This window comes from Diuraphis noxia, unplaced genomic scaffold, assembly GCF_037042655.1.
Source record: "Diuraphis noxia isolate RWA-SAM2 unplaced genomic scaffold, SU_Dnox_SAM2 contig0001, whole genome shotgun sequence".
Taxonomy (NCBI): Eukaryota; Metazoa; Arthropoda; class Insecta; order Hemiptera; family Aphididae; genus Diuraphis; species Diuraphis noxia.
Window position 1 is genome coordinate 82,901,302 of NW_028301711.1, and position 72,089 is coordinate 82,973,390.

At 28.1% G+C, this 72,089-nt stretch overlaps 1 protein-coding gene and 1 long non-coding RNA gene across 2 annotated transcripts; both read left to right on the forward strand.

Annotated features, from left to right (window-relative positions):
- Window positions 1-16,817: 16,817 nt before the first annotated feature.
- On the forward strand, window positions 16,818-21,200 carry LOC149062103 (uncharacterized). The gene is made up of 5 exons (XR_016189448.1): window positions 16,818-17,243; window positions 17,317-17,408; window positions 17,489-17,598; window positions 17,676-17,825; window positions 17,899-21,200. It is a non-coding gene; the product is annotated as an uncharacterized LOC149062103 (long non-coding RNA).
- Window positions 21,201-22,952: 1,752 nt separating this feature from the next.
- LOC149062104 (uncharacterized) lies at window positions 22,953-45,891 on the forward strand. The gene is made up of 4 exons (XM_089215209.1): window positions 22,953-23,202; window positions 44,802-45,093; window positions 45,362-45,465; window positions 45,530-45,891. The coding sequence occupies exons 1-4, from the start codon at window positions 22,953-22,955 to the stop codon at window positions 45,889-45,891; spliced, it is 1,008 nt and encodes a 335-aa protein (XP_089071335.1).
- Window positions 45,892-72,089: the final 26,198 nt, after the last annotated feature.

The window sequence follows — 72,089 nt, forward strand, 5'->3', positions numbered from 1 at the left end:
GTATATAAACAATAATAATATAATAATATATAATACAATAAAAACCCAATACCTACTGTTATTTAAAAAGTTAAAAATTTTAAGTTTTTTATTATGTACTGTAAAAATAATAATTATACTTACACGATACATCTACCTATGCTTTCGATTATAATTAAGTCCGCCTGCACCCAAACATTATAAATTATAATATATAAGTACTTACAATAATATACATTTATCATACATTCATGCTATTGTGTATAATTATTTCTTATTTTTTTGTTAGTTAACAGTTGATAAATATTCGATAACCAGTCCCTTATTTAAAATACCAATATCAACTTTTACTTTGTGTAAGTCTATTCTTTTCCTGTAATAGTATATATAAAGGTATATTGATAAAAGTACTAAAAGTAGTCTGACCGTCATACAGGTGATTCTTCAAGCACACTCACTACCATTGTTTTCTTTAACTATGCATTCATTCATTTTTTAAATTTGTTAATGTATAATATGTATGACCACATATTTCCATACTTTCAATTACTTAGATTTTTCATGATTTCTAAGATTTTCTAAAAAAATCTTCCCAAATTAAGCACTTTTTTATTGAAAATTTTACTCGTTACAATACAATTATTCAAAGATTGTGCAAATAAAATAATGATTTGCATTGTACTTAGTACCTATATTAACTTAAAGCTGGGCAGATGTTAAGGAGGGGGGGCAAAACGGGGCATTTGTCCGGAGCCACATGCTTAAAATGTACATAGAAAAATATTTTATATAGAAATTGTAAAGGCTATTAGCTATAAGTGACTATTGTTATTGGTTGAATAAGTTTTGCTCAGAGCCTCGCAAAAGGTAGCGTCGGCCCTGATTATAAGTAAACAAGTATCATTGTGATAATTATTGGGTGGGAAGAGGGGGGTTGCTAACGTTGTTTTGTATTCTCAATTATAAATAATTATATACCCATCAGTAATTTATATATTCTGTTTAATAACTTTTACAAATTCTAACATGGCAACGTGTAATTATTTTTTAATGCCATAATAATATTATCAGACATTATTACACACATAGGTACACATATTATACTTATTTAGTTTAAAGATTTTATTATTATTTATTAATAACCATAAACTTGATAGGTACTCTATAATATCTTCGTCTGTCGATAAATGACTACCAACAATATACACAACCAATAAAATAACTAAAATTAAATTACAACCTACGGTAATAGGCAATAGCACTTCAAATCGTGATTATACCTTATAAATAATAATCATATCATTAAAATCATTTCATATTTTCGTTTTGTCTGACTGTTGTAAGTGTTTTATTAATTTTAACGTAAATACTTAAATACTTAACATCAAATAAAATACTTTTAAGTAGTAAAGACCAATACTCGGAATTTATCTTTATTTTAATTAAATACAACTAAGACACACCTATATATTGGTACAAAGGATTTAATTTGAAAATTAATACCTGCCCCTTCTAATTCTTATACTTAGGCCACTGATTAAGATATTTTTAAATTACGGTAAATAATATTAATCCAGTAACATTTTATGAGTACCATTATACTAACTAGTACTATGGATTACATTTTTCATTTATTTTACATTTTATGTAAATTATGAACTATTATACATATTTTAAAATTAAGTATTTCTATACAAATTTATTAACTCAAAAACTGCGTGTCATAATCAAAATATTATTCAAAACATCATCTTCATAATTTACTGTAAGAAACTTGTCTCACCACAGGATATTCCTTGGATGAAATAAAAGTATTAGAAAAAAATATGGTCTTTGCAGAGAACAAATACTTAAGAATATATTTCCATAATATCAAAATTAGAATAAATGCATTATTAAAGGATAAAAGAGAAGCGAATATGGTTGATAAATCATTCTTCACATAACCATCGATTAAAATGTTTAACTTATAAATAAATAGATACGTCATAATAAAGCTAAAAATGAGAATAGTATTTAATTATAATTTTACTAGATAGGTACTACGATTCAACAATAATATAAATAAATAGTGTAAAACAATATTACAACGACAAGTTAATGTAACACAAGTTTGTAATCAGCATTACTTATAGTATGGACTTGAAACTGCCTAGTATAATTATCGAATTTCAAATCTAAAATGAACAAAGCAATTCGGGAATCAGAGTAAGCATGATGTTACCTACCTACAATTGCTTTGGTGTCCGCCATACAGCAGGGTGACCCGGTGACGTGCAGGACTGCTGCAGGGAAACACTACGTCGAAAATAACAAATAAGATTACATAATATTTAATGTCATGTTTCGTGTGTTTACGATTAATATACTTCGTGCGGTTGTTGATAAATACAAAACCAACGGGGGGTTGGACGTGAGAAAATCGATACGAGACGTTATTGTTGGCGGTCATATTACGGGTCGCCCGTCAACACTGATAATAATGCGTGTTTACTTTTTATTGATGTTTTTTTCTTCTCCTGTAAGGAATAGATTAATTGTAGGGGGCGAGTACTCGGAGAGAAAACATTTTCTCGCCAATAATTCATTCCACCGCGGTACACGTATACTGTATAGGTACACATTATTATAATATATTGTATAGATATAGATGTAGTATATATAGCCATATTTGTCCATACTTGGGCATATCAATAATTTTAAGAATCATTGTTTTGGTTCCGTCCATTTTATAAAATAATCACTTGTGCAACGGCAAATAAATAAATAAAATAATAACAATAATTTTAATTTAATTTATTTACATAAATGTTATCAGCTGAACACGTAGATACCAGATTTTTGTATGGGTACTAAGCGTTTCAATTTTTAATATTTAGAATGTTTTGTAATATTATTGTGAATTTTTTAAATGTAAATAATTAAAGCCAGTATTCAGTAACAATATTAAAAAAACGTTCCACTTCCGTTTTTTAAGGGGTTTAGTATAGGCAATATTTATGAAATTTAAAACTAAAAATATATTTATTTAAATTTTAAAAAGATGTAAATTTGAAATATTTTATGTGTAGTAATTTTCGATGTTTGTTTTGCTTATTTAGAACATTAAGGAAAATTGATAATATATATATATATATATATATATATTGCGGCAGATCAACTATTACCTAATGCCATAGAAATCATTGTTCGATTTAAAGCTAAATCACTTTTTATGAATCTGCGTCATACAATACATTTTAAAACAATTTTACTACTTTATTTTGCGCCGGAAACTTGTGGTAAATCATCTACGTATAACTATAAATTATGATTGGAAATGTAAAATGCAATAATAATAGTATGTTCGCTTACCAACCTATAAAATAATATTGATTCTTATCGAATCATAAATCATTAGATGTTGTAACATTTTGATAGTTGTAGTAGGTATACGTACTTCCTATAATCATATATTAAAATTAATTAGCTGAATACTAATTAATTAATAATTATTATTATCATACAAATGCTTACCAGTAAATTTTCTTTTGGAATTTGTATCAATTTCTATATAGGTGAGTATTTTAAAAAGTAGGTAATTTCCATAACAAAAATTGTAAAATATATAAACTTATAGCATTGAATAAAATCATACGTAGGTTTAAACATAGTGGCGTATTTAGGTTTTTGTTTGTGTTTTTTATTTTTATTTTAGGAGGGTATGGATTTATTCAATGATCACCAGAGTTCGGATTTGAAGGCAATATAATCAATAAAAAAACATTTAAAATGTAAAAAAAGGCAAAAAAAGGCATTTAATTTATATAAAAAGGCAATTCATAAATATACTACAAAATAAAAAAGTGAACACTTTTTAAACACTTTCAATTGCACACATTTTGAGAAAAATACAAATTAAAAATTAAAACTGCATGCAAAATAAACTAGTTGGTATTAAAAAAAAATTATTGCGATCGACAAATGCGGGCGGACTGACGAACAATCTTGAATCTACGCATTACGAACATATCTTAATCTTTAAATAGGTGTACGAGTAATTTTATGGCCGTACCAAATACTCGATAAGACGATATCGATAAATATTGCGAATAATAAAACCCATTTGTAGCGATAATACGCAAGCTGTGTATAAAATTATAAAATGAACTGAAAAAATTAAACAAAAAATAGGCATTTATAAGTAAAAAGGCAAAAAAAAAATGCATCCATCGTCTAAGAAATTAAATGAAACACATTTTTGTATAAAAATTATTTTTCTATTATGATAAATAAAAGAAAGGCATTTGCCTTCAAATCCGAACCCTAGTGATCACTAACTCGAGTGAGACAAAACAACCCAATATGTTGCCTTAAATTCCAATAAATTTTTAACATCATGAATATAAAACATTGTATACCAACAATAACCACATTGTACTATTGTATATTTATATGTAACATACATTTAAACTTATTACGTTGAGATTAAATATTTTGTTAAAACAAATTCTTATTTCAAATTTATGTGGCATTTAAACACTAATTTTTATTTCTTTATTTATAAAATACACAGAAATATTTACAATTTTATATTTTTATAACGAGAATACTTGAGAAAATTAATACTTATTAATAATCATATGTTATTAAGGTAACCTCAATAACAAATAGGAAGAAATAGCATAATATATAGTGAGAATATCACTTGCATAGTTTTTTTTTTTTTTTTTAATCAAAAGGAGTTAATTCTGTTTAATCAGCACACAAATTATTACATAAAGGTAATTTCCTAATTTTAAATGTATGATATATAATTAGACACGTAAACATTTTTAACTCGCTATATATATATATAGTTTTAATGTTTTTTGATAAATATTTTATAAATTTATAATTGTTTTTCTTTCAGTACAATACCTACATCTACCTTATACTTACTTATGGTGAATAATATTTTTTAAAGTTAGGTAACAATATTTTTTCATATAAAAATTATTCAGTGATAGTTAGGATATGTTAGTTGTAGTTGATTTCATATCATTATTTAGCCGTTGTATTATGACATTGTTGAACCGTTTTATTTCATGTCTATAGGTGTTACCGTATACTATAGTGATTTACAGTCGTAGTGATATTCAATTGGACTATGTCTAGTATTATATGAAAAGAGTTGCATGGAGAGTTCTTTAGAAGGCTGTATACAAATTTCCTACCAGGTATGAAAATGTCGATAAGCGTCCAAGTTTTTCTACACAACTGTTATACTATTAATAACCCAGTTAATAAATAATATAAGGACACAATTCATATGTCGAAATTCGTTGGCTGCGCTTTAGAGTTTTGACTGTTTAGAGAATACTCACATATGCTCTTAAATTAGAATAGGTAGGTAAATATATATGGTAGCAGGACCAGTATTAAATCGTGTAGTTAGCCACAATTTTAATAAATAAAGTTTTGAATACGGCACTGCGGTCGCACCTTTTTACTTTCCAAAATACTATTGTTTCCGCGATGTAAAAAAACGTATAAAAACGTTTCTCGTATAATAGGTAACACCTACCCGACATCCGTATTACGAATGTCGATTTTTTTTCTTTAATTTCCGGTCCGGCACAAGACAAACAAAAGACCAAACACAAAATAATAACATATACCTACCTATTAAATTATTGATATTATTATTTCAACATTGGGGAAATACCATTTTTATCATCCCACAATTCCCTCCTCCCTTAGCCAATCGATCGTTTAATGGTAAAATCCGAACACGCCACCGGTATTGACTGCCTGCACAGCCTAGAACACTGAAGACTCGGAAATTCTGAATTGATTACGCCCCGACACGTTCCCCGATAATAATTTAACGGATTGACGTACGCACGAGATTTCATCTTTGGCGTGACAATAAAAGAGTGCACAACACGGACACACTGAGCACGCAGCAGCTGTCCACATTGAACGATAATAATAATACAATTTTTATTTTTCGTTCTCATATTATTATACATTATACAGGATCGAGACGACCGAGAAAGATGATAGAATTTTTTTCCAATTCTTATTGTCAAATATTAAAAGTTACACTATTTTAAATATTTTATTTTTAAATTTAACTTGTGTCTTTTATCATGGTATTTAGAATTTAGATAATAGACACGAATTTCAAATACTCAGGTATAATAAAGTAACTTTAAAACTGTTTAACTCATACTATAAAATATAAATTATTATTATATATTATATTATTCTTTTAACGATGTCATGTTTTTCTTTTAACCAGAAACATTCAAATTAAGAAAATGTATTTGCAATATTGTATTAATATTTAATTTTGTCATTTTTAAATTAAAGTGTTAATTATGTACCTAGTTAAACTCGACTTTTCAATATAGGTAGTATTCTATAGGTACTTAAACACCAAATAGGAAAATATATCCTTTGAGTTTAGAAAACATTAGTGTAGTGTAGGTATACCTAGGTATGAAAAAAAATTGTTTTCATGAATACTATATCAAGATATCAAGTAAAGGAACGTTAAATTTTAATAATAATACCTATTACGTTTTTATAGTTCAATTTGTTTTATGCTTTTATTTATGTTATTTTTTCTACTATCAAAATTAAAGTTAGGTATGTATTTCTTTATTTTGTATTCGCTATATTAGCATCAATGTGTTTGATAGTTTACTCCCTATGATCCATACGAGTAGGTATTGTTGCATATTTCGAAGGAAAGGCTTAAATTTGGTTGAAATTGCATTTTACGTTACTGGCCCGGAATCAGCGACCCAAATAGATTTGAGTTATAATTTTCATAAAGTTTTGATTTTAGATTTTAGATTGGAATTTATATTTTCTATTTCAAGTAAAATTATTGTGAAAACACTATATAATAATATTATGCCTATGATATAGGTACGTTTTAACCTTTATTATTATTATTTATTATTAACATTAGTTTTTTGCACCCAGTACAATTATAATCGCACGAACTCTTGGAACTCGGACGCCTTATCATTATCATGATAAGTACTACAATACCCATTACATATTTTACGATCTTTATATATCAGTGACAAGTATAGATTTTGTGTTTCATCTATACTTGTACCAGCCCGCACTAGGACGATTATTAGTGAATTGTACTGTTGTAATAAATGTTGTAATATCGATATATCAATATATTTATATTAATTAATAAACAACCGTAAATGGGGACATCACAGCTAGCACAAATAAGTAGTAAGTCGACAATTATGAAGACACATAGATCAGCATAATTGTCAAAACGATGCACTACTTATAGGCTTGCGATTAACACCCTTTTTTTATCTGAGTGGTAAATGTAAACTCAGTCCGGAAGGAGGCCGTCTTGTGTGAAGTGTTGTTCCTGTCACGACAATATAATATACATAAGCATTAAGCATCATATCTTTATTTATTTATTTATTTACTACCATCTATATTTATTACATCTTTAGATCTTAGGGTTACCTATATTGTTATTTTTAAATTATAACAAAGTGGCGTCCGGACAGGAGCTCGACTTCACTTCGAAATAATATTATAATATTGCCAGATAGTACCAGTGCCACCTTGGTGTAATAGTGCGGTATTGTGGAAAACGTTTTATATGTTGATAATGCGAATGATAGCAATGTACATTTCGTTGATTAAATAATTGATTTTAATTCTTAATATATTGTAAAAAATTACATTATTATTTATTACAGAACGTAACACCTGACACCTGAGCAGTGGCCTGCTGAAGAGGGTTTTTAAAGTCTAAAATGGGTGGGTGTGTAATAAATGTTAATAATTTAAAAATAACCACATATATAAAATTACTTTTCATTAAATCAATATTTTGAGTAGATTGTTCCTTAATTCATTGTTTACTTCAAGTCAAAAAATTATTCTGTATCACGCCATTGAGTAAATAGTATCTATAGGTATTTGCGCAGCGCTTTTGTGTATAATGTATCACGTATGTGTTCTTGAACGTGTGTGCAGTGTTTAAATTGAATTAAAATGTAAGATTAATATTATCAATAATTTATCAACTATTATACAATTTTATAAAAACCGTATGATTATACATTATACATAGGTATACCTGTACGCATTCGACTAAGTAAAGAATAGCGTATTAAGTACGTTAAATGAGATAAAAGAAAGCCAAATAGTTCCCATTTTATAAATGGCTCAGACAATTTACCGACCTATACCTACCTATAATTTATATTACCTGTGTCGAAACGGAAATCAGGCATTATACCTGATAGTCCGCTTAGTCCATAGGATAATATAATACACTGAAACATCTAAATACAGGACACTCTCGGTCACTTAAACGTCGTCCGCTATATGGAGGTATCCGCTATTAAGAAGGAAGAAACAGTGAGTACACATTTCGCCGTTCCCAAAATTCCTTCCGTTATTTGGAAGTGCCGATATTGAGAGGTGTCCGTTAAAGCAGGTTTCACTGTATATAAAACAATACGAATAGTTTTTTTTTTACGTGAGCCATGTTAAATAAATAAATGAATAAAATAATATCATGTACCGTATTTATAAGTGCCTACTGAAAAGCACGATAAAGAGACGGTAAAAATAAAATAGCACTGTCGTCTCTTGCTCGGTTCCGTTTATTTTTTAGGATTTTTTTGTTTTTTATTTTTTTTTCGTGTCCTGTTTAAGTACGGCGTGCCTTAACCCGTGCAGAGTAGTCGTCCGACCGAGATTAAGAGGCAGGTAGGTTCATAACGACGTTCACATAACGCGTTGGACGCCATTTTGATTAGCGGTGGCATGTTGTTTATTTCAAAGAGCGAGTTCATAAAATGAGTTGTTCGGAGTTATCGCCTACGGCGCAGAACCAGTCGGAGAACCTCCTAATCGTCGGTCTAGAACACTATATTATATTTATATAGATACCTACGCACTACGCCAGGGATAAAGGACCAAGAAAGGAGAAAGAATAGAGAGAAGACACGATAATGATACAACGAAGAGGCCACGACCGCTTAATTATTATGATTATTTATCGTTATTATTATCGTCGTGGTTATCATCATCGGTTTTCCTGTTATATATGATGGGTATGTACATTTCTGAAGGAAAGCAGATAATAATTTACATAAATCAGAAATTCCTAATATTATTCGTAACTGCATGGCACAAGAAAATGATGGTAAACCGTAGATATATTGAATATGAATTACTCATTTATACCAAATCCTATATGCATCGATTTTTGGACGTTATATTGTTCGGATAGCTCGCGAGCATCCACCCACAATATCGATATCATCGCTACAATAACCCATTATGTTACGTCGAATATTAATAAACCATGAGGGCATAGACCAACTGACAAATTAAAATCAATGCAGGCCGAAAACTAATCGTAAGGTTTTGAGGACATGTGGACGTGTTATATACTTATATGGAGTTCTAAAATTGGGTTTAACCTAACTGAATATTTCAACAGCTTTTCACGAAACATAGCCTAGTATTTTGAAATGTTTAGATACTTTAAACAATTTTCTTGAAAGTTTATGATGCAATCGATTTTTTATGTTTTTATTCAGAAATTTGAAGATAATTTTTATACAAAAATATACGAAAATACATCAATTTATTGATTAAAAATTTGTTCCAAATAAAATACTTCAAAAATAATAATCCAGCCATTTGGACCATAACTAAGAATAGCTATATAGTAATAAAGTATGTTATATATGTATCGCATAGGTATGCTTATAAATAATTATGATGATATAGTTTGAATCGACGTTTTCCGAGTTTTGTATTTTCGAATAGCTAAATTGAATAATAGAGGAGGTGGATGACGTGGGTATATGAAAAATAAATAAATAGGTAGGTACTAATAAACAATATAACTAATATTAAATATATATTATCTACCATTTCACATACTAACGATAGCCAACGGATAAAACGCATTATACGTATATTATGCGCCAGTGAAAATATTATAATATATACAACTTAATTTGTGTCAAAACGTCGTTGGTGGGAACAATATTATTTATCGATATAATATGATTTGTATGTATAGTTACGAGTACTTGGTAATGTAGTATAGGTATACCTACACGCCGAAACATACCCACACACGATTTGCTCGCATACTATAATAGTATAGGAAGAACCTATACATAGAGCGATTGCACTTGAGTATTTTAATGACGTGCATTGAGATTTGAGAGGGAATTGAGTCTGTTGGTTACATTATAATAAGTGACTCGTAGACCGTAGTCGTTATCCTGCATAGGTAGCACAATGCATCAACACGATAATAATAATCATTTTCTAAAACACATTAGGTTATTACGTATTATAGGCTTATTGCAGTGGTATATAGGTACGTATCACAATGGTATATCGGTATATGTATTTCCGTATTGGTAAACACGTTGGTATTGTAGTTGTGTGTGTATGGGGTATACTGCTGTCGGCCTGTTCAACAAGTGCTATTATATAATATTTATATCAACATTTCATTTTGCAAAACCGAAATCGTAAACACCAATGTTATACTGAAATCAAAGAGGAGAATAATATTATTCCTCGGGATCATTGTTACGAACTATTAAATTTTCTATTACAATTTTCACGTTTTTACCGAATTTTTGCGCTTTTCATCAACATTTCTATTTTATTCGCTTATAGTTCATGACATTTAAAATCCGTACGTGTGCCCTTTGTATATTCGTATTCCGTTCGTAGCTTGATCGCACAAAGTGCCGACGGCCAGTCGTCTCATTCTTTTCATTGTTTCTCGATTCGTTTCGTCTTTTTAATAGCCGTTTATGCTACGTTTGCTCACTGGACATCTGTTTAAAACCGCAAGAATAAATCAGTTTGTTTTCGAATTCGGTTCGTATAGCCTTCGACGTCGATGGCTTATAAACCAAGCGTAGTAGACGTAGCAGAAATGTATACGTATATATATATATATATATACATGATTATTTGTATTCAATATATTACATTATACTACATTTGTCCTCAGTAGTTAAAACCCTAAATATTCCTCGATGGCATGAACTATTTGTTAACGACAATTGTAACGGCCTTTAATGTGTAATCCACAGCACTAAACATGATAATGGTATTATATTATAATAATACATAATATTTAGATTATAGGAGTCAGTTGGTTAGTTAAATAACTATTTCGATGAACAATCGGTAGCTTATATTTCTATGGTCATTTTATCACGTCGTCAAGTTGTCTTACTATCAAAACTGCTCAATCATTCAAAACAGAATTTTGTTTTAAGTCTGCCTGATCGATTTTTGGCACACATACCTAATTCTTATACGGTAATACACTTCTCTCCATCGAATATCAATGTATTCGTCAATTATTGATATATACCTATATGTATAAAACGTCAGACTGTTGGCAAACGTATAACACAATTTAAGATAATGATTTTAAGCACAAAACAATGAACTATAAAATACAATAAAGGTATATGGATCCTGTCACTGTTACTAAAATGACAAAATGCTAAACTGAATAAACTGATAGAACCATTCAAAAAGGGGTAACAAATAAAAAACGAAGTGGACAGTAAATGTTTGAATTCATAAATGGCAGAAATTATACGGCTACAATCAAATCTGTAGAGAAAAGATGTTTTTGAGAAAATAAGGGTTTTTCGGTGTTAACTATAATACCTCCGAAATACAACAGCTGAATGAAAATATGTCAATATATTGTTTATATCATAGTATAATATGTTCTATATATTTTAATTAAGTTATTTTATTTATTCAAATCATTTATTATATTAAACAAAATTAAAAATTGAAAATTCTATATAGGCTAGAGGCGGCCGGATAATAACCGATTAATATGATTACCTCCATAACTGTAATATTGACCTGTGCGTCACAAATTTCGATTTTGTAATTATGTGTTTTAGCTACAGTAATATAGCACTCGCAATAGACAGCCGATAGACGGTATTCTCTCTTTTATACCTTCACTCGTGTAACATCAGTATTGCATGTATGTGTGTGTGAGTGTATCTGTGAGTATTGTATGTATGTGTGAGTGTGTGTGAGAGAGAGACAGCGTGAACGCCCAAAATTATAAAGCGTATTATTATAACCACATTTTATTAGAACAAATTTAGCAATTACCTTCCCGTGGTTACGCACCCAAATCGCGCAGTATAGGTTGTAAATAACACGTGTTACTTACAATGATTACACGACGAATAATTAAGAAGAAAAAACAAGAATGCATCGTAAAGTAGGTAGATATTAAAACAGACGTTTTTTCCATCTCGACGGAAGCATTGCGCGGATGGAAAATAGACGGAAATTTCGGCGTTATAATAATATGTTAAACCGAATCCGATTAAAATGGTTAACGATCCACGACTCGCGACTCGGTATGGAAGACCTATAAAATACCTATAAGTGGATTAGGAAACTGTTTGAATTGTTGTAGTTATTCACATGTGCCCGTTCGTTTAGTTATTTTTTATATACCGGACATCACCCGTGTCGTGGCCGGTGGTTCACGATAAGTAATTAGCCATTTCATTCGCCTTGACGGCTTGAAAATCAAAATACATAATAATAATGTTATACGCGTAAAGTTTAGTTGATGATCGTTGTTGGAAAATTAAAAAAAAAATCACCTAAATTACCAAGCATGAAACATAGTGTATTAAGCTAACGCGTATTCATCATAAGCTCATAAGTGATAACTAATAACTATTAAGTGTTATTAATTTAAAAATCAGTAGCAATTAATTTCATTAATCTCGAATATTATATAAATGAGTAACTAATACTGCAGAATACCAATAGGCTTATCATATTATTAGTTTATCCAAAAAATATTTTATCAAACTTACAATTATTTAAATAAATGAATCGATCAATACATCAATACAGTGATTTTTGTAATAGTTTCAAATAATTAACCATTCTATACATTAATTATTAATATTGTCATAATGTTACTATTATGCTATGCAGACATAATAGATTTTCGCAGAATATAATACACAACTATTATGGTACATAAATATCTAATTACATTCAACTACCTATACCAGGGGTGGCCATAACGGAGCTCGCGAGCCGCATGCGGCACCGAGTGAGTCTTGTATGGCTATTGATACCAAGCTTAGAGTAAAATTAATTCATATAAAATAAAAAGCACTTCTCAAAAGTAAATTCCCATTTCTTAAAGTGTACCTACCTGAACAATAAATCTCTGTGTAATGTAAAAAATGAATGTTCCTTTATTTGTTATAAAATTAAAAACGTGTTTTCATTTTATAAACATATTTACCTATCTTAACAATGTGGCTCACTTCGAAATAGCTTCATGAAAATTAGCGACTTCCAAAATTAAGGTTAGTGGCCACCCCTGACCTGTACGATATAGACTCCTAAATACATTTTTTCTTTTTAACAGGTGACGATGAAAAATATTTCTTATGACGTCACAATAGTATTATAATTTATAATAAAGTATTTTCTATGTTATGTTGTCTGGTTTGGCTAGAACATGATTTCATGAGTGTCTTGTAAATTAATTTCTCAAAAAACATAATGGAAATCTTGAAAACACGCTCAATATCAATTATAAAACATTTGAACGCGTTGTATTTTACTGAAGAATACTAATAATAAAAATAGAGTAGGTATTAGAAAAAAAAAACTAGTGAATAACTTTAACTGTCAAGACGTCAAATCAGTGTTCTGTTCGTTCGGTCACTTGAAGTGTCCAAAATGAATATTAACTATATCAGTAGATTCATAAGTTTTTTTAAAATCATTTTGTCTGCACAGAGAACTAATGTTACGTTAAAATAATGTAATGGGAATTATTTTTTTTTTCATTAGTAATATACAATCTGTATCATTATTAATAATTTGATAAAAGGAGCCACCTTTATTTATTGATAACACTTTTTATGGCTACTTAATTATTTATAATAATATTTTTTTTATTTTTTTATTTTTTTTTTATAACAAATCACGACACCTCTTGCGCTTTAGACGTCTTGGGGGATAACCTGGTATGGTATCGGAGGAAAATTTTTTGATAAGTGGATTCGAGTGACCGTTTAGGTGGTTGAAGAATCTGAATGAGAATTATAGAACAACATTATAGACTATTATAATTTCATTAAGTTTGAATTACCCCGTGCATTCATGTTGTGGTCTTGATGTTGCCATAAATTATATAAAAATATTATCATAATATAATGTCTAAATATATAGAGCTATAATTTAATAAATGCAGCATTATATCCAGATTAATTATACACTGTTCACTTTATTTGTAACAACAACTTGTTTTAGCTATATATATTTCAATATTTGTTTTTTTAAGAAAAATGTAATATTTCATAGACAATAACATTGTATACCTAGAGAGTAGCGACTTGTTAAAATAACATTAAAAATACTCGTTATTGCTATAATTTTTTTTTTTATTATTATTACCAGTTTACTACTGATTTATATTTGTATGAAAATAGTTATTTTATCATAAACTATACTTATTAATTATCTTTAATAATAACTAGTGCATGAATGTTGTAATACTAAAAACAAGTAAAATTTAATTCAGTATTACACTAAAAAATAACAATATTTCGTCATACGTTTTTCTGTTTTTGAATTCTCATAATGAGTAATGACCTACCTTTTAATTTATAATTTTGTTTTTTTTTTTTACTTCGCAGTTCATAATATTTTTCAAACACATATTTAATAAAAATTATTTCATTCTCATATTTTCAGCAAATCTAAGTGAAATTATGTAAACCAAATTGAAATATAGTTAACATTATTTTATAAATAAGTATAAATTCAACAAAATTTCAATAAGATTTAAACAATTTCACTTACAATTTCAGATTTAAATTCATTCTATAAGTACACGCTTAACATTTATAGAAATAAAATGGTACAGTATAGAAGATAAGTTACAGATGCACCATCGTCCGTGATTCCTTAGTAATTATTAGATACCTAACAAAAAAAAACTAATAAATGACGCAGAATAAGGAATATGGAAAATTCAATATTAACTTACTGGTCAATGGGACTCAATTAAGAATACTTATTCAGCCATAGGACTAAACTGTATTACTCCCAGCTATTCTAATTAAAGTTTAGTATATTCTGTAAGAAATTAAAATTTCTACAGTTAGTTTATTTAGTTATTGAAATATTATTTCTTTTTATAATAATACGCTATTAAATGTTAACTCACTAATAAATCGTTTAGTATAATATATAATAATGCTCATAAAATCTCATGCTGTGAAATTTGCTTGATTCAACGACCTTGCTTATATTAGAATTAAGAAGCATCTAATGCCTAAACATTACGATTACTATAGAATTTCTTATTAAAACCATCTTGATTAATAAAATCTCCGATGAAAATTTTACCATATTTTTTATCATCATCTTTATATTTACGACGAATATTTTAGTACCAATTTGAAATGCCGTTTTTATTTTATTCATGTACCTAGTTCAACTACTCGATAAAAATTAAATCCAACAGTTGTTAGTCATTCATTCCCACGTATTTTTTGATTTTTAGTGTAGGAACATTAGAGCATGTCATTTTTATATTTAATTTGTTTATTATTATTATTATTTACAGCTATAAATTACATCCTGAACGCACATATTATGTATTAGCAAAAATATTGAACACAGTAAATAAAAATACAAACATAACATTTTATAATAATAAACTTGTAGGAATATCGATATATTATATGGATTATATTATATTATATTATACCCACATAGTATATTATATACATAATTAATATGTTGGATGTTGAAAATTAAAATTGAAGGAAAAATAATTAACTTTAATAAAATATTTTGTATTATAATTTTTAAACATTGACAATACATATTCATAAATCATATAAGTAATAAAATAATAAGATTAGATAATATCTAATGTATACTATACATTTTTCAATTGTTATGTATTATAAATCTTTAAAAAAAATGAAATGAAATAAAGTTTATATTATTAATTATATATATTATTTATACTCCGAAATAGATTTGGTGCTCAATACTATCATTTTATATATGTGTGTGTATATATATATATATACAGGGTGTCCCGTGTGGATTTACTCATTGCGATATCTCCTGAAATAATGGAGATATCGTAATTCTGATTTTTTATTAAGACTCACAATGGTAAGCACTACAAGTAATTAATTTTTTAATGTTTTGGTAAAAAAGTTAAAAAATATATTTTTTAAATTAGTTATTTAAAAAAATATTGAAGATAGCCCTTTTGTAGAGTTCATTTTTCTGAAAATATTGACGTTTCAACATTTTAATTTCATTAATCTCCTGATTTTTAATAATTTTTCTAGTTTTTAGAAAAACTGTGAATTATTAATTGATACCTGTCCTACCATAGTAGTGTGATTAAGGGCCAGAGTCCATAAAATAAATATTGTAGTGAACCATCATTTTAAAGTTTTGATATTATAATCTTGTATCGTTTTCTGATAATATTTGATTAATATTATTGATCAAAAAATTATCGTCTGATAACAATATTCAATAGACCAGGAGTCAGGAATTACAATTATAAAATATTATGTCTATCATTTCATTTTAATAATTAAATTATTATTCTTGCTATTTACTATTTAGTTGTATTATAAATTCTAAATCATAAATTTATTTGTTAAGTACCATTAACATTATTATACTTAATATACTTATAAAAAAGTTAAAAAATTATTATTTTTAATCAAGTACCAAAGATCAACATGTGCTTTGAATGTTAATTATTCTCTACAGATAAATGTACCTATTATAGTGTTTAATAAAGTTTCAATGTTGTTTTATGGACTAAACTAATTTTCCAGTGTTTAGTACATTAAACATTGTATTGACTGTATGAGTAATATTTTCATGGGCTTAATAGATTGAACACAATTTTTTTGAAAATATTCTTGGAAATATGTTTGAACAATTATGTACTTACTTGCCTATCATTAGTTGGTAAGTTATAATTATTTTATTACCTTATGATGCCATTCTTTATAAACATTTGGTCAGTAGTTTGATGCCTACAGAAAATCAAAAAATAAAACATCAATTAACATTTTCAATTTCTCAAAACTTCAAATTGCTTACCAAGAAAAATTTGGAAAATAAAATATAATAAAGATTTAAATTTTATAGCAAAATAACATTTTTACAATGTGAGTATTATTTGTTTTAAATGAATTTATACTCAACCCAATTTATTGTATTATATTGTTATTGTTATTGAAGGATAATCTATGCTAACTGGTTGTCAACATTGACATATTTTTGGTGAGGTTGGAATTGTTTTCAACATTTCTAGTTTGTTGTATAATCAATAGGTAAGCATAATATTACCATTGCTTGGTACCTTGCCGATTTGATAGTACTAATATTCACTAGTTATACGTATCATATCTAGAGTAAGTACATAGGTACAACAGCAATATTTCCATGGGCTTCCCACATTGAAAACATTCTTGGAAATATGTATGAACAATTGTCAATTATATACCTACCTATCATTAGCTGGTTAGTTATAATTATTTTATTAGGTATCTATTTAACTTTATTCTATTATTATATCATTCTTTATAAAAATTTGGTAGGTAATTAGATACCTACAGGAAATCAAAAAATAAAACATCAAAAAACATTTTCAATTCCTCAAAACTTCAAATCGCTTAACAAGAAAAATTTGCGAAGTAAAATATACTGAAGATTTTAATTTAATTGCAAAATAGCATTTTCGTTACTCTGTGAGTACCTATTATTTGTTTTTAATGATTTATACTCAACCTAATTGTATTATTTTCTTATTGTTATTTTAAGATAATCTTAGCTAAGCGGTTGTCAACATTGAAGTATTTTTGGTGAGGTTGGAAATGTATTCAAGTTTGTTGTATAATCAATAAGCGTATTACTATTGCTTGGTACCTTGTCGTTTTAATAGTTCTAGTACCTATTCACTAGTTATACCTATCATAGGTTCCTACAGTATACATATCATGTATGTCGTTTGTATACATACAACCATCAGAAGACTAGTAATAGTATCCAGTTCATCTCAAATATAAAAGAAAATAAATCAAATGTTTGATTTTATCAAAAAATAAAACATGTAAATGGTTAAGTTATAGCTCATAAAAAAAATATTGTTAGCTGTAATTAACCTGGTACCTACAACTTACTTGATATTAGTGTTTTAAATTTAGTAATTTAGTAAATTAGGAGTATTATGTATTGAGTGTTAAGGATTTTCATAGATCTCTAATAATATAGGAACTTAAATACTTGATCAATTCCTACCTATTGCAATTAACTTAACAGGAAAATAATGGCATCCTGTAATTTTTATTGTGTCTTGAACAGTTGAATGTGTGTAGATTCAAAACCCTGGGTAGTGAGTAAACATGTTGTATTTCTTTGAATATTTCATTTTCATAGCATATTAGTATGTTCACTTAATTCCTAATAATAAAAAATATTCCATTAAATAATCAAGTTAATGATTTGAAATTGTTGGAATAATTAATGTCACATTTCTCATGTACCTTTTAAGACTGGGGTCTTCAACCTAAAAGAGAATTTCAGAAAAAAAGATAAAAACCATAATAATTTTCCTTTATTGTTTATTCATTAATAAATAAAAATATTTTCATATTATAAAATAGGTAATAGCTTTATTGAGTTTTTTTATAGTTGACCAAAATTAGTTATTCTTAAGAGTATCAGTCAATCTAATTTTTGTTTTGGATTAATTAGGTTTTCATAAGGTATAGTGTTCAGATGTTTAAATACTACCAAACAGAGGCATAAGATTAAAGAAAATTTATTAGGGTATCCAATTGGAGAAAAATAGTAAAATACAATTATAAATTAAAACTTATTGTGAGCCTTCCCCATGATTTTAGGTTGAAGACCCTTAATGTATTTTTGTGTAAGAAGAGCATGTCAAACACGTACCCAATGATTAATTTTTTGATGGCCCACCACTATCAATATTAATAGATTGTAAAAATTTGAAAAAAAAATGAATAAAAAATAATCTGTATTGTATAATAAGTATTATAAGTGATGAATAAAATTATTGTTGCAGATATTGTATTTGAAAATAATTACAAAGTATAATTGAAATCCCTTTTATGATTTACATATTGCCAGAGACCAGAGTTCAAGTAAATAATCAAATCAATGATTCTTCTAAAATTAGACTTTGCGCACATTGATATTACACATAACCTAATCCACATTCCCCTATGTATATTATATTTAATTAATTAATATATTTTTAATTTTCTGCATGACATATGTGACATCAATTTCTCTTATGATGATGGTTAAATTGTTTGAAACACTTAAGAGTTTATTGTATTATACATGAATCCTCTGCTAGTTGCAAACCGTTACGTTATCTTATAATAACACTTTTATTTATTTTGAACCTTTAGCCAACAAATTGTTTACTTATATTATTAAGTGTTGATTTTTTTTTATTCATCAGCTTGCAGCATTAGTGAAAAAAACCTAGGTTTATAGCGCCAATTATAACACAATGTTATTGAATTAAAATTAGAAAATGGCAAAAAGTAAGCTGCTTACTTAAATTAAGATATAAAGGTACAAATTAAAAAATAACTTAACATTCTTCTACAATTTTTTATTAAACAAATTCTTATTTTATTTGTTGTCGTCTTCATCGTCAGAAATCACGAAAGACATTGATTCACTCTCCAGGTTTGTCAGATGATCCTTATTATTATGGTTGACCTTTTTTTGGTATTGCACCCAGCAATCAGGGGGACTGAATGTTTATCTATTCCTATCTTACGGCTATACACACAACATTTGATCTAAAAAGATATAAGTTAATAGCTTGACATATAAAGATTATAGCGATATCAAATGTTCTTAATTACTTCATTGTTTCTACGCCAGTAATTTTGGCGTTTTAGCGCCAAATCTATTTTATTTTTATCCTCCGAAGTTTTTATATCTATCGACTATCTTCTTATGGATCTCAGCTAAATTTGAGTGCTTAGCACACCACCATGATTCACACTAGAAGTATCAGTTGTAAATAACTTATATTTTATTAAAAGAAAAATTAAATAATTATAGGTTTATGTCTAGGGACTTACTTTTTTATCAACTGCAACTGTATGGTTAATCATCTCACTTAACATCTTCTCATTAGTTTTTTTAGTCAGTTGAAGTTCTTGCTATAATAATATTATTATAAACAATTTAATAATTACATCTTTGTTAGTAAACACTTTAGTAATTTGTTATTCATATAAGTTTTATAAAATAAAATAGTATGTACATTTTATTATCATAAATACATTGTACCCTTCAATCGATTCTTTAGATTTAAAATTGTTTGTGTTTTTTTTTTTAATTAGATACACCACTTATTATAATATGTATGGGTATTTACATTATTTATTGGTTTTATTTTATTTTAGCATATTAAATTAATATTATTAGGTAAATGTACTGTGTTATTCATTATAATCGCAAAATAAATAGTACAAACAAAATTGTAATATTAACATATATTGTAAAAAAAAAAAATTTAAAAATCCCCCTCAAAATGTATTTAGCTATGACCTAGTAAAATATTTATTGTGTATAATATTGATACATTACCGTTTTCAATGTTAAGGCCATTATCTCTTTTCCTAAGGATGTGTTCAGTTCTTCTGACAAGGTCAGCTCTTTTTTCATTTCCTGACTTTTTTCATGCTCTTCATCTATTATAGCTTGACGAGCTTTTATATTTATTTCAAAATCTTTTTTTTGATTTTCCTTTAATTTTGTTTAAAGTTTACGAATATAATGATCATATGTATACAGGTATAAAGAAGTAAAAAAATGAAGTATAATTTATGTGTAAAATTGTGGTTTTATTTCAATTAATTTTAGTTACCAGAGCAGTTTTCAATGTTGCTACATCCTCCAACAACTGACAATTAATCGCCTCTAAATCAGAGACTTTGAAACACTCCAGCTCATATTTCCTTTCTAAATTTAATTTTGCCTAAAAGTAAAACCACACTTTTTTAAAGATTGGAACTTTGAAATAAATATACATTAATTGTAATTTTAAATTGTTAAAAACTTATTCAAAAGAAATGTTATGATTATTGTTTTTTTTTTTTAATAAACTAGTAAGAAAATTGTTTATTTGTACATGCATTACGTGTTTTAATTCTTCATTGTCAGAAAACAATTCCTTACTCATTTCTTTATATTTTTTATATTTTTTCATGAGATCTGTAGACTCATTTACTGAGCTCGTAGAACCTAAATCTGAACGAGATAAACGATACAGGCTCATGATCAAATTTTTTATTTTAACTCAAACTCAAACTGTAATTGTCACTGAACCTAACTCTTACAAAGTGTGAACCTTGAATGATCATTAATAATATTATATGATTGGGAAATTACCTTTTATAGGTGGATTTCATTAGGTAAATGTTCCAAATATAAACCATTTATACAACTTTATTTCATATTTGCATAATCTTATTGTAATTGACATCTGTAGATGATAACCAAACAGGTTTATTTATTAATTAAGTTTTATCCAATGCTTAAGTTATACTATCTGTATAAAAATACTCGACTATTCAATTAAATCTAAAACCCTTCATAATTATATTATTAACATAGGTATAATATTTTTTAATATTGTTTTTCAACAGCACATGAACAAATTACAATTTCTTTCCTATTTCTATTTAATTTAATTTCAATTCTGTTCTAAAAATGCCTTATATTTATAGCAACTCTGATTATATTGATATGTTATTGATTTATGGTGAAGCAGGTAAAAGTTATAGGCAGGCTGCTGCTTTGTATAAACAAAGGTTTCCCCATAGAAAATCACCAGCTCCAAAAACTTTTCAAAACGTTGAAAATTGTATTCATAGAACAGGTATTTCACAACCCATGGTATTACATTAAGAATTAAGTCAACATGAATGATTTTTTTTTTTAAATTTATTAATTCAGGTAGATTACCTAATGGCAATCTTATTGGTACTGTAAGACAAAAAGTAGTTAATGAACAACTAGAGGTTTTTACTTTGGCATCTATTAGTATAAATCCACATGTTTCTACGAGAATGTTGGCACAGGAAGTTGGTGTGTCAAAAACCACTGTACATAGGATCTTAAAAAAACACAAGTTATATCCATATAAAGTGGCGTTGGTTCAAGGATTAAGACCAACAGATTATGAAAAAAGACTTGCATTTATTTCAAACATATGTGTTTTGTATGAATTGGATAAAAGTATCTTTTCAAAAATCTTATGGACCGATGAAAGCAAATTTTGTAATAATGGTGTAATGAATCGTCGAAATTCTCATTATTGGTCAGAGGATGCATGAAACACAGCATCAAGTCAGGTGGAAAATCAATGTTTGGTGTGGAATTGTAAATGGACAAATAATTGGTCCATATTTTTATGATGGAAATTTAACAGGTAAATTAGGTACCATAAGTAAAATATTGGGGCATAAGTTATGAGTTAAAGTTTACAAAAATACACAAACATCTAAAATATGCAATACATTTTATTAAACATCAAAAACAATAAAATGTATTATTGATTTCTTATTAAGTATTAAAATTAAGTACTAGGTTATTTAACGGTATATTATAAGATATTTAATGTATTGTGATGAAAGGCAAAGATGACATTTTTTAGATCTTAAAAACACAATGTATTATACTATTATACATATGTATATTCTGTATGATAAATATTATATTTTTAAAGTATATTTTTAACAGGTGTGAAATATTTGAATTTTTTGTCAAACGAATTGCCCATCTTATTGGAACGGGTACCTCTAAATGTACGCAAAGAAATGTGGCTACAACAAGACGGTGCTCCTCCTCACAACAGTTGCATAGTCAGAGAATGGTTGCATAGTCAGTTCCCTGAAAAATGGATTGGTACAAATGGACCATTATTATGGCCTCCTCGTTCGCCAGATTTGACTCCTCTTGATTTTTTTTTGTGGGGGTACCTTAAAGATAAAGTGTACGCCACCCAACCAACTTCATTAGATGATTTGATACAGCGCATTAAAAATGCATGTGAAAGTATATCATCAGGTATGCTAAATAGTGTTTATGAGTCTATTCCACAAAGGTTTGAATATTGCATCAACAACAGTGGAAAACAATTTGAACATATGCTGAAAAAAAATTGTTATTAATTAAATGTTACATAAAGTCAAAATTATGCTTGGTACTTACATTTTAATTTAGTAAATTTCCTGTTCCTTTTTCTGAAAAGTAAAGTTCGTATTCGTACTAGGTATGTATACACGTAGTATCACAAGTATCATACATTTTAATATTTTACTACTTTAAATTAGTATAATAGACCATTATAGAGTATAAACATGAGTACATTCGAACGTCCTTAAAATAAAATGGTATGATATTGCAACGTTAAATGTTGATTATAATTATTATAATACATACATATTAAAGTGAGTAGTTATTTACCACGTTAAAGTGGGAAAAAATTCCAGAGGGGACTAATGTTTCCAAAAAGTTTTAAGCGTTCCATATATAATTTTATGTATAATGTCTAATGTATAAAATCCTAATTTGTTAAAGGGGACGCTTTTTAACCGCCGTCAGAGGTAAGGGGACTGAGTCCTCCTGTGTCCCCCCTCCACTTTAACCCCTGATTACTAGTATCACAAAGATGTACATAATGATTTTTCATAAGATAGCTATTAATTTTATTTAAAATTCAAAGCACATGTTGATCTTTGGTACTTGATTAAAAATAATAATTTTTTAACTTTTTTATAAGTATATTAAGTATAATAATGTTAATGGTACTTAACAAATAAATTTATGATTTAGAATTTATAATACAACTAAATAGTAAATAGCAAGAATAATAATTTAATTATTAAAATGAAATGATAGACATAATATTTTATAATTGTAATTCCTGACTCCTGGTCTATTGAATATTGTTATCAGACGATAATTTTTTGATCAATAATATTAATCAAATATTATCAGAAAACGATACAAGATTATAATATCAAAACTTTAAAATGATGGTTCACTACAATATTTATTTTATGGACTCTGGCCCTTAATCACACTACTATGGTAGGACAGGTATCAATTAATAATTCACAGTTTTTCTAAAAACTAGAAAAATTATTAAAAATCAGGAGATTAATGAAATTAAAATGTTGAAACGTCAATATTTTCAGAAAAATGAACTCTACAAAAGGGCTATCTTCAATATTTTTTTAAATAACTAATTTAAAAAATATATTTTTTTAACTTTTTTACCAAAACATTAAAAAATTAATTACTTGTAGTGCTTACCATTGTGAGTCTTAATAAAAAATCAGAATTACGATATCTCCATTATTTCAGGAGATATCGCAATGAGTAAATCCACACGGGACACCCTGTATATTAAAAGTGCCTAAAAATATATTATTAAGTTATAAAAATAAAAATATTCAATGTTATAATTTACTCGTGTTGTTTAATAAAATAATGATTATAATACCTACTTAAATTCACACTCTAAATTGAATGTAATGTTATCATAAACGTAGATGTAGAATAAATAAATTAAACGACTACAGTGGCTCTGCAACCATAATACTTGCCAACGGTTCTTGTGCCGTATCATTCAGTAATACAAATATCTTCAGGCCTATTCTATCCACTAACCAATGAAAAAATAATCTGTGATGAATACATTTATGAAAATATTGAAAGAAGGAAAAAGGAATAAACTAAAACGGATCATACTTAAAGTAAACTATACCAGACTGGGGACTGGGCAGACTGTCTAGGTTTAGTGGTTCAGTCCAGATAGTTTGTTTAAATACAAGCCTCTTTCTTGAGTGATAGAAAATGTAATGCTTCTTAAAAATTATAAATAAATTTGATTTCATTCACAATAGATATTGTTTATACAACTTCTTTTTTAAATTTGAAAAAACGGAGAAATTTTAAATTTATTATAATCGAGCTGCACTCCGAGTTTTGTTGCAACTGAAATGTAAAACGTCATCACTCGACATGTTCATTTATCATACCATTCAGTGATAAGAAATATAATATATTCAAACTTTTGTATACACTCTAAAACAATTTACAAACCTTATATTATGATCTACGTGGTTAGTCTATACCTACATAAATTATATAACATGTTGTGTGAATGCACATATTAATTTAAATCGTGTAATAAAATATACCAACGTTATCATTTTGAAATATCTATCAGTTTTATAATATTTTATTAAACATCTAAATAAAATTATTACTGTCGGTAAATATTTGAAATATTCATAGGTACACCTTCTCAGTATAATAAATAACAATAATAATTACTAGATAATTACTGGTTTTTTAAATTCATCATAAACTTAAACTAGTTTGTACCGCACGTATCTTATAAGATGTGTTTGTTAAATTTGCATTATGTATACCTACTTTAATATTCTAATTATAGTTTATTATTATATACATCTACTGAACAACGCGTAAAATAATAATAATAATTACAAGCATAATGGCATAATTATACACTGAATTATCTCATATTACCATACATACACGACGCACACTTTTACAATTTTGAGCTCTGAGCAATTAGTTTTTTTTTTTTTTAAATTCCAATAACAAAAATTACATTTTTTGAAAGAAATTACATACAAGAGTCGTATTTTGACCTTCTTTTAAATATATATAGACACCTTCAAGTATAATCAAAAATTTTATTTTTATTTACATTCAATGTACCTATAACACGTTTAAATTCTTAATGAATTGTAGGTAATTTCAACTATGTGCTAACAAACGAATCCATTAGATTTGCATTTCAGTAGGTATACAAAATTTTGTTGTATTGGTAAAATTAAAAATTGTATGAGACTATTATTGAAGGTATTTCGTTGTTTAATATATTCGTGTAAACGATTTAAAACCATTATCGCTATATAGGAACGAATCTATGAATGTAAAATAGGAAGTTCGAAAATCAAACTTTGTTTGTTATGTTACGGTGGTTGTTATGGTAATTAAAACTTTCAATCTACGCGTAAATAGTATTTACGTATGGTATAATAATTACTACTCAAAATTCAAAATACCTACCGAATTAGGTACTGTTTTTACTTCTGTGCCTATATTTATTTAGTCATCCGAAACAGTTTGTATTTATAATTTATCATTATTAACTATTGTGGGCATACATACCTATACATGTTATACACACACACTCGATATACTCGTGTTGTTGATGTTCATTGTTCATACTAAAGTTTAACCTGCCAACCAGAGCGAACAAACTAACACGTGTTATGATTTATCACACAAATATTAAATGAAAAATTAAAATCGAAATATTATTACAAAATATATTAATTAATATTAATGCTATACGTTTATTATTTTTTATGTACATTTTATATTTTTACGAGTGACCTACCTACCAAAGTCAAAGGTGAACAGCAGGTCTGCAGCTCACCTCTACCTGTATAAGTATAATAATTTAGGGTTTATTGTTTATACAGTGTATACTTTCCAATTTTCAAGTAGAATAATAGTATTGTTTGAACCGTATATAGACGTACTTAACCTACTTTGTGCTTTTGATTTTAAACAATGCATAATACATTATTTAGATTTATTTTATAATTCAAAGTAATTAAAAACAATTCATCTGAAAACCCTATTTCTATAATCATTATAACCGGCACGACTGTCTGAAAACAAAATGCAACAATTGCGTACAATGAGTTTCCTTTAAAAGTTATTGAAACAATATTATTGTATAAAATCACTACCTAGTGAATTCAACGTTATAATTGTATATAATTTAGACAGTGTGCGTTTGTGTTTCCGAAATTAAAACGTTTAACATTTAATAACGGTGGTGTATAATACTATATATATATACTATAGTGTAAGTATTCTGCATTAAATTAAAATAAATCTAACAAGTTAAAAATTCAATAAAATTATAAAATACTAAATATATTAATTTTATAACGAGTGAAACCTGTTTATTCGGTTGCATCTACACATGCCTGTGATAAATGGTGAGCGGCGAGGAGGCAAATGGCCTAGGGCACCGGATTAAAAGATTGATTAATATTTTGTTGTTTTTAATTTATTTAAAAATTTTTTATTTTATATCTATCTTAAGTATTACATGTCAGATAGTTTGATAAAATCTGTAATACTACACCTTTTTAAAAACATACCTACGTCTGAATCGTAGATACTTTGGTCAGCACTGCATTTAGTTTGCAAATCAATAAAATTAAGATTGCAGGTATTCTTACAGCTCTAGAGAAATCATTCGATTCTGTCTTTATTTTAATTGTTTAAGTATCCACTTTAAGAATGGTCGACACAACTTTAAAAAATCATCATTAATTAAATTGGTTTCTCGCGAGCTAGTGTAAATCCATTATATCTTGGAAAGAAAATAGAATTTAGGTGTAAACCTTATATATGGACATACTTCTGATGAAGAAGTTGGTAGTAAAATAATATTTTCTGATGAGAACAAAATTAGAAAATAAATATTAATAATTTTTAGTATAATGGATGCACTTATTTCTCAATTGAATATCAAAGGTGAGTTATAAATTTAAAGACTAATTCGGATTTTGTTTGTAAAAAATATTAAATCAATTGACTTGCATTGTATGACAAAGCTAGTGAATTCAGAATTAGAATTTTGTGAGAGCCTGCACTGATCATTGAATTTAAAAAAAAATGTACGAAACAAAAGAATATGAAAATTATTCAACCTGAAATGTATACACAATATTCCCTGATATTTAAGTTGAATTGAAAAATTAAATTTCTTACATGCAAGCAAAAAAACATAATTTGTTTCTTTCTATGTAAAACATAATCAATAATTATTTACAGTCATAATTATATAACGATACTTCATTAGTTTTATCGATATTATTTATTTTATATTAAAGACAAAGTTTCCATACCTCAGCATAGGCGCAAATAGGGGGGGATTTTGGGGATGAGCCCCCAAAATTTTTCAAAATGTTGTTCTAAAGCTTATTCAACGTCATTAAAATTGAGTTTTAGCCCCCAAATCTCAAACACTAATTGTGTCTATGTAGCTCAGGAATATAAACTCTACCAATCTGGATTCTAATTTTTTTATTTGGAAGTAGGAAATGATATTTATGTAAATTATGCAATTTTTATCCATTATTGTATTTATTAAATATTTTGCCTTAGAATATATTATGTTTCTATACATCGTTTAAATAATTTTTTGTTAATTTTTACATTATTTATTTATTTATTTTTATTTATACTAATTATTGTTTTAGTTTATTTAGGAATTATTAAATTGAAAATATATAGCTATTTGATTTAAATACCATATGATATTATTTTTATAGTTAAAAAAAATATTTTATTTGAATTTTTAATAAGATTCATCTGTTAACCACAATATAAAATGTGAACATGAATAATGCATATAATATAGCGTTCATTTTTCCTTGTAATTAAGAAATTTTTAGGAATATATCGAGCGATTTTAGTATCGGTTAAATAAAGCATGTGAATATGTGATATCGTAGCTTTCTAAGAAGTTGTGTTAATTATTATGTTGAATAGATAATAAAAATGATTGTTCCTGGGGCCAGGGCACCAATGATAGTTAGGTAGCATTGTATCTACACTTATAAAGATAGTGTAAAGCCTACTACTTAGTTTACCTATACCATAAATTATACATTAATATATATTACTTTTTATTTGCGTTCAAAAACAAACTTTTCTTGCTTTTAATATAAATGACTTATTTTTTTTTTCATCTCAAACCTAACATTACCCCTTAAACCTTTAACCTACTATATAAAACTCCCCTACAACCACTCTAGATGTACTACGGAATAGTAATATGGAGTTCTACTAAAATATCAATTAAGAGAACTATCTATAAAGCATTCCAAAATATCTGTTGTCGTATAATCACTGAAGTTTCCTGGTATATCTCCTGCAATAAAAAAATAAACTAAAATTAAATGTAACCTTAAAAATCTGCACTGTCAACGTAACTGCTACCCTAATACCATATACTACAAACACTTCTACGCAAAACTACAATCCAACCCCAACTAGCTAATTAGAGACCTTGCCATACCTGCAGCACTACCTGAAAATTCAACCGGACGACTCAAGCAAAACTGGTGCCGTAACTTGAAAATTGTATATAAATTGTAAATTATTTTGAATGTAAAGCCACTAGGTGTCCCTAATGTGAGATTTCCTACCATGCCATTAAACACTCTTAGTTTTTCTCGTTACTACCATAATTATTATTTGTTATACAACTGTATAGATTGTAATAGTTTCTAAAATAAAGCCATATTAAAAAATGTCAGGGTTGTCATTACTACCATTAATAAAAATATCATATATTTTAGTTTACTGGTTTTTTAATTTTAATTATATTCATCTAAAAGTAAAGTAAAAATAAGTCGTTAGTAATAGTAAATAGTTTTACATTTTAATTTCGTATGCCACTTAAATTAGTGGTACGACGGTGTCGTAAACTCCGTACCTACGCATCACATAAACCGTTTATCACTCTTTGGTGTATAGGTATAATAACTTCATTTCGTTCTGTTTATTAATATATAATACATTTTAATTCATACAAATATTATAGAATTTATGTTTAGAAATTAATAAATATCTATTCGTGAAGTTGGAAAACATTAATAGGTACCTACCTAAAATGTTTTTTTTTTTAAATAATAATAATTTTTTGACAGAAGATTTAATTTAAAAATGTTTTTCTCTTCTCTTAGGTCATCAATTTAGATTAAGAATAATCACGTCTCAGGTTTAAAATTTAATTTATATTCTTACTTTGTATAATATATTTGTATTTTATTATTTATCAATAAATTAGATTATTATCTACTTTCGTGCAATGGTAAAGTCACGACTCACGATATTGCTATATTTAAATGCCAATTAATAAAATACACTATTTTACCTAATTATTTTTCATTTTTGAATTAACGGCGTCACGGGAATTGAAAATTTTTCGCAATGCCGTCATCATTTATTTAATTATAAGAAATTTTACAAATTATTAAATTTAAAATTTTCGGAGAAGGTCTTTTTAAAGGCGTATACTGAATCATTTATTAATAGCATAAGGTTGAGTTATAAAACTACAGAAATGGCTTTTCGTATACGCCGATTACTCGAACGTACACAAATAAACGAACAAATTAATTATAAGCACTTTTATTGAACACTTTGACGTCCAGTGGCGATCGAATCACACGATCACCACCTGGCTCTGACACTGGTGGTCAGTGGTAATCGAGTCACACGACTACCGCCAACTGACCTCTTTTCTGTTTTAACAACTCCCTTATATACACATCTTCAATTTTGATGAATAATGTAAAAAATAATGAATAACTTGTTTACAAAATAAATGTTTTCTTAACCTAGTTTTTACATACTAACATTTCTTTTTACTGCATCTTTTTAACTTGCATAATGTATATTATTGTTTATCCTAGCCTACTTGTATGCTTTTTGTTGTTGTTTTATTTTATTTGTTATGATATTTCTTATTACCTATAATTGTTTAATTAACCTAATTTTTAAGTACTAACAATTAAAAGCTTATTACAACAGACTGGAGGCACAGTTATTGTCGCATGAATTTACTTCTCGACTAGGCTTTGCTACAGCCACTCTCGTTCGTCCTGTTGTTATAATAGGTAATTTTTCCGTATTTGTATTGAAAAGTTCCACCAACAAATATTTTTTCACAAGTACATAAAAATTCTAAATTTGTTTTTGTTGAATAACATATTATATTTAACATTTAAGTAGCGAAATTTGTATACTGACCTAAAACAAAAATTTTGTTTTAAGCCCAACTGGTCCATGCCCATAATTTACAAAAAAAGAAGAAGAGGTTGTAATTTGATCAAGTATTTAAGTTTGTATCGTAACAGAAAACTCTTTAAGCAGTACAAAAAATTAGGGAATTTAAAAATATGGTTTTTAGGTATACTTAAAATTCCAAAAATCAGAATTTGAATAAAAGTATTATTAGAGGGTAAGCATGTTTGAAAAATCACCCTGTATACAAACTGTTATACATCGCTGCTGAAAATATTGTAAATCTGTGCGTATAATAATTCAGTATTGTCGGACGAAATTTTTATGCCACCCGCGCGCAACGTGCAGTGAAAATGCGATAACGATGAAAAAACGAACAACGTAAACCGCGGCGGCGGCGTCGTAAAAGGCATACTCCAAAAAACAATAAAGAAATCGAGAACTGCGCGGGCTGGGTCTCCGTTCACGAATTGAAATTCGCAACGTGACCCTTGCCAAGACGCGATCCGGGGGCGGGCGGCGAGAAACCCGAGTGAAAAAAAAAAGAAATGTTCAAAAATATATATATAAAAAAAAAAACCAGCCAACGGCATCCGACCGAAACCGCAATATTATCATAACGTACGAGGAGTCGTCGAAATGATATTTGGCCTCGTGGGCAGCATATTGCGCTGAGTGCCGTTGTTGTTCCATCATCGAGCTATTTCATTTCGTTTGCTCGCCGACACACAAATGGTCCCTTCGCTTAGCGCACCCGTCACTGCTCGTTATTTTATCGCATTATATCTTTGGCGAACGCGGACCGGAAGATTGGCGGGGCAGGAGAAAAAAAACCGCCCGCAATACATGTAATATGTGCGGAGGAGGATGACGTCGTTTAGGCGCCCGCGAAGGTGTGTGTGAGTGTGTGCGTGTGTGTGTCGGATAGCCACCAACGCCGGCACGACTGGCCGGCAATAAACCACATCTGTCCGTCGATCGTTTGCGTTGTCGTTTCTTCTTCGGAAACAGTCTCTTCGAGATACATATTACATAATATTACTGTTGTTGTACGTCGTATAACATGGACTAGTTTTTATTATTGCCGAGAACATTACGCGGGACCGACCGCGGTACGGTACGCGCAATAATAGAATACTATCGAATAACACGACGACGTGTTATTATAAAACACATACACACTCACCCCGTGAAATATTATGTCGTGTCGACGAAACGCGTAACCACTCGCTTCGTTCAGGGTGGTGTTATTTTATACGTGGACTACGTCTGTATATGAAAATATAATATTATGCGTACTTCACACGTAACAGCTATTATAGGGATGGGCAAATGGAGGTATCCTGCAAATACCCTTTTCGCCCGTGTTTATTGTTTCTATAAGAATAAATATTTTATATTATGTAAAAAAATCCGATTTGAATGACCTTGATTTTTGGTAAAAATATTTTAAAATTATATTATTTATCAACCGTTTATTATGTACCTATATGATATTGATGAAAATAAAATCGATTGAAATTTAATAATAATATATTTGAAATAATATATATACTCAGGCCATTTTCACAGTCTTGCGGTCCAACCTTTTTTTAAAGTTAATTCTTGGTCGTATTTTTACGGCATTTTAGTGAAAACTAAACAATAGTAGGTACTTTTTTTTATTAGATTTTAGACAGTTATACTATGACGGCTCGACAATTATCAATTACACAAATATTATACAAATATACTAGAACAATTATTATATTTAGGTACCGAGGTGTATTTCATTACTGTTTCCATCGCAATGGGAACCCATTATGCTGAGAAATTAAAGATATTATTTCAAGCCAGTTTCAAATTCTGTGATCCTATATGAATATTGAATATCGATAAAGATTTTGGCAACAGCTATCGACGGCTAAATTTTTTTAATTGCATTTTTGTACCAAACCATTGGTACCATTGGTACCAGCCACTTAGATAAATTAATTATCCCCAATAAATCTGTATATTTAGATTGAAACGTGCATCGGAGCCTCCTCGTTGAAAGGGAATGTTCGTGCCCTGCTGGCTGCAACGAATAATAACGAATGATAATGATAATAACGAATGATAAGACAGCAATAATGACTCTATTAGCAAGTTTTAAACCCAAAAAATTATTTATTTTTTAATTTACCCAATGACATTAATTGAATGTATTTATGTAATGAAATGTCTTAAGCGGCACTGCATGGTTTCGTGTTTTCCGCTTGTAGCATAAAATTAGATTTATTTAAAACATTCATATAGACACACTTAAAATAGTGTCATTAAAACACAACTGTGTTTTTATATTTAGTTTAAAATTTCAACAATTTACACGGTACCACAAACAACTGAAATTTTGAAACACAAACTCACATTTTCAGGGGATTTGGGCATAACTGCTTTTTAATAAAACTTACATAATAGGAAAGTAATTCACATAATGAGACTTCTTAAAAAATTGTTACTCTATGTATCAGAAATGCATACTGCGTAATAGGTACCCATCTTATTATAACCTAAACCATCACTAAAGTGTCTAGTGGTATGTGATTTTTTTTACGATGTCAGTGAGAAATACATGAGTTATTTATTACCTAATGTTGTCCACGTGTTCGTAATTTACGCGGTTTTCAGCGGATTCGTTTTAAACAAACGTAATATCTGTTATAAGAAATACGACGGTTAACTTCACGTCTGCACCTTATCCATCATAATATTATATATAATGCGCAATATAACGACAATGATGACTATAGAACCCGAACGCTATTATACTTGCCAAAATCCATTGTTTGTTATTGCTTGACCGAAATGTCCAATTGAAACTTTTTCGATTCTCAACACACGTTACCTTAAATTGTATTTTCATTAATCACTAGGAATCATCCACATGACATTCGTTGCGCTTATTATTGTCACGTTATTCATACATCGTTTAAATAGTTTTTATTGAAATAGGTAATTAAAAATTAAAAGTATAATTGCATAGTAAAAATGAAATATACACTTTTAGTACCTTATAATTTATAATTTATAAATACCTACACACATGACCGCATGATCCATGGTATTATTCGTAAAACGCAAATTATTTTATCTCTTGTATTGAGAAAATTAATTATTGAACATTTTTCATTCAAATTTATAAAGGTGTTAAAAAATGATAAGTACAAATACAAAAAATAGAAATATAATAGATAGTCGTTAAAGTAGGTTTCAGGAGTATCTTTTCACATTGAGTAGGTCGTTTTGATGAAATTTTAATTCAATGATAAATCATTAAATACGAAAAACTATTCAGAAAATGCACAGCCTATAGTCATAAGTATAGCTTTACCTCTATGCTATTTCTAACAGTATGCAATTTATTTATATTATCATAAGTTATTTTTTTTCTTTTTGTAATGCGGTGTGTTGAACTAATTTTCTACAAAACATCGCATAATATGTATAATAATTATAATATTTTACCATATTATTATAATTTATATTATTGTTATTATAGGTACCTATAGCATAAAAGACAATTTTGATATACCTTCTGTAGAACTATGTTAATATATTTCATGGTATAAGTAGCTAGTAGCTCAATGTTAACTTAAATATTTTAGATTCTGAGCCAAGCGATCAATATGTATTGATTTGACAATTGAATGTGTGAATTTTTTTTTAAATTTCATTTTATAAAAAATAATAATAAACGACAAACATGATTGCGAATTGTTTCAAGATTCTATGGTCAATGCATTTTTTGAAAAACAACAAAATATCTAATACAAAAATTTCAGTTAGGTATTAGAATTTTAATGTGTATTTTAGATATTTTTGAATAGTTGTAACAGCAACTTTTGATGTAGGTTCTAATAATTGTATGAATATTAAATCGTCAAGCTTTTTAACTTACTAACAACAATTTTATCATATACCAACGAAAAATACTAAAAATAAAAAGTTAAAAATTTCAAATGTGAACATTACCTATAAACAATAACCTTTATAATTTTTGAATTACAACCAAAATATAATTGTTTTGTTTTAGTTATACCTAACTATTTTACTATTTTTATATGACACCTACTGGTAATTTAGTATCAGCAAGCTATACCCAATAAAATAAAAAAAAACCTTTCAAAAGTTGTAGGATAAAGGTGGATTAAAGTGCCTACGACGCATATATTATAATCTACAGATTCCATTATTTGGTATGTGTTTAATGGTATAAAATATATGTATTATATATGTATATCATTTATAGGCGATAGGCGATTGTACATGTATGGTTAATAATTTAACTTTATAGAACTTGATTAATCCACTTTAGTAACATTATATTGTGATTGTATACACTTTTTAACTTCATTTGATGTGTACTTATATTACTATTTTATGATTACCTTGTCACTTATACCTATTCATTTTTAGCTTCAACATATTAATACTATTATTTACAGCTATATATTAATAGAAATATTTGAAAATAAACGGTTTGAACTGCATGGAATACAATAATTGTACTCAGAATCGTTGAATATATATTACAGTTGATTATTTTGAATTCATTTTAATTATAAAAACCCTTTTTTAATGTATTTATATACTAAACATTTAGTGTATATATTTACTAATCGAAAAACCGGTACTATTAACTATACGGCCATCTTGTAGTATGTTAAAAGTATATATCTCATATACACATATATGCATAAGATGAACGACAGAGTGAGAGAGAAGGAGGGAGAAAGAGCGAGCGCTCGCGAGAACCGTAATTCGTTTAAACATCTCTACCCCGCGTTTCAATTTATTAAGGTTGTCAGAACGTTTCAGCTCACCAGACGTTTTAACGAAGTCTATTTTCTTGAAAATTACTTTACTTCTCAATTCGGACCAGTAGAATTAGGAGGGTGTACCGACTGCGAGGCAACAGGTTAGGTCTCGCAGGACTCATTAACATTGTAAGTATGTGTGTGTTTGTGTGTGTGGGTGTTTGTATGTGTGTAAGTGTGTATCGGAGGTTAGGACGGGGGGGGGGGGGGAGGATGGAGAATTGTGACAGAGAGAAATATGTATAGTTATGGCTGATGTTTTACGGTGTGGGAGGAAAAGAAATGTACAAACGAATCGTGTACAACTAAATACGATATTATGTATACGCATTGTGTTGCAGATAAAATATATACATACATGTGTATTGTGATGGTGAGCGCTATTAACAACGGTCGGTGCGTGACGAATACCTACTGTTATTCGAAAATAGAGAAAGAAAAGATAAAAGAAAAAAGACCATCTGGTTGGGATCGACGATTAAGGGGATGTTCTTTACGGGGCAAAAAATAAAATGAAAAACACTAATAATAATAAAAAAAAATTAAACAAGAAACAGGTAGAGGACGGGGCCATTACGGATAGGCAGGCTGCTACAGGAACCCATAATGGGGCACCATACTATTTATTCTTATCTTAATAAATGTAAGTGCCTTCATCATCACGATTTATGGTACTTGCAGCTTTTCCAGGTTTTTATATTTCCGATACCGAATTAAAACTGAAGGTATAAGCTTCAGTAGTTACTATTATATATCATATAGATACAGTAATTTATATTATATAGTTATCATTTATGATAATCTAAATGGTGTTAGTTTTTATGCGGTGATTATTTTACGTTTTTCAAATACTTGTCTGCCCATTCGGTAGAATGTCCAATGAAACATATATTATATACATAATACTTACATCTACTAAAAAAATGTCTAATCTATTTTATTTATTGTTCGACGAGTACCATTATAGATAGGTACATTATCCACATTTATATTATATAAATACTACATACATGATATACACTTGCCTTTATATAGGTGTACGGTGTACAAACGGGTATAATATTACATTATAGATGATAATCGTTTCGTATTTCTGTAATTTAATTTTACCATTATTTTTTAGAATCATAATGAAAATCATACCTAGTCGCTTGGATACAAAATTGAATTATTGTGTTATTTAAGTTATTTTTCCTAGCATCTGCGATCGAAATATTATAAAAATATAAATATAACTACCGCCTACCTATACTGTACCGTTTTTATCGGAATGTTAATATACATGTATTATTGTGTTATCTGGTATTGGTAGTGTCCCTAATGTAAGTGTAGGTACAGTAAGAGTAATTACTAATGATATATAGGACATAGGTATGTAATATAATTCTGCAGATTAGGTTAGTAGGAAGAACTAAGTGTGTTTATATATTTTTTTAATTATTTATGTATAAATATGTAAAGATAAATAAAATACATCTTACCACTGCTTGCTGCGGAGTTCTCAAATCATAGTATTAATCCTCCATAAACGATAAATCTACCACTATATTTATAAATACACTATATGTAAGTAGTATAATTTAAAGTCTAGGTACACTAATATATACCAGTATACCACCATATTTATATTTTCATTAATATTAAAAATTAAAAATGTGAGAAATCATGTAAAATATATAATTAATGCTAATAATATGTGGTTAATACCATAATACTGTTATAAGGGTTTTAATTTTTTTATTTATTAAATGAACATTTAATAGTTAAATAGTGTACTGTTTTTAGTTACCTATTATAATATTCTCGCTAATTATTATTTATTCCCAATCTTTTCTAGTTAACACAATCATATATTATGTTTGATTAAATACGCATATAATAATAGTTAGTATAATTATACAGGATATTCAACAAGCATGCTCAACCCCATTTTTTCTTTTAATAATTAATTAATTCAAATTATAATTTTTGGTTTTTTCAAATGCACCCAAAGACCATATTTTCAAATTCTTGAGATTTTTATAATACTTAAGGAGTGTCCTGTGGTGATACAAACTTCTGTTTTTCAAATGAGACCCCCCCCCTTTTACTGTAAAATATTTAGTAAATAGTTTTTTTTTTTTTTTAATTTTAATGTGTAGTTTCTTAGTTATTAAATTGTTTGTATAAAGGATGATAGTCCTTAAAAATCGTTTTACAAAAGTATTAACTACTAACTACACGTAACATTAGAATTAGTATTTATGATACTTAGGTCGTTTTTACAATTTTTTTTATTTTGATAAATTAATATTAATGATTAATATTTTCAAATCCACCATACACCACATATCTTATAAACATAAATCATGGACTTTTTTATGCTTATAACATAAAGTTAAATAACTTAAAAACTATTCATTAGAATTTTGATTTCAATACATAAAAATTATCTACTAAATAATTTACAGTAAATAATTTGGTTTCTCATTTGAAAAACAAAAGTTTGTATTGCCATAGGACACATAAGTGATAAAACAAATTTAAATAATTTGGAAATATAGTCTTCAAGTATATTTAAATATTCTAAAAATCAGATTTTGAATAACTGCATTATTAAAGTAAAAAAGGGGGAGTGAGCATGCTTGATGAATCATCTTGTATAATATGCAATTAATAATTATAACAAATAATAATAACAAATACAAAATAAAAACGTGTAGGCCAAGTAGTGATTTGTCGATTCAATAAAAATAAGTACGTTAAAACCTTTTTCGACAAGATATTACATAATAATAGTATAATACTTTTATTGTAATTTAACTGTGAATAACGTTCCATTATTATTATTTCGAATTATAATAAATCATATTTATTTCTATATAAACATCATGGTCCGGACAAAATAGATATTAATTGTTCAGTAGCCACTGAAACATACCTAGTAGATAGGTATATATACATAAACAGGTAACCTAACCGTATATTATATAATAATGTGGAACAAACATTGAACGCATAATAATTATATTACCATTGTGCGTTTGAAATAGTAATGAAAAAATGAATATAATAGTAATAACATATACATTATGTTTTTTATACCGTACAATAGGTATTTTTTATCATTATAATAATGTAGTTGTAATTGTTATCTGTTTTTAACCATCAACGTGCATACACACAACCATGAGGCTTAAATAGGAGAAAATCGAAGGAAGGCCCACTGGTTCCATTAACCTACCGTACACGTAGGTACCTACGGATTCCTAGATAACTGATGGGAGGAAACCGGATGTCACTATTGATAACGACGGTCTATTGCAGTCATTAGTCCAATTCCGCATAGTTATACTTATATTATAATATTCATTATTATATATCACGGAAAAAATGGAAAATTATAAAATCATATCGCTATGCACACATAGGTAGGCATTGTAGTTGTTTGAAGTATCTAAGCTTGCACGATTTTTGTTATTTTTTTTACATTTTATGATAGATTCTAAAGTGATACTACGCGTTGACATATTATATAATTATGTACCTCTGCCGTTGTTGTTGTTGTTGTTGGTTACAAATTATAAATGTAATTATGTATTTGCGTGATCAGTGGTTGTGTATTGTTCGATTTACATAAGCAAAATGGGTCGTTATACCGAGATTTGTTGACCAGATATATTTACCCTCAAAATAATTATTAGAGGTAGGTGTATTATATTATGTGCAGTTAAATAATTACACTATTACAGGCCGTACCTATACCAATAATTTTACATGGATTATATGTTTTAATATGAATTAATAATTCAGCTTTACTTTATTTCAATCAGAACGACGAATTATTGGTTATTATAGTTCATATTACCTACCTACCCGTTTTGAAACGTATATTTGTTGAAACAAAATAAACAATGATAAATTAAGGGAAGAAAAACATTCCACTTAGGGTGGACGTCATATAACAATAAGGAGTGGTTATTTTAACGCCATCTGTTCATACACACCCGTGTATATAATTATAATATACATACTATAGGTTGTATTATTATTTTTTGCATGATAAAAAAATGTTCACTCGTCTAAACTGTAAACAAGTTGTTGATAACTATTGATTTGAAATTCATTTTTACGTAATAAAATCATCGAGAAAATATTCTTTTTTGGAAGAGGAAAATGTATGTTGTCGCTTTAAAAAAAGTAAAAGGCTTGACAAATATATAGTAGGAAATATAGTTAAAAATATAAAAATACAAAATTTTTATGGATTTTCTTGTTTCTTTTATGAAAAATTAGAAAAAAAAATAAACTTTCGGAAATCATGTATAATAACAATGACGATATAGTGTCTTGCGTACAAAAAATCGCACACCGTATACATCACGCGTTTGTACACGCCGGCCCTGAGTGGGTGGGGAAAAAATGCCTCAGGGTGCCATTAATATAATGCTAAGCACGGCACTGTACTAAAATGGTTATTTATGTCATTATGTCGGACGTATATGCGTGTATAAGAAAACTAACTGGACGAAAAAAAAAAGTTCCCACCTTTTGGGTAGCCGAAATTACTTTTAACGCAGGGAACATGGAAACGACTATGTATATAATATAGTATATACATAGTTAGGTATATACTATTTAGGTATAAACGGGTCTAATATATATAAAAACACTTTTCCAATGGAGACAAAAAAACCTGAGTGATTTTCACACAGTATATAATCTACGAAATATATCACATGAACACATACGACGGGCATATTCTGACGCGTATATTGTGTGCACGTATATTGTATTATTATATTTAGGTTAACCTACACTGCGGGGGTGTATAATAACGTGTACACCTGCAGCAGAGATGAAATAGAATTATTTAACAGAATATTGGGACGAGAAATGTAAGAAAAAAATGTACTAAAACGAACGTCGGCGGTTGACTGTCACAACGTATTATTTTGTTACCTATACTATAATTATTATTAAGGCCCGGATTTTTATACAAATTCATATTCTATTTCAATTCACCAAGAATAATTTACATTAAAAATGTCGACGCTTCATAATGGGTAGTCAATAGTAAAATATATTTTGTTATATGGGTAGGTACCTAAATGTGTTAGAGTTATTTAAAGACATTAATTTAATAAGAAATTAACATGGAATAATGCTATTAAATTTTAAATGCACATAAGCTTGCAAAAAATAGTATTAAGAAAAGTTGAGTCTCAGAGAAACTTCCAATCAATGAACTGGATGATATTTGCTATGAATTAAGGGTGATTGCTTAGTATTTCTGCTAGTGATTCGGAAAAGTTGTGGTTTGTTCAGATATTATGGTACTTATGTTCGGCATTCAGTGAGGATGTGGCTGATGGTGACTTGATTACCGCATGATGGGCACATTGAACATTGAAGGTTCTTCCTTGGCCATTAGGAAGCTGTGGAAATTTGAGTTTGGCCGATTCTGAGTCTAGTTATTATGACTTTAAATTTTCTATGGATTTCGATACACGATAAACTTTTCAAACATATTTTTAAAATATTATACTAATTTCAAACTGTCATAATAGTCATTTGATTTTTTTCGGTAAATTTTTATAACAATTTTGATTGATAAAAAAGTTAGAAAATTACTTCGAAAATGCATGGATGCAATTTTTTTCTAGTAGTATAGTCACTGTTATTGATAATTTTTATTAGTTAGTTTATACAGTAAAGTAGTATATTAAGATTTATTTCGATGTAATATTGAGCGTACAATGAGTACATTCGAAAAGGTCATCTAGCAGGTGTTATAAACATTACAAGTAAATTGAATAAAATTAATGGTAAACGCGCATAGAGCATTATTTTGAGCTCATAATATCATGTATATTTATATCAATTTCTGCTGTTTTTGGGCGTACTTATACTTGCAGCTTCTAAAAAAATGTTTAATATACAATAAGTGGCTAATTTATGCCAAATTTTACGAAACTCATGGGGGTTGATCGTGTTCAGGTAATGTGTGCTTACTGCTTACCTATTATTAGTATTTATTAAAATTATATAGTTACGTAATGCTCACAAATTATACACTTTAGCACGACCGGCTGAGCATATTTAACAGGTAATGTAAGTACCTATAATATTATGCATACAGAAGATTTTATAGATCGTCTTTTGTTTAAAAAAAAAACTTAAAAACCACTTAACAAAAAAACTAATATATTACGTAAAATTTTGATCATAAATCTCGCTATATAAGTTCTATGCTATAATGAACAAAATATCGTCATAAAGGATTTATCTTCTCTCACAATTTGTTTTTAACAACATCATTAATATAAACAATACCTATACACTCAGTAACACTAAGGTTTTTTTCATTTATTGTATGCAATGGCTATTGTCAGCCGCCGGTTATAGACTGAGAGAAAAAATATGTCTGGCCACAAGGTATATGTACTTCGACGAAAAAATAGTCCGATATGGTTAGCATAAAAAAATATCAATAAAAATAATAAAATACTCGTATCGTGTGATTGTTTTATGGGTTATGTAGTTATGTACAAGATGAACACAATTATTTTAAGCATGAAATAAAAAAATTACAATAGAAATCAATAACATAATATTAACAACGATAAAGAAATTGTATTTAATTATTAAAATTTAAATTGATCGATAGCTATTGGTTTCACATAACGAGAAAATATTCCAAAAATTTAATGAGAAGCCATCTGAATATAACATTTAAATTTAAAACGGTTTAAGAAAAACAGGATGTCATATTATTTAAATAAGAATTTAAAAATGTTCTTGCAATAATAATTATTTATTTGCCTATAATACAAATGTATTCCTATTAAAAAAGGAGCAGCGTCTGAAGTAGAAATAAAAATTTGATTATTTTATTGTTATTATTATTTATACAAGATCTGTTTAAATTATTTTCAAAATCAGGAGAGCAGTGGATCCAAAAAGGTTGAAAACCTTGTTGTATACGGCTACCGGGCTACATATTGTTTATTGGATGATAATCGCACAGTATAACTTTATTCATATAATATCTAATATAATAATTATATATCCACAAGTGAAATATACAGAGACATCGGGCATAAAATTGGTACCTATATTATTATTCGTAAATATTTTGAAAAAGTATAAATTTTTATTTAATATTTAATCGTAAATGTATTAAAAAGTAAAAAAAAATTGTCATATTGGTTTATTTAGATATACAATGTACATATTTAATTAAATTCTGTCAACTCGGTGGTCAGCAGTCAAATAATAAATTAAATAAAGACGATTATTGTTATGAACATTAAATCTTGAAATATTTTTTAGCAATAAAGATATTTATCGTTAGAAAAAACTATGTGTTATTTAATTAGAAATGGGAATAAAAAAATAATGATGTGATTATCAAATAATAATTATAATAATAATAAATAAATAATAAAGATTAGTGCCCTTAGGCGAATGGTTTTTAAAATGAAACCGTTTATACATTGACCAAAACAAAAATCGACCTATTTTGTTTGGCTAACAAAAACATGCATGCATGCCTTAGGCTACTTAGCGAGGCTGTAATAGATTTATTGTATATGTAATACTGTAGGTACAACTTATAAGAACAATTTAAATTTTACAATAATAACATAATATATTGTGTTTTGACAGTACCCATCAACTATTTAAAATTTTTAAATATGAGAGTATGGTTAGCAATAATATGAAAATAAAAATACTTTAAAACGTATTTATAGGTGCATTTTTGTATACTACTAAAATGAGTCCATGTGAAAATCGCGAAAAAAAAATCGCGAAAGTCAAAATCGCGAAAGGTTTTAACAGCGAAAACAATAATAGCGACAAGTAAGAAATTATTTTCGTTAGTGGGTATACCTTTATAATAATAGTAATATAGATAATCAATAATGTAATTTTGTAATCTTGCGTTTTGGATCACGTAATAAAGATAAGCCGAAGTTAAACCTAAAAACTGTCAAGCTTTGTCATAGTAAATAATAATAATAATGATACCAATAGATAATCAATGTCATTTTGTACTTTGTACAAATCATCAGTCCGCATTTCGTCCGTTCGCCGTCCGTTATTTCTTATTATTTATTTATTCAATTTTTCAAATATTTTAAATTCATATACTTACACATTATAATTTTAGGAAAAATATCAAATTTAAATTGTATTTTTTTGTAGTATTTTGACGTATTGTAAGGTTTTTGTGAAAAATATATTTAAAAGAATATTTTAATTTTCGCTATTATTGTTTTCGCTGTTAAAACCGTTCGCGATTTTTATTTTCGCTGTTTTTTTTCGCGATTTTGACTTTCGCGATTATTTTTTCGCGATTTTGACTTTCGCGATTATTTTTTCGCGATTTTAACTGACACCCTACTAAAATACACTTTATTTAAGTATTTCAAATATTTATCAAGTGTATACTCTTATGGCCGATGTATAAAAGTAATAGGTACCTATACTCAGGTATATTTTCAATAGGTAAAATTGTTAAAACAGGTTATTCGCAGTGGCGTCATTTGGGGGGGGGGGGCAGGCGGGGGCAATTGCCCCACCCTTGATTTTTTGTGGGCCGGTCAAATTTTTGGTACGATAGGGGCACAGGGCCGCTGGAATGGTGGCTTCGCTCATAGTAGAGCTATATAAAAATATTTATAGAGCCTTACTCATAGTGGACCACTCGCCCTAAACTCATAATTGTAGAACGCTACATTTTTAAGCAATTTAGAAACATTAAAGTTATTAAATTATGAAATTGTAAACTTTTTCGCCTAACGTTAGTTTAAAAATCTGTGTTAAGATTACGGATTAGATACTAGATACCTCCAACCGTGATTATGATTTATGGGTATTTAGTTTTGATAACACTCTGTTATCATAATATTGTGATTTGTGAATAGTCTATTATCGATTAGATACATTGCGCTTCTACAGAACTTCAAAATTCAAGTATCATTTTACCAGCAGCTATTGATCTGATAAAATGTACTAGACAAAGTTTAAATGAAATGCAGAGTGATACATTTTGGGTTGATACAATAAAAAATGCTGAATTAATTGCTACTAAAAATGGAATTCCTACAAATCACAGATCTAGCAGATCACTATGTTTCAATAAAAGGCTCAAAGACTACTTTACTGAATCATCAGTAGGGAATACATCAAATAACACACTAAATAATTCAGTGAATGAATTAAAAGTATTATTTTATTCAGCAATTGATAGGCAAGTGTTCTGCAGTGTTATTACATTTTAAATATTTTAAATGAGTTATGATTTGAAAATATGATTAAAATAATTGCTTACCAATGTAACTAGGGACTTATTTTGTTTTTTACTTGGCATTATTGCATGTATAATATAAACAAAAGATTAATTTTCAATGCATAACTTAATTCTTCTATACAACGCTTATTATATTTTTTTATACAATATTTATTAGCATGGTTATTATGTAATTACTAATTAATTATTTATTTATTTTATTTTATAGATTTATGAATGAACTTGACAAACGTTTTAATGACACTAACAACAATATTATTTTAACCTGTACTATATTTATTTCTTCGGATCCTGATTACTTTAACTTCAAAAGTCCCCATCTTCAAGCTTTTTTTGGATCACTATAATTACTTCAAATTTAATCCTATATTCCTAGAATCTAAATTTCTTATTGCCAAAAACCTACTTTCTAAAAACAAAAATAATACCCGTGAAGATGGAGTTCATGATCTTTTTTTCGTATCTAAAAAATTGTTGGAAATTCCAAACTCTTTTCCAGAGACCCTAAAAATTATTTCTATTCTAATGACTCTACCTGTATCAACTGCTTCTAACGAACGCTTTTTTTCGTCATTAAAACGTATAAAAACATGCTTAAGACTAACAATGACTGATGAGCGCTTGAGCGATTTGCTAATGATTGCTGTTGAAGGTGATGAAGCTTCAAAAGTTGATCTTCAGGAAGCTGTTGATTTATTTGCAGACATGAAATCTCGTAGATATCCTTTAAAAGCTTAAGCTTATATTAATTTTTGCTATTTTATTTAAATTTAATTATTATATCATATTATGAACTAGTATATTATTTTTAGCTGTATTATTTATTTTTCTTCTTGCTTAATATATATAGCATTAGTTAAAAAAAATATTTGTTTTGTTATTCTTTTTTCGAGCTTTGTAATACACATATTATTTTAACTAAATAATCAAAGGGCTGGTAAAAATTTTGCCCCACCCTAAGAAAAACTGAAATGACGCCCCTGGTTATTCGTCTCTCATTTGGTCAAAATGTTTGTCCCTAAATGTTAATTTACACACCGTATAAAAAATAAAATGTATTTAATATCCAATAATAATAATATACATTTAAATAAAAAGGTTAAGCCACACTTGAAAATAAAAAATACTCAGTACCAATGATAAAATGCATATTACTTGTCAATAAGTCGATAAAAGTATGTAAAAATACATTTATGTACAATAATGTGCCTATAGGTGTGTACACAAGTATTCAAACGTATGTATACAAAATAATTTTACTCGAATGATTTATGACATTAAATAGTACATAATATAATAATTTGCAAAGATGATATCACATTTTATTGTCAACTCCACATTTTCCACATCCACATCGGTCAACTATAGAGAGCTATATGAGGCCACGGCATATAAGTATTGAGATTTATGCGTGCGTGCACAAATAAACCAACTTAAACCGCGAAATGTTTGGTTATTGTTCTTTCTGTTATGCGCATTCTGTTGCGCGAAATGGTCGCAGGTGGTTAAAAAAGTATAAAACGTGTGGTAATATTCGTCTGTGTAGATAAATATAGAAACAGGCGCGTGAACATTGTCATATTTCGTGTATATGCCATCATCAATCTATGGTTTTGAATGAAAGTACCACATGTCATTTATTCACTAAAATGGAAATATAAATCTCAGTCACATATTAACATTTACAGTATACTTACAATACAAACATTGTACTTGTTATTGTTATTTTTATTATTAATTGTTAGTACCTACATTTAGTTGTGGGAATTTTTCCTTATTTACGAGCCATTACATCCAAAATCTGGTTTTAAAGTTATAAACCTCCATGTATACAAATAACAACACCTGTACTTAATATACAATAGATATACTTTTTATGAATCTTAAAACAATTTTAAGTGCAGCAATGTATTATAAAATTGAATTACATTATAGTGTATCATTTTGCCTGCGCATTTGATTTTTGTCTATTTTTACGCAATGAAACTTAATTATGAATGCATAAGTTAATCATTTTTTTATAATTTTATAAAAAATTAAATATCTATTTTATAATAATAGCATTGAGAGAATAAGAGAAATTTTCTAATTTTCTAAATCTAATTTAATACTAGTGGTTGCTTAGTTATTTTACATATTTTTTTTCAAATCGATATACTACTGAGTGAATTATTTTTAATATTATTCTTATTTTCTACAGTTTTTTTTTATTGTTTATGGTTAATAGCTGTAGATTTGTCATGGTTTTGGACTTTGGTTCATAAACAATCTGATTCTTTTTTTTAATATCATAAAAACAATAGCATATTATAATTTGATATTATGATATACAACTAAGTTGTGAAGCTTTTAAAAAATCAACCCATACGCATTAAAAAAAAATTCACTTGTTATATTTATAATGACTTTAAATTTCAAATTAAAAAAATTGAAGATTTTTTTGTTCTTAATTCTTAATAACCTTTTGTATTTATTTATATTTTGCCCTTATTTATATTTAAAAAGGGTGAAATCAAATCCTTACCTAGGGCCTTGATACCCTAAGAGAAATTAGATAAGTAGTATGAGCATCACTCTCACAGGGTAGGCCGGGTAGGAGAGGGAGAGATTGTCATCAGCTTAAATAAGCAAGAAAAAATTACCTTAGTATAATCGTGTTAAATGTTTTTATTAATAAAATATGCATGTTGTTATAATTTAGTGGACAGGTGCGCGTACCTTAGTTAAATACACAAGTATAAATACATAAATATCCTAACCGATTTAAATTATAAGTAACATATTATTATTTTTATTATATTTATCGTATAGATATATCTTCGTAAACTCGATGGCGAAGAGTGAATGGTGAATATATGGGTGTTCCGTATATATATATATATATATTATTAACTGACTCGGGACTCATATAATATATAGTGCACGTTAGGTACACCTTTTGTTTCATAAACCTATATTACATTGTAATTTATTACAACATATAAAACGCGTTCTCTATTGAATAGGTATTCTATTTCTTAATATTATATAGACACCTTTATATATATATATATATATATATATATATATATATACATTATATACACATAGGAACGAACATAATATTATAAAGACAGGAACAGCGGCGATTTAAATCTACGAAAGTCTCTCTATCTTACCTACGCACACACGTTATATAATAATATTATTATTTTTGTTATTATTATGATAGAGCAATCGCATTTGACACGCTTATATTCATTATATATATTTTAATGCGCGCATATCTTATATGTGTATATAACGTTGAGGAATTCGGTCGGCCTGAGCTAGGTCGCGCCCGTTCTCGTTGCGAGTGTATTATACATGCTATTATATTATTGTATATTATACCTATACGTGTAACGAAAAACACATCTATGTATATGCTATTCTCGCAACTCCTGCAAAACACACATATACATCGAAGGTAATATATTAGTGTGTATATAACATTATAGGATGTAGGTATACAGAGGGATTGAAAATCCATTAGTCCGCCACGAATTAGTGATCGTTCCCACAGCAGCAGTGAATCACCAACCAAATTATTGTAGGTATGCTCCCCATTCATATTACATATTATATATATATATTTATATGTGTAACACTAGGCTGCATTTGTGGGCGGACTGGGAAACAAACGAACGATCGGCAGCGTAAATGTAATCTAAGTCATATATATAACTTTTTTTTAACAAACATATAATGATCGTCGATTCAAATTAATTGTATAAATACACACCTAGACCCTATATATGTACTATCAAAGTAATATTAAATCCGAAAAACCTGTACAATCGCACCCACATTTTTAAGAGTAGATATTTATTATTTATACTGCATTGTATATAGTGCATTAGTATGTAATCTGTATAATAATATAGTAAATTTGCGCTAAATGATAATCTCTGCGACAAAACCCTCAAACTTGGGATTGTCGTAAACTCGTAATATGATCAAAGATATTTCGAATCTATATCTTACCTGTGACTTAGTAGGAAGGAGTTAAATTCTTTAATATGAAAGTCTTCTCTTCAACGCTTCTAAACCAGACACTAATCAACTCCTTCAATTTTTTAACAGCTAAATTCGATTAATGTAAAATTAATTATAATATAGATGCAAATATGAAAGCATAAAAACACTACGAGATATTCTTATGAAATAATACGGAATATCACATCATATACAGGGTAAATCAAAAAGAATATGTGAATTTAAACGAAATAACAAAACTAAAACTACATAGATAGTTATAAATTACTTATATATTTTAATAGGTTCATAAATATAGAAATAAAAGACGAACGATTTTTTCGTTTTGAAAGGGAATCAGACTTGATCTGCAATCGTTATTCACAACTTAATTATTTAGAAAAATGAATACGCATTGAATTTATTAATTTAATAATTTAAGTTACTGCCAGACTAATATGACCAAGGCTGTCATGGTTTTTTGTTTTGTTTTTTTTTAACAAAAAAAAAATATATTTATTTATTTATACTTAGAGATTGAATGTAAAGTATAATATAATGTATGTATTACAGATATAATTTATTTGTTAAATTCATCGATATAATTGGTTTCAAAATTGAAATAATACGTACCATTTAATACATGTATATAGCTATAATTATCGATTACTTGAATTAACATTAATAATCATTTTAAATATGTTATTTTTTTTTTATATTTAGGTATGTGTAATTCATACTAATTTATTGGTAATACCATATAATAATAAAATGTATTTTTCTTAAGTAGGTATTTTTTTTTTTAGATGACCAGCTGTCAGCACATGATAGAAATTGCGATGTTAACGATTGCATTTAAAAAAAGTCAAAGATTCGTATAGACATCCATATTTGTTTTTAGATGTGGGGACTTGCAAGAGTAGGTGGAAAATCATTGAAAACTATGATATGCAAAACGAAAAAAGTTTTCGATGACCAAGTCTTGATTTCATACACATATACTGTGGTCTACGAAATAAAGACAATTTTTCACTTTTAGCTATCAACAATGCAACTTTTGGTAATAACATGCTTATTAATCGAGATCTAGGTATAGTTTTTTCGTTCAAGTATTAATATATTTTCAGTTAACTATTATATTATTATATTCTAAGTAAAAATGGTATTTAATTAAAACTATTTAGAAATGTTTATGGGAGGAAAGGGTGACATTTTTGTACATACGCATTGTAGCGTTGAATAACTATTATAGCTATTACTTACCCAAAACATTTTTAGTATTATTGTTAAGTATGATGGTATATTGGTATGTCATTAATTTACTTTTAGTTAATTTTTGAGTTTTTATTTTGATATATACCTAATATAACTAGTTGACAAGTCCAGCAGTATCAAGCACTCATCTGATGATGAAATCATCACCTCAATCGGGAAATGGTTGACATATTGTGCTAAAGAAAAGCTTTAAAAAAAAATTAAATAGGTAATCAATTACAATGTAATTATTATGATTTAAAAATAAATTATTCAAGTTGAATTTCATTCAAAGATAATATATTGTTGTTCACTTTATTTAATACATTTTTTTTTAAATAATAATAGTTTATATAATTTTAATCAATGTAGGTACCTAATTTAGACTAAAAGGTCTACAATTGTTTCATATCTTAATTTAATTTAATATTTTGGTAAATAGTTAAAAAAAAATTTTTATTTTTTTTTGAAAATGTTGATACAAGATTTTATTTTATCTAATTTTATAATAGTAAAGTTCATAAGTATAACAGGAAAAATCAGGTTTTGTCTGGGTTTCCCTATGAATAGGATACTTATTTAAATATATCATTGTATATGAAAATCAATAATCATTGAATATACATAATATTTCTTTGATATAAGAAGAATATCATATATTTATTTCTTATCTGATATCCATTAAATATTTCATTCTTAACATCCAATGTATGAATATAGTTGGTTCATAAGACATGTGATAGATATTTCATGTGAAAAACATTTTGTACAGCGTTATTTAAGACATACAATAGATATACATATAACATATATATATATAAATTAATCTTCAAGGGATATTCATCCAATATTTCTTTGTTATATGGGTTTTTTCGTTCAACTAACGTATCTTATACTGGTTAAACTAAAAAAAAAATGCTTCAAGTATACATATATCGGGCTATGTGTATGTAATATCTTAATCCTTTTAATAGTATTCCAATGATTTTAAAGTAAAAAACATAATGACGTGAAAATATTATAGCCTGAAAATAAAGACAACTATTTTAAAATTTGATTATTATGTTAATGCCGTAATTTGTACCTACGTACAGGCATTGATTTTATAATATATTTTATATGATAGTACCTAGGTATATTATAAAAACAATGGTACAGGTAATATTATATCTAATAATATATGCAATATCGTCACTATCAAAGTATATAATGATAATATGGCACAACAATAGTTACTACATGAACGATAATCAAGAAATAATAGTCGGTAATTTTCGTGATATTTTTATAAATAAAAGCTGCTTCCGACAATATTATTTTAGATATAATACATGATGAAGAATTTATGAATCATATTCAATATCGCTATGTACAATATGCAGCAGAACTTTGATTAAATGTGGGGGGGGGGATAAATGGTAGAATATAAAAGTTGCATTTGCTTCCTTGTAAAAAGTAAAGTACCTACCTGTGTAAAATAGTTTCAATGTTGATTGAATTATTAAAAAAATTTTGAAACAGATAAAAATCAAAACATGTTATGATTATATTTTTTTAATTTACGGTTACAAATTTACAACACATCATAAAAATAATAATTGTTTACGGTCTATTTAACCTAGTTAGTAGTTATAGAGTAGGTATTGAACTACTTCTGTATTGAAAATTTTTTAAAATTAACATAATAATAATAGTTGTGTTGTCTATATTATTATTTTAATTTTGAACACCCAAGCATTTAATGTAAAATATAATAAAAACGTCTAGGTATCTACCTATGAGAATATATATTTTTTTGTTTTTCGAAAACGCATGCAATCAATTTGTCATATGGATCACCCTGTATAATAAGTATCTACGATGTTATATAATAATATATTTTTAATATATATAAAGCGACAATGTATACAATGCGTTCTTTTTTTGTTATACCAATCGAGGCGGCTAGCGGCCTGGATCAGTCATCGGACGAAGAAATGAAAAGAAAAAAAATACAACGCACACTAATTTAACAATAATAAATATATATATTATATCCATTGGTGGTAGGTCGTAGAGGTATACGCGGCGATGGTTGATGGAGATAGAAATGCCAAGGTGGGTACTGGGTACCTCTCTCTCTATATATATAATATACATGAATATCGGTACCAGCGCACACGGTCGTACACGTACGCGAGTAAATGATGATAATAATAATAATAATAATAATAATAACATAACGACGAGTAACACCCGAAACGATGACTGCGTAGCGACTACACACACACACACACACACACACACACACACACACACACACACACACACACACACACACCTATTATATACGACGACGAAGAAGACAACGCTTGTGCGTGCGTAAGTTTGTTGGGACGACTGCGGCGAGCGACTACTACGCGACTGCCGCGCAGACATGGCCTCGACGCCATTTTGGAAATCATCGAGGTTCTCCGCACGTCCGTCGGCCCCGGTCATTACGCGCACACACACACATACACACTGTAACGTTATTATATAGTTATTATGTACCTACTCGCCGACGATCGCTTAAAGAACGAAAATCCTCCTCAATCGTATATTACACACACACACACACACCATGAGACGTGTATATATAATATTATAAGTACGCCCATGATGCTGCTATAAGGCCTATACACCGCCGCCGCCGGTTATTAATCTAAATATGCGTGTCCAAACCATCTCCATTACCCATACAGGTATACCTATATGAGACTATTATATGTGTGTCTGTGTGTCTGTGAGACCGTTCGTACGTGGAAAGATTATTATTATTATTATTATTATTATAATACGCTCGTCGTAATATAATATATACATATATAGATGTATACGGAAAAACGTGAGCATATATATTATAATTTCTTTATTAACATCGTCGTGATTGTTGCAGGATGTTATAATATATACCTTTATTAAAATATAGGTATTGCGTACGCGGTATTAACTATACTATTATATGGGATATGATCCATTTATCAACTTCCCAACACACGACGGAAAAATCTTTGTAAACGCGTAGTCGAGCTATGGAGGTATAAACGAATATAGTCTGTTATATCCAACCACAGTTTATACATTTAACGAAAAACATATTGTCAGTTCTACCTATGTTTTAAGTATTTACTACCTACTTACCCACTCTTTGTTTTGATTAATAATATCATATATGTTTTTTTTAAATCAAAATAATAAAATACCAATTTATAAAACGTCATTCTTTTCTAATTGATTAGATAGTTAAGTATAGAAAAGGTGTGTCGTAATGATGTATGGTAAGCATGATTGCAGCTATGAGTAGAGAGTTTGCGAGTTTGAATTGCCAATCCTGTAGTTATGTGATTTACAATGTCATTTTAGATTTAGATCACTTGCAACATTTTATATTAAATTATAATATACATCATTTTTTTTCCTCCCAAACACTGTAATTGTTGTTCTTGATTAAATTAAGTGTTTCCCGGGAGGTATTTTGTTTCGATTTTGTTTTGAACCGTTATTACTTTATTAATTTATAAAGACTTCAATTAGAGCTCGTTTTAAAGATTACTAAAAAAACTAAGGTTATTTTATTATTTTGTTTTTTAAATATAAGCCAATATGCTCAATTATTCAATAAAATATATTAACGTAGCGAAATTTAAATAAACAAATAATCATATATCGTACATAATTAATTTCAAGTAAAGAACGTTAAAATCTCTAAAAGAATCACTAAAATGAAGTCTCTATCTTAACGATTTAAAAAAGCTTTTTATAAACAAATAGCTGCGTTCACATATTAATCGAAATTATCAATGAGGCACTACAAAAAAAACCGAAAAAATTCCTTCAAGAATAATTTTATCAAGAACAACAATTACAGCTAGTGGGTGGGAGGTAAAAAAAAAAATGTTTTATGAGTAAGTCTTTAATATACCTACACCATTAATTTATCCATTTTTAATTTTTTGTTACTATAATATTGACATTTTTATGGATATATATAGCCTGTCCAATTACGAAATTAAAAAGTAGTAAAACCCACTACGAAAAATCTATAAAACTTTAAAACACAAAAATCTACTTGAAGAATTGGGATATAGGCGTACAGTATAATGGATCACCCCGTATAGTGTATATATATATACATTTAATATTATATTATTTAGTATCCCCGCAGAGGCGCGGTAGGTATGCGTAAGGTATATACATATATATAATAAGTGGTATGCTGTTTAGCGGTTCATGTAAACGAGAATAAAAAAAAAAACTCGCACGAAAAATAATCACCGGCCGAAATTATACACGCGGTCGTATATATTATAATACATTTGACTAGAGAGAGAGAGAGAGAGAGAGAGATAAGTCGTGCGCGCGCGTATAGGTACACACTACACACGTTATAAAGAATAAAGATATTATAATATATTATATGTTGCGGGAAAAGTAATAGGTATAGAAAATCCGGGCGTATTCTTTGTACACACATGGAATTAATTTTACACCGCCGGACAACTCTCCTGATTTGAATTATTATCGTCCAAGCACTAAACAAGTCTCGGAAAAAAATATATATATATAAATGTGTATCCAAGTACTGTACATACGACCGGACAAATGCATCACACACGTTTGGACGTTTCAATAACGATTCTGTCGATATAATCAAATTAAAAAAATGCCTTATTACGGATCGTTAAAATTCTATGTGTTACTATATATAGTTTCAATCGCTGATATTGATGTGTAAAAATTATGTTTATATTTTCCCGATATTGTTTGAACAGATTTTAATTATTTTTGGTACATTCTTACACGAATTCGGGGAGGTGGGCCACACGAAACTACTGGTTAGGCCATGGCTTAAACCTAATGCGACAGAACAACATACAAGTTAATAACATTCAAAATATCCATATTTATCATTTAGCCTGTTCTAATAACATTTTCTAGTTTCGCCTATGATGGTCATACATTTTTTTTAGTTAGTTTAGGGGACCCTGGTCAAAAAAAAAAAAATACAGCGATAATTCACTAGTTTGGACTGTATAATGTTATCTCACACATTAATACACGTTAGGCACTGGTACCACAAAAACATAGAACATTCTATGACGAAAACGAAGTACGAATTCAAGTGATTTAACGATTTTAGTAATGTGCAAAAAGATACCCCCTTCCTTAGATAATTCCATGATACACCACTGCCTTTAAAATATAAGAATATATTACCAGTGCATCACGATGTATAGGTAATATGACGATTGATGGATTTAACTTTACAAATAATATTATATATTACAAATATACAAATATTCGCTGATTGGGTTCTTGCCTGTGTGGCCCCCCTGGACTCACACTTTTTTAAACTCTAAAAACGGAACAGATCTAATAATTATTATTCCAGTAATTATGTTTATCTAGTATAGTAAATAATAATTAATTATAAATCTCGAACGGTACTCGTAAATTTACTACCTATCTATAATATGCAATATGCGTGTATTTATTATTACCTAATGTATATTTCGTTTTTGACTGTAAAAATATTACCCAGTGGTTGATACAGTGGTATGAAATCCCTCCACTTTTTACAATTCACATTTCTTCCCCTTCTGATTTTGTGAAAAATATTACATTCCCATATAATAGGTATATTTACAGATAATATTGATTTATACTGTTTTTTTCATAACATTTTTAATTTTATGATTGTTTTTAAATTAGTTTTACAATAACATAATAAACAATGATATTCATTAATAATATTATTAGTTTTTGAATAAGACAAACTTGTACCTATTTGTTTGCTCGTTTATATTAGACCATAATATGAGTACTATAGAACTAATAAATTTAAACGTAATTTCTTACAATTTTATGTTGATAAGATAATTAAAGACCAGGATTGTGTAGTATAGCTTGTATACGTATGTTTTTAAATCATTCAAAACATAGCTAAGTAATATAGACATCTGTTTCATAATACTAGGAATTTAAGGAAATATATTTTATTTTGCATATTTAGCTTTTTTCCTCGAAAGTGGATATTTTGTTATATTAATATTTTAAATACATTTTTTATGTATAATATATATGAATTTTCTAGAAATTGGAAAAATCAATTAAAACGATTTAATGTTATTCGATAATTTATCAAAAATGTATCTTTGCTCGATGCTTATATACATCCAGAAATATTTGAAACATTTTAGTCATGACTGTGTACACACAATATATTGTTCATTTTAGCAATTAAGAAAGACAAATAGATATATATTAATTTTAATTTTAGTCAAAATATTTTCAAGACTATACTTAAGGATTTTCGCATATTAATAGAACACAAATGTTTGTACTTTTAAGGTTTTATTACAGCACGGAGTCCCTGTAATAATTATGTAGTCAGCTCTGTATAGAGTTTTAACTTTTTTTGATTAATTTTATAAAAGCTTATAATAATATAATTCATATTAAAAAAATGTAGCTTTTCCACTTTTTTTTATGCATTCTGTGTAATGATTTTGGTATAATGAATATATTGCATGTTTCGATAGTATATGTATAACTTGTATATACGCAAAATTTCTTTATCATGTAGCGCGTATATTTTAATTTATCTAAGTACATTATACTTGCAATTATATTCAAATTATATTAAATGTAAGTTTTTTTATAGTTATATGTAAATATAAGGCACCAAATCAAAAAACAAAAATGTATATTATAAGAATAATTCAACGAGTTTAATTTACCTCTCCCCACACTATGTATGACTGTTTAAACCATATATATATAAGAACTATATAATTGAAAGGCATCCCTTCACTTATTTTAAGCCCCTTCAACCATTGATATTGCCAAACATGAAATTTTAAGTTAATTATAAGTTAATTTACAAAAAAAAACAGAAAGCAGGTAGCTCAGTACAATAGTTAACAACCAAAAAGAATAAGTTCTCCCCTAATAATCTAAGATATAAACTTTATGTAGGTATGTAGATAGGTAACTTCAGTAAACTATTGGCAATACTGTAAGCGCTTTATGATTCTAAAATTTGTTTTTCATTTTGTCGCATAGGTTTATAATATTATGTTTACCAAACTTGTATTTTAAAAAAAAATTAGAGGTTATAGTTTTCTAAACATTATAGATAATATCAGTTTTTAAAATAAAAATATTTTAACGGCAACATTCAAACACGTTAATGTTATTAACAAATTCTACAATAGGTGGTTAAATTTCAAATTTAAGCCAGAATTTACATCCACTGACCTAGAATTCTAATATTATAAAATATTGTCTCTTAAATTACATGTGGATATAGAGATTGAAAATGCAAGTATATTGTATGTAATATCGAGATAAAAATAATAATCGTTTGAATATTATTTTGAAAATAGTGGGATGAGTAGAAATCCAAGTGTGCAACAATAGTGAAGAGGAGCTAAAAATATTTGGGCCCCTTTATGAAAAACCTGTTCATGTGTGGACGTAAATTAACAACCTCAAATAACTCAAACTAGAAATAGAACAATTTCAAAAATCAATTAGCATATTCATCGCGGATGCGCAATTTTTGAATTGAAATTACGATGTTTAGAAACATTATTATAAAGGATGACTATTACACTGAATAAATTGTTTTCATAAAAAGCGTACGAGGCACTCCTCCCACTGGTCGATCTATCATCTGTGTGCCCCTCGTCGATACAAGCGGCACCGATACTACTCGATTAGTAGTCGTAGTAATAAAAATATTGAGATGACAATGTCAATAAGAAGTGCGAATGGAGAACACCAGTGATATATTTATGATCTCTATACATTGATTGATTGTTCTTGTTTATATTATAATTACCAGCCGTGAAACTATAAAAAGCTATATATTAATATTGTAGTTCTTAGTTAGTTATTCTTTGAAAAGGAAGTTACATATTTTCTATATACTTTTTTTATCCTCATTATATAGCTTGTAGACATAAACATTTTACGACTTTATACAATTGATATTATGTGGATAACTATTCGTCGTCGTTTCTCACTATAAGATTCTCTATTTTCTATGTTTATAGATCGTGATTGTGCTACACAATAAAATAAATATTAGATAATAGTGATAATACCTTTATAGGTATAATATTTTTAAATACATTTTATGTGTATTATTATTTTTATTATACGTCAAGACATCAATTTTATACATAAAAAAATGCATTAAATCATAAATGTGATATTATTTTTTTCTATTCTAATATTAACGATTGCAAAAGATGTACATTATTACAGTGTTGTACAAATATAGCGGTTAAGTTTGACAACGCGTCCTTCGTTGTATTTTAAATTTTGTAATAATTTAATGTTATGTAAAAGTCTTTTTGAGACTGCAAACGTTATTTTGTACTTCGAGTATATAACTATTACAATAGTTATACCTGACACAACTGCACCTGCAGTGGAACGGACGCCACCGCTGGCAACAGCAGTATTTAGTATAAATTACAGCGTGTCCTTGTCGAATTAATAATAATAATATGTGTACTATTGTACATCCACCTATACCTACACGCGTTTTTTTGTACGACAACAATAAAACATGTAATTTATCATTCATTTAAGTGCAACCCCCTGCTGCAGTCGAGGACCATTTTTGAAAAGATAAAATCATCACAAACCACCGTCGCTGAGCCGCAATATTTTTAAATTTATATTATCGTCGCTAAAAAGTATCCAAGACAATATCTATATAAAAGACAAGAATCGCTGTAAATATAGTAAATACATTAAATCATATATTTTTAATATACCTTTAAGCATAGGTACGCATAATTCTTAACAAAATTATTTATATTGATATTAAAAGAAACTAGTAATAAATAATATATTTTTTTTAAGTATCACAAAGTATCTGTTATGTGTAAATAAATAAAATACATATCATTTCATTATAATTTTAGTGATACTTAGGCATTTACTATATATAATATAACATGCACTTAACTTTTTTTTTCATTTTTATAAATTATCACTGTTACGATTGTAACTTATAGTAATTAGGAATCGATTGGAAAATATTCAAACATTTGAAGTACCTAAATATAGGTATCATATTATAATAGAGTTTTGCATCGGAAATTGGCAAGTGTATACGCAACCGCTGCTCACGCGCTAAGTATACGCTCCGTCGATGAACATATATATTCTGACGGATCTCAGAATTTATTTACAGTTATCCAATATTTTAAAAAGATATATCCATGCAGGGTCACTAAATCTATGCCTACACGCGAATGGCGTTCAATCATTCTGTTAATTAGAGATAAACTTCTATATTTATAATAAATTATTGGCCCGGGTAAGATAACGACGATATAGTTATTGTTTGTGTTACTATACGTTGTGTGGATGTTTGTATTGGTTATAGTTACATGAAGAAGTTAATGATGAGCCTAGAGCACGGATTTGTATTAATTTGCATATTTATTCTGGTTGATCGTACGATTTATATCGTGCTATAAGCAGTATAAGCACAACGTTTGCTTATGACGTTATACGGCACTATGATTAAAAAAGCGCGAAAGTGGTTATCGCTCTGCATGCCGTACAGTAGGTTACAAATGGGTTACTATAATGGATGGGATTAAATTTGAATCCAATGATATTGTATACGAAAAACGATTCTGAGCGGAGACGGTTTATCTGTCTAGAATACATTATAGATTATTAAAAATTTTTAAATCTTATACATTTTTTATGAATTTCTAGCTTAAAATTATTTGCGAATAAAAATTGTGACTATGTATTTATTTTATTTTTCAACTGCTATTGTAACAATATTTTAGGAGCCTGGTATTAAATTTTCAAGCTTTTATACCCAACAAAAAATTTTTATCGATATTAATTTAAAAAAAGAACTAATAACGATCGAAAATTGCATCGTCTAAAATCGAAGCACTTTCACTGCCTCAAAACGTGATGACAGAGACAAAAAAAATTAAAATAAAAAAACACGCATCATTGTAAAATCAATACATTCCTCGCTCTGCTCATAGAATCTAAAATGTATAATTATTACTTATTAGGTATTACACAATACATCTTTTGAGTCATATTTCAATATTTTTTGGTAAACTTTAGCTAACATATTTTATTGGTCTATGTCATACATTTGTTTGGTGTTAGCTAGGTTACCCAACGTTTGTACTTAATGAACGCACATTTATATATGGACATGATGATTGGTGGATTGGTTTGAAATAGATAAAATTCTTTTTCTACTGTTGGTATAAATATATTTGTTTTAGAAATAATTTTGTGAGTGTATATTTCATGAATTCCAACTGCGTATTTGGTCGGTTTTTAATGTGCATAAAAATATCACAATATTATATAATCTGCTGCAAGAGAAGATCGACGACGATATCGTGTACCTATGCTGCACATATTAGTCATTACGCATGCAGCACAAATATTTGTGCATAGATAATTGCCGATGACAACATCGGTGGATGCAAAGAGGATAAGGGTAAGGATCACGCACCCTGGCACCACGTGGAACTGTTCACGTCATAGAAAAATAAAATCGCTAAAACTTTTGGGCAACATTTCTCGCGGAGTTTCGGGTTTCTCCGCGGCCGAATAAATTATAACACGCAGACACACACGCCTGTTTATTAATAAATACGCTTATAATAATAGAACATCACAGGTTTAGTTTAGGTGTGCACTGCAGAAAAATACCCAAACCAAAGCCGAGCACGTACACACGATTCACGAAGTGTGTGACATGTAAATTATCGCGTATTAATAACGCGGCCCGCCGCAGGACACATCTTGGGCATAGAGGCACAGCGCGCGTGATATTCACCGTCGGCGACGCGCGCGTATGTATAATATCTCATAATATTATAATATTTTAAACCAGGTATATGTGACGTGCACCAACCATCGGTATGATGGTATGACATGGTATGATATTATATTTGTGTAGGTATATTATATACCTGTGCCCGAAGCACCGTTCCGCGGCTATAATTATTATTATCGCCAGGTACCTATCTATCTATCAATGTGATATTGCTATACGCACTTGTCTCGCCGTGCGCCGTCCATCCATCCGCGAATTGTTATTAACGTAGTCGGACGAAATTTGAATTGCCTCGTCCTATTACGATATATTCCGCCCTCCGCAGTGGCCTATTTATAATAACATCTATTGGTAAATGTTTTTATTGGTGGGAATAATATGATATGTTATTAATATTATGACGTGTTACTGCGGTGTCGGCGAAATTACTGTTTTAAAAATAATGAAATGATATAGTATTGTTCGTTAATCTGCAGGGACTTAAATACTTAATGCTTTTTCATATTTTTCGGCATATATAATTTGATTCGACAGACATTTATATAGTAATGGGTGGTTTTCAAATTTAAAAACTTTTAGGGCACGTTTTTGCATGTCTTGGTGTTTTTTTTTGTTCTATTACTGTAGGCACATCGTTGATATATTATTTAAGTATTTTAAATATTTTATAGGAAAAATCAAATTGTTGTCGAATTAAATGGAAAAATGAATACATTAAAATTTTTAGTTTATAAAAAAAATTACAATTTGAACAAGTTTTTTTTTAAATTTAACCAAAATATATTAAAATCATAATTAGTTGCTTTTTCTAACTTGTATTTTTTTTTTTAATCAATATTAATAACCTACCTTTAGCGAGTGGAAAAATTTAATACCGAAGCCACGCTGTGCCACGGGTGATTGCCTTATTTGTAATGTTTTATACTGATAAAATATTTTAATTCTGCAAAGTAGACGTCAGAATAATATTTACTATACTAGTGATAATAACATAATATGATACAAAGCAATAAATGAAAATTCACAAAACTAACTACCATTTTTCAAATACTTAAACATATTATTATATTATTACGAAATAATTAGAACACAGTTACAATAATATCATTATTTGTATGTATAATTACTATCATATGATAATTTTGCCTTAAAATTATCTATAACTATAAGTATACCTAATGTATTGTTGAATAAATACTCTATATCGTTGAAAGCAAATTTGGTGGTCCGTTATACACGTTTTGAGTTCGAGGGGGGGGGGATAAGTCCTCTTTCACTTTTTACACTCTATTTTAATTTACTTTTAACACTTTTTTACTTTATTTTTTCATTTTGAATATATTAAAAAATTTAAACAAAATAAAATTTAAAAACAATTATATGATAATATAAACGATTTAATTTTTTATAAGAACTTTATATAAGGGGGGTACCTAAGTTTCACCTAGCTACCCAAATATTGTTATTATACTTCAGTGACATACGCTGTAGATTTAGAATACAACCGTGAAAATGACAAGGACATTCGATCTGTATTTTCGTCTCTGCGGTGTATCGTTTTTATTTCTTAATCTCAACGTTGTTTTTCACAATTCACAAATCATTTCGTTTCGCTCTTAAAACTATTATTATAATACGTTTATTACCCGTGCCGCATCTATGTAAAAACTTATTAGTTATTAGTGATAATCTTATGTATTCAACGTCAATTGCATTTTAAATAACTTATTACGTTATTAATACATAATAGTGATGTGGCAGGTGAATTACGTGACAATTTGTAATCGTCTATAATTATTTTAAGATCATAAATATGTATCAAGCGAAACCCTGAAATCTTTAATCTCATCCCATTTATAAATCCTTCAACATAAAAGAAATATGCCGCTAATTCATTAATTTTCGTCATCAGCAAGCGAGACCATTATTATGATGCACACGTTAAAGAAAACACGTTCCGCTTCACTGTCGGTTCTTTTGTATAGAACTGATCTAGTTTCCGCTATTGATTTTGACGCTTACCTAAGTTTTAATTTTTTTTTTCTTTCATGAGTACCTATAATATACATATATTTAAGTATTTATATATTTCAACTTTTTTTCGTTGTAAATGAAATAAATTAAAATCTGTGGGAAAACGTATTTATGTAGTCGTCTTTTTTTTAAAATAAGATTCCTGGGAACGCCTTACTACGCCGACAAAACAATATACCCGCGTTTAAATTCATAATTTTTAAAACAGTTACATGAATGTTTTCTTCTATGATATAATGTTAATGACACCTCATAACATATATTATCTATATGGCTAATGTATATTATTTATATGGATATATTATTACCGAAAACCAATGCTATACGTCGCTAAATAGCTATCAACATTCAACATTATAATATTAATTATTAGGACATTTGGACTCTTAAATATATCAAATCGTCTATTTTATGCACACATATAATTATTGTTATATGTATAATGATAATAAAGAAATAAGATAATCCCATGGTTTTCAGAGAAGTATCAGAGTTCCTAAACATTCTTCTTCCACCGCTATTGCATGTAAATAACTTTGTCGAGTAGGTGTATACATTTTATATGGGAAAGTTGAAGAGGAGAGAGGTCAGAAAATTTAACCCATGTAAAAAAATAAAAATAAGTCGTTTTTAAGTATTATGTATAATTTTGTTTCTATTTAGGAGCAAGATTGCATTTCGTGAGAAAAAGTGAATCACAAAAGCAGGTGACTATAGCTATAGCTTGGGGTTCGACAAAGACATTAATATATATTTTTGTTTTTATTCAAAAAAACTATAATTAATGATTTTAGATTTGTAACTTTGAATAATTATTTTATTTATTTAAGTACTTCCATTTGGTGTATATATATGAATACTGTTAAGTGTTAATACTTAATTTTATTTAATGAATATAAAATTCGTACATTATATCACTATAGGTATACATGTATTTTAAATTATAATGCAATTAATACTTTATTTATATGAATTGTTATTATATTATATTATTATTATTATTATTATACTTTATTGTGAGGTTTGTTTAGAAATTTGTTTCCATAAAATCCCTAAAAAAATTGTGACAGGTGGATCTCAATCAAATCCTCTTGTAGTTATATTAAGTTCAGGTGGTACAGTCGCCCCAACTTTGAAAATAGGTGGGTCGTGGGTGGGTCGTAGGTGGTTTTGGTGGTTGTAGGTAGGGGTAGGATATGATCGTGATGTATAAAAATAATTCAAATAAGGATAAATAACATATAAATATTCCCGAATATCAAAAACCGATGCAAATGCGCGATTTAGTAAAGTGTCTCTGGGTGGGGCGTGGGTATTAATTGTTGTACTTTGCCCTACCTAGAAAAATTAAGTTCGACGCCACTGGTTATATAGTATATAGTTATATAGTCTTCGAGACTTGGAGTCCATAGAAATTTAAATCGCATCTATATTCTATATTCTATAGGTACACTTGGTAAAGGTAAACGTTGGTATTGTCTCTGATTGTCTGAACACTTATCATACCAACTAGATAAAATGTTTCATTGGTCCAACAGATCGTATATAATGATCCTGGACAATTAAAAAAAATTGTCAATGTAGTCACGTGTTTTGTTTTTGAAACTTTAAAGACACGATGTCATGAGGCATATTAAGTTTGTAGAATGCTTAAATGCGCCATAACAATACAATTCAAAGTATGTGTCTATATAATGATTTTAGTTGCACACTTAGATTATATTACACGACCAACAATGACAGTTGACAGTCTGTTGTCATTCGACTGACTGTACAATGTACATACATGTTGATCATTATATTAAGTATAATATGTCTGCCGCGGTAAAACATTTTCATCCGACTTCTGAACTCAGCGTGTCATGATATTCTATAATGTGTACCTATAATAATATCTTTATGAGAATATAAATCTAACCGAGATGTGTGGTATATATACATAGTATGCTTACTATAGGCTACCTATTACGTTAAACTTTTATGTGACAGATTTATGACTTGCACGATTTTTTTTAAGGCCTGTCTTTACAGTATTAGAAAAATAAACACATTTTCAATTAATATGATTCAGTGTGAGTATCTACTTTTTAGTTTTTTGTTCCCATACATATAACTATTAAATATCTAACAACGACTGCAGTACAAAATATGTAGGCATAACATATATTGTGAAGTTATAAAATATTTTAAAGTTATTACCTAATCTTACGATAAATACGTCATAAGAACAAATTAGATGTTAGTACTACCTATATAATATTATAACTTTTATGGGTACCTAGTACCTACAATACTCATTAGTAGTACATTTACTATATTGTATATTTTTTGAGTAGGCGTGTATAGAATATAAAGATACATATTATATGATTTACATACTTATTTAAGTATGCACAATGTCATAATATACACTAGTCAATAGATATTGTGTATTAACAATATTATAGTTGATAAAAAAAAAAAAGTAAATCAATTATCACGGCAGCTATCACGGCCGCCAAAATAATTAAAAGTTATTGTACATTTTTCATATTATAGTTAATGATATACATTTACCATTTCGACATTTCCTTTTCGTAGCCTAATTTCTTCATATATTCGAGGTCATATAATACGCGGACATTATTGTTAGTATTATTGGATATTATTGTTCCCAAAAAGTGTAAGAATTAAAAAAAAAAAAACAGTAAAATAAGTAATGGAGCCAATTAAAATTAATTATAGTGAAACTTAAGACATTTTAAAGTTATTTTAATTGTTAATTGACGACTGGACTAATTAATTTGGAACAATTTTCATTTGTTTTCAATGTTTTTATATCGTTAAGAAATAATTATGATAATATTTTTAGATAAGTTTATTAAAAAGCCCAATTTTAGGTACATTAAAAAAAATATTCATCCTTACGGTCTATAAACTTAGTTGTTGAATAATAATTTAAAAAAAAAACATTGATTAATAATATAATTGTTGCTTTTCTCACCATCGTTTTAGTAGATAGAAACATCAAACAATAGTAATACAATCTAATATTGAATCCAGCATATATATTTCAGTTGAATACAATAAAGGCACCTAATTAATTTCCGTACAGACCAGAACCAGAATTTTTTGAAGGCCTGAAAAAGCAATTTCCTTCAAAAATAAATGTACAAAAAAGGCCGTTGAATTTTTAAATTATTTCTATTCGCCCCATTTGAATGTAAATTATTTATTATACGACGAGCTATTTTAATGGAAAACTCTTGGAATATAACATTTTTATATACGTTAATAATTCATTATTTACTCGAATATGTTCCATCCACCTACCCTACCTTACAATATAATGGCCCAGCAAGTGTGGAAAGAATACTAGCAGGAGTCTCTATACAACAATACAAAATGTTATCGGTTCATCGAGTATAAACTGATATCTTTTTAATCTTTGTTTCGATGTATAAATAAATTGTAGCCCGTAGGTATATAATACATCGAAGATATTTTTATATAATCGTAATGGCTCCGTCCTTATAAAACTGCTTTACGATTCGACTCGTAGCTTATATTAATTGATCTCAGACCCCAGTCGTTCCTTTTGTTCTTGTCAACACAACGATAGTTTTGAAAAAAAAAAAAACTATTTTTCGTTCGAAATCGACGCTTCAATTGGTAATTTATTTAAAGATAATTATCCACTTTCTATTTTTTTACCCTCCGTCGTATATATAATATATATTTTTTTCAATACACGCGCGTCAGTTCTTAAACATATAATCTCAATTAAATATCTATTTTTCAAATAGATTTTCATCGACATTAATAATTATATTGTTTTAAACAATGCGTATACCGTATATGATTATTTTACCGAATACAACTCCACCCATTTTTTTGTCCACCCAATACAGTTTACAGTGTTAACACACGTGGGCACACATGATTTTCTAAAAAAAAAAATGATTTCTCAATATGTTATAGATACCTATACTTACCTCTTAAATCGGTATAAACACATATTATACACAGTCACGCTGTTTTGTACTCGTTCATATACACTACTCACTATAGAAGTAGATATTTCTCTACTCGCCGAGTCACCTCTCTTTAAAACTTTAAAACTAACCTAATTATAGTAATTTGACTTTTAAAATAATCACATTTAAGATTCTGAGTGGTTTGATGACTGCATTGATATTAGATTGATTTGTGGTTTTTCTACTTTTCGGAGCTGTAAAAAATGCTTAGAAATATTTTAAATTCAAGAGCGGTTAATTTTAGTAAATTGGTTGTAAAAAACAAAATGAAAAAATTAATGAAAGCTTTTTTTTTACTCAAAACCTGCAAATTTTGTCATTTTATCGTAACTAATTCAAAATTTAATAACCGTATTAAAAAATAAATTTAATCATTTTTTTAAACTATCATATAAAAATAATTTTCAAAATATTTTGACTATTTTTCAATTATTTATATAATATAGTCAATTAAAACTATTTTCGCTTATTCTATAAATGTAGATAATATATTTGCCCACTTAAAAAATAACACAAATTGGCTATACTCCAGTAATAATTACTGGAATTAAAAAATTAAGTTTAGCGTAACTTCACAATAATTTTGATGAGCGTTTAAAGTTAGCCCTTTGAAGAATTCCATCAAAATCATTAAAATGAAAACTTAATACGTATACAATAGTCTTCGCTCAGAATCGTTATTTGTAGGACACATAAAGTTAAGTGATTACAAAATATTAAATCTTACCTCCTCCGCAAGCTTAAGTTTTTGGAGCCAAACCTCACTTTCACTTATATTGCCAATTTAAATTCTATATTTTTTTTAATAATAATAAATAAATATCTATCTATTTACTTATCTATCGTTTGCAATGACTTGTCGTTGAATTTACATTGCATTTCAGTGACTTATTCAATAACGTGTACACCAATCAACATTTAATGTATAGGTAGGTATAGCTGCAGATCTGTTATATCTACTTCCCCTCTAATTTTAATGTTGAGTTAATTATTTAAACCACATGGTTATATAGGTACTATATTTAAGTAAGATGACCATGTTGAAATCAAAAACTACATATGGGCTATAATTATTGTATTTCTCTAGTCGTATAGTTATCAATTCATCAGTATAACAATAATTTGCAGATGTTATATTTTGAAAATATGATCATGAAAATTACTGATAGGGAAAATACACGACAAGACACTGAGATATTCTATACAGCGATATTATTACAAGAAAATTATCATAAAGAAAACATTCTTACGTGATTGTATTATGTATAGTATATATTATTATAATATTACATATTTTATTTATTATATAATATGAATGCGTATGTGCCTCATTCGACTTGATTTACCGATAAAACATCAACGCGGTTTCATCGCATACGATTGTATAATGTTTGTACACTATAGGTATAGTGACGGGTATTTAAACCATAATATTATAATACATAGGTGTATGTAGTACGCGTGTGTACGCTCAATCTCACGTGCAAATGCGTTTTGCCGGCAGTACACGACGATCGTAAAGTTCACACACACCAAAGAAAACGTGTAAGGTATATAAGTACACTGCATTCGTGTCACACAATATTGTTGTGTATTATACACGTATACGGCCAAAAGGTACGAAATGAAGGTTCCATGTCAGACACAGCCACAGAGCATGATGCTGCAAGCACTCTTCGTACATTATGTATATAGGCAATAAACTAATTCATAATTACATATTATGTAGAAATGGAGAGGGAGAGTAAGAGATGGAGAGTAAGATCTCGTGTGAAAACACACTGCTGACGTATGATATTTACAAGTATACAAGAAATTTGCACTCGCTGAGAAATAATACCAATATCGATGTGTCGTCGTCTTTCTTGTGATGCGTATCGGTATGTTATAATAATAAATCAGAGCAAAAATATGCATATAGTTAAAATGATAAATAAATTACATTAACTATTGTTGAGCTATTCTTGTAAACGCGGAAACTAATAGCCGGCCAAATTCAAACAGTTCGCAAATACGGTTTCATAATAAATAGTAATTATAATTACTAATTACTATTATTAATTATAATAAAATAGTGTTATTATACTCTAAAATATACACTTGGGCGCTGATTTTCTCATTGCGGGGCCTCTTCAACATAACATTTTTATTGTGTACAATGTTTTAACCTTTTAAATAAAAAAATCACTTTGTAACTTTATAAAGGTATATATTATGTGAATATAGTACCAATAATAATTTAAGGCATTATAAGTTCAAAGGTACTATAAATTAGGTATAATACGAACTATGTTTTTTCTCTACACATATCGTTGGTAAGTGTCGAGAGATCTATAAGACCGTTGTCAATAGATTAACGAATAGAAAGTAATCGTGTTAACAAGTTACACGAGAAGAAAATTACATATTAGAGACACCTCTTAGTTATGAGAAACTACTTAATTCTAAGTTTGCGATACCAGTTGCTTTTGAGATACCAGACTGGGTTGGTAAGAGGAGTGAGATATGCATGAGTGCATTTTGAAGGTTAGAGCTTAAGGACTCATTTGAGACAAACTAGGGAACGCCAGTGATTAAGCGAAGACAGATATTTTGAAAATATTGATGGATAAACCCAAATTAGCTACTTTTCGATTGTAAAAACTTAATTAATGTCAAATACCTAACAAACTAGCTTATTTTTTTTAAATTTTTAAAATATCAAATTTTGTTTCTGTAAATTAATTTTAATTTAACTTCAACTCTTAAACTTTTTTCCGAATAACCTTTTTGGGGATTTCTATCATATGTATATTTCTTAAATTATTTATTAGAAATTTAAATTCAATAATTTTTGTCTTACGTTTAACTAGTTTCATTTTTTATTTTTATTTGTCAGGTTCTTCTAATACGCACTGTTATTATACATTATTACATTCATATACCATCTATAAATAATAAGATGAGATTTTCAACCTTGATTTCCTAATATAATTTTTAAATCTAATAATATAGGTAATTTATTATAATGGCTCTGTAGTAGTAAAATGTATAATCACATAAAGAAATAAAACATGCAAAAAAATGCTATATTTTATTAGTTACATAATAGTTCAGTATAGTAGGACTATTATTTAAATATTATTTAGATTAAAAGTAATTATGATATTTATGAAATGTGGTGGAAAACTGGTTGGAAAAAAATATTAGTCATCGTCATTAGTCATCTTTCTACGGTTTCCAAGCCTTATTATTTTGTTTGATTATTGATAGTAACAAATAGTTTCATAAAAAAAGTATAATTGATAAGTAGGTTAATTGCATAATATCGTTCTAGCAAAATAATGTACCTAAGTCTCGCTTCTATTACTTAAGGTAGTAGGTATATAGTATATAAGAAACACACACAAATTTAGGGAAAAGGTATACGGTACACCAGTACCATATTATAAATATTTGGAATGCTACCAAATATTTCACCTATACAGGTTGAAAAATATGCAGTTGCTACCGAACGTTTTATGCGAATTTTGACTTTTATTTTTCATAAAATATTTTAAAAGATCTGCAGCAATGGCATAGCATACGCACACTAATATTGCGTGCCAGATGATATCATGCAGGTACCAGTGACCAGTGAGAACAAAAAAACACCTGCGGGCTGCGGTGACCGGACAAATCTTTAGATTGGAATGATTACCCGAGCGACAGAATTGCGTCAAATTGCATCAATTGTCCCGATTTTACATGACACACATTACACAGTACACAGTGTCCTCCCACATGGAATTAATCTTTAAAAATGTGATTTGCAATGGCCAATGTGCCGATAAACTCTGAGAGTAGAAAAAAAAAATTACATTATGTAGGCAGTGGCGCACAGTAGATTTTTCACAAGGGTGTCGAAAATATATATCTCGCGGTACCCACACACCCCACAAGTAAAATCTGAGTTTACACTCTTCAATTAATATTAAATTAAACAAATATTTATCAAAATAACATCCGAATTCACCCAGAACCAGTCACACTCACCCAGTCACCCACCAATTCTCTGAGGGGTGTCAGTCGACACCAGTGTGCGCCACTGTATGTAGGTATAGATTATAATAGAACAGAATTTAATAATACCTTTAATCAGTTTTAATATTTCAAAATATATCAAAAATGTATTTCATTTAACATTCTTAAAAACTTAAGTGACTTTATTAATAAATGATATTAATACATAGTATATTAGTATAAGTAATAAACTATAAATAAAATGTAAAACTATACTATCTTATTAACGTATTTCATCTTAATGTTAAAACGTTAAAATTAACAACTATATTTCATTGTAATTTTGGATTACTTGAGATAAATACTCATAATATAACACTTTATGTAATATATTTTCTGAATTTTGCGTTGTAGTGTACAAGACCTGTAAGTTGAATCATAATAATAATATTAACGATTTTGAAAAAAAAAAATACCTAGTAATGTACAATACATGTACTAAGCATAAAAATCCTTGTTTGTACTCTAATTCTTAGTTAATAATTTGTTGCATACACTTGTCTTGTACCTAAATACAATAAATAAAATAGTCTTTCTTTTAAACACCTGCCATGAAATATAATATTATAACCCAGTGGTCAATTTTTTCCTCTTTAGCGTGCGCATCCAAAACATGACTATGTATACTTTTACGCAGTCTAATGATTTGAAAAAAAAAATATCTAAAATACAATTATTATTATAACACGCGTGTTCGACATCGGTCCGTCGCAGCGGCGGCA

Coding starts and splice junctions, on each gene's coding strand:
- LOC149062104 (XM_089215209.1), top strand. CDS start 22,953: ATGTGGCTACAACAAGACGGTGCTCCTCCTCACAACAGTTGCATAGTC. Junction 45,094..45,361: donor TTTTATTCAGCAATTGATAG/GCAAGTGTTCTG, acceptor TTTATTTTATAG/ATTTATGAATGAACTTGACA. Junction 45,466..45,529: donor TGATTACTTTAACTTCAAAA/GTCCCCATCTTC, acceptor CTATATTCCTAG/AATCTAAATTTCTTATTGCC.